The sequence below is a fragment of the Eucyclogobius newberryi genome, unplaced genomic scaffold (genome assembly GCF_026437365.1).
Source record: "Eucyclogobius newberryi isolate DKJ021-1_F unplaced genomic scaffold, fEucNew1.0.hap1 SCAF_22, whole genome shotgun sequence".
NCBI classification, from domain to species: domain Eukaryota; kingdom Metazoa; phylum Chordata; class Actinopteri; order Gobiiformes; family Gobiidae; genus Eucyclogobius; species Eucyclogobius newberryi.
The window spans coordinates 26,259,728-26,331,120 of NW_027315857.1; the positions used below are offsets into that span (position 1 = coordinate 26,259,728).

Sequence of the window (71,393 nt, forward strand, 5' to 3'; positions counted from 1 at the left end):
ACCAGGTCTAAACCAGGACTAAACCAGGTCTAAACCAGGTCTAAACCAGGACTAAACCAGGTCTAAACCAGGTCTAAACCAGGACTAAACCAGGACTAAACCAGGTCTAAACCAGGACTAAACCAGGTCTAAACCAGGACTAAACCAGGTCTAAACCAGGACTAAACCAGGTCTAAACCAGGTCTAAACCAGGACTAAACCAGGTCTAAACCAGGTCTAAACCAGGACTAAACCAGGACTAAACCAGGTCTAAACCAGGACTAAACCAGGACTAAACCAGGACTAAACCAGGACTAAGCCAGGTCTAAACCAGGACTAAACCAGGACTAAACCAGGACTAAGCCAGGTCTAAACCAGGACTAAACCAGGTCTAAACCAGGACTAAACCAGGTCTAAACCAGGTCTAAACCAGGACTAAACCAGGTCTAAACCAGGTCTAAACCAGGACTAAACCAGGACTAAACCAGGTCTAAACCAGGACTAAACCAGGTCTAAACCAGGACTAAACCAGGTCTAAACCAGGACTAAACCAGGTCTAAACCAGGTCTAAACCAGGACTAAACCAGGTCTAAACCAGGTCTAAACCAGGACTAAACCAGGACTAAACCAGGTCTAAACCAGGACTAAACCAGGTCTAAACCAGGACTAAACCAGGACTAAACCAGGACTAAACCAGGTCTAAACCAGGACTAAACCAGGTCTAAACCAGGTCTAAACCAGGACTAAACCAGGACTAAGCCAGGTCTAAACCAGGACTAAACCAGGTCTAAACCAGGACTAAACCAGGTCTAAACCAGGTCTAAACCAGGACTAACCCAGGACTAAACCAGGACTAAACCAGTTCTAAACCAGGACTAAACCAGGTCTAAACCAGGACTAAACCAGGACTAAACCAGGTCTAAACCAGGACTAAACCGGTGGTTTCCCTGTGACACTGAAGCGTCACACGCCTTGTTTTCCGTGTTTACGTCTTAAAACTGCATTTACAGAATCTGTGACAAAAGTATGTTTAAAACCATCAGAATGAGCTCCGAGCTGGTGAAGTGAATGCGTCACAAAACCCTCCCCAAGTCCAAACCAGGACTAAACCAGGACTAAACCAGGACTAAACCAAGTCCAAACCAGGGCTAAACCAGGACTAAACCAGGACTAAACCAGGTCTAAACCAGGACTAAACCAGGACTAAACCAAGTCCAAACCAGGGCTAAACCAGGACTAAACCAGGACTAAACCAGGACTAAACCAGGACTAAACCAGGAATAAACCAGGGCTAAACCAGGACTAAACCAGGACTAAACCAAGTCCAAACCAGGGCTAAACCAGGACTAAACCAGGACTAAACCAGGACTAAACCAGGACTAAACCAGGGCTAAACCAGGACTAAACCAGGGCTAAACCAGGACTAAACCAGGACTAAACCAGGACTAAACCAGGACTAAACCAGGGCTAAACCAGGGCTAAACCAGGACTAAACCAGGACTAAACCAGGACTAAACCAGGGCTAAACCAGGTCTAAACCAGGACTAAACCAGGACTAAACCAGGACTAAACCAGGTCTAAACCAGGACTAAACCAGGACTAAACCAGGACTAAACCAGGTCTAAACCAGGGCTAAACCAGGACTAAACCAGGACTAAACCAGGACTAAACCAGGACTAAACCAGGACTAAACCAGGACTAAACCAGGACTAAACCAAGTCCAAACCAGGGCTAAACCAGGACTAAACCAGGACTAAACCAGGTCTAAACCAGGACTAAACCAGGACTAAACCAAGTCCAAACCAGGGCTAAACCAGGACTAAACCAGGACTAAACCAGGACTAAACCAGGACTAAACCAGGAATAAACCAGGGCTAAACCAGGACTAAACCAGGACTAAACCAAGTCCAAACCAGGGCTAAACCAGGACTAAACCAGGACTAAACCAGGACTAAACCAGGGCTAAACCAGGACTAAACCAGGGCTAAACCAGGACTAAACCAGGACTAAACCAGGACTAAACCAGGACTAAACCAGGGCTAAACCAGGTCTAAACCAGGTCTAAACCAGGACTAAACCAGGACTAAACCAGGACTAAACCAGGTCTAAACCAGGGCTACACCAGGACTAAACCAGGACTAAACCAGGACTAAACCAGGACTAAACCAGGACTAAACCAGGTCTAAACCAGGGCTAAACCAGGACTAAACCAGGACTAAACCAGGACTAAACCAGGACTAAACCAGGACTAAACCCTCCGTTTACGCGCGTCTTTTTCATTAGTTTGTGTTTTAAAGCTTTAAATCCTTCAGTGTTTGTGTCTCGCTTTTCTCGCTTTTCCTCGAATAAAACAAGTGAATAAAAGTGAATGTGTGAATACTGACCCGGCTCGACGCCTTGGATGACGTGTACAACTGCCCCGAGGAAAAGAACACACATCCACATGGTTAAATGTCGACTGAATGAAAGTTACACCGTCGTGTTCTACTTCTGAAATCACTTTCCCTTTCATTATTATAATAGACAAAGGATCAGAACTAAAACATGAAGTATCACCTTTGTTTGAGGGTGCGACGGCGGAAGTCTAATTATAGGCACGCCAGGTTTAATAGAGAAATGAAATAAATAAGAAAACGACATTAATACAAATATAAATATCATTGTGAAAACAGACTTTATTGTGTACCTGTCTGACCCTGCCATCTATTGGCGTCAGGTGGTACTGCATTTAACCCAGAGCGTCATTAAAATGCAGGTTTCATTCTTCTTCAACTCCACACGACAGCTTAAACTGCACATTTCACTAAAACACTATTATATTTCAGATTTGACTCAACATTTTGCCTGTTTGTGTAAAGTTTAAACTTGTACTTCCTGGTTGGACGAGAGCACAAATATGACACAGGCAGAGGTGATTCCACAGCTGTTACCATAGCAACCAGACTGTAAACAAGAGCCACATAAATGACACAACAGTTCTGATCCGACACACAATAAGACCATAAAACACCTTTATTTAGTCCAACCATGGTTTAAACGTGGGACCTTCTTGTTGTGAGGTGAGAGTGCACATGTAGAGCCGTTCATCTGGAGCAGAGTGTTCCTCAGGCAGAAGAAGAACAGCTTTTAGGACCTGCTGTGAGCAGGAGTTACAGGAGAATCCAGACGTTACAAATGCAGGAGACGTTTCAGCTTCACTTTTAGGCCAGATTCTTCTGATTTGATCTTTATTACACAGATAAAAGAGTCTGTTTTACAGACTTGATTTATCTGAGCTTTAAATGAGACTCTGAGGTTTCTTACAGTAGAACTGGAGGCTTCAGATGTTTAGGACCAGCACAATGACCTCCAGCACAATGACCTCCAGCACAATGACCTCCAGCACAATGACCTCCAGCACAATGACCTCCAGCACAAGGACCTCCAGCACAATGACCTCCAGCACAATGACCTCCAGCACAATGACCTCAAGCACAATGACCTCCAGCACAATGACCTCCAGCACAATGGCCTCCAGCACAATGACCTCCAGCACAATGACCTCCAGCACAATGACTTCCAGCACAATGACCTCCAGCACAATGACCTCCAGCACAATGACCTCCAGCACAATGACTTCCAGCACAATGACCTCCAGCACAATGACCTCCAGCACAATGACCTCCAGCACAATGACCTCCAGCACAATGACCTCCAGCACAATGACCTCCAGCACAATGACCTCGCTTTGTTCAGCTTTAAGATATGATGAGATGTTCCTTTATTGTCCACACATGGGGAAATTTCATTGTTGCAATGCAGTAGATACAGAGGAAAAGGACAGATAACTTATAGGAAGTTTAAAAAACACTCTTAATAGAAGAACTCTTATAAACAAAAACTCCTACAGACAAAACCTCTCATTTCTTAATGAGGAATGGAGGGAAAATAAAGAGCAAATAAAATGAAAACAGCGTAAGACAAAATAATACTAATAATAATAATGGTCAAATAAACACTCTATTTTCATCAGTTATTGCACATGAATGTGACATTATTGCATGTGAGTAACTGCACATGGGTATGACAGTATTGCACATGGGTATGACAGTATTGCACATGGGTATGACAGTATTGCACATGGGTATACAGTATTGCACATGAGTATGACAGTATTGCACATGGGTGTGACAGTATTGCACATGTGTATGACAGTATTGCACATGGGTATGACAGTATTGCACATGTGTATGTCAGTATTGCACATGAGTATGTCAGTATTGCACATGGGTATGACAGTATTGCACATGGGTGTGACAGTATTGCACATGGGTATGACAGTATTGCACATGGGTATGTCAGTATTGCACATGGGTATGACAGTATTGCACATGGGTATGACAGTATTGCACATGGGTATGACAGTATTGCACATGTGTATGTCAGTATTGCACATGTGTATGACAGTGTTTGTTGTAGAGTCTGACAGCAGCAGAAGGACAGACTGCGAAACCTTTCCTTCACACAGCGAGGGTGGATCAGTCACTGAAGCTGCTCTCCAGAGTGGACAGATTGTCCTGCAGGGGACAGAGTGTCCTGCAGGGGGCGCCACTCATGGTCCAGCATAGATGTGAGTTTAGCCAGGACCCTCCTGTCCCCCACCTCCTGCACCGAGTCCAGAGGACAGCCCAGGACGGAGCTTTGTCCAGCTTCCTCCTCTCCCTCTCTGTGATGCTGCTGCTCCAGCAGACCACACCTACAGGAGCTGATGCACCACAGAGTCAGAGTAGGTCTTCAGGAGTGGCCCTGTCAGGAGTGGCCCTGTCAGGAGCGGCCCTGTCACTCCAAAAGACCTGAGTCTCCTCAGGAGGTAGAGTCCACTCTGGCTCTTCCTGTGCAGTCTGTGTTATGAGTCCAGTTTGTGGTTCAGATGAAACACCAGGTCCTTGTATGAGTCACTCTCTCAATGTCCCGTCCCTGGATGTTCACTGGTGAGGGGGGCGTGGCCTCTGTGGAAGTCCACCACCATCTCCTTGGTCTTCCCCGCGTTGATGAGGAGGTAGTTCCACAAAGTCTTGCTCCAGTCCTCTGTCCTCCACATCATCGTCTGTGATGAGTCCGATGAGATGCAGAGTCATCAGAGAACTTCTGCAGGAAACAGCTGTCCGTGTCGTGTCTGAAGTCTGCAGTGTAAAGGGTGAAGAGAAAGGGCGCAAGGACAGTGCCCTGGGGCGCCCCCACTGCAGGTCCCTCACACTGCAGGTCCCCGCACCGCAGGTCCGAGTCTCAGACTAAGAAGCAGATAATTAAGTGTCCTCCAGGTTTTTATCTCCTTCACACAAGCACTAAGTCTGTCTCCTTGATCGCTCTGATCGGGTTTCAGGGTTTCATTGATAAGTGTTGTCTCTGAAGGGAAATTTGTCCTCATTTGCATTTGACCCATCCTTCAGTGTCAGGTCAGCGCTTGAGAAACATCTCCAGGTCTTGGTTTTGGTCAGGACCTTTAGCTGGAGGACTTTACCCGTGATGCATGTTTTGGATTGGCAGGGAAAACCAGTGCTCAGAAGTCAAACCCTGGAACCTTCTCGCTGTGAGGTGAGAGTGCTCTGTGCAGGTTCTGTGGTTGTCAGTGTTTGTTTGGTGGTTTAAAGCTCTGGCGTTCATTGGCCTTCAGCACATCAGCGTTGGTTTGCAGACATTTAGTTTCCTGTTCAGTAGAAATCAGGATGTGGCTAAACTTCAGCTTCAGATCGAGGATGGCGGCGGCTCTGCTCTGCGCTCTCACAGGTAAAGAGTGTTTAGTACTTTATTTTACTTATCGACATGTTATTCACACATCTGTCAGTTCAGTACAAATTGCAATACAGGATTGCTCAAACATGCGGGAATCAAACTACAACTTTGAGTGAGAAAACGATGAGGAAACGTTGACATGGTTAAAACTCTGACTGCGTCTCCTCCTCAGCTGTCACTCTGAGAGTCGAACCGCACAGCTCGCAGATGCACGGCGATGAGTTCTTCACCGTCACCTGCCCCTCCCCGTCCTGGACGGTTTTCAGGACCACCCGCTCCACACCTGAGCCGTGTAGAAGACCCTGGGGTGTGCCTAAGGGGCCGGGGGTCTGCAGAGTGGGACCAACAATGCCCTCTGACTCTGGACTCTACCAGTGCCGGAATCACAACCAGACCGAGTGTAGTCCTGCTGCCGACATCACCGTGAGCAGAGGTGAGAAGATCAGCCTTCAATGCCATATTTTGCTGACTATAACTAAATAAGAAGTCATCACAGTAACTGAAACTATGAGTAAAAGTTTATTTTGAAATACATTTACGGTATGGCACGGTAGCGCAGTGTTAGCATGCTAGCTTCACAGCAAGAAGGTCGTGGGAGCCCTTCCCGATGGGGAATGGAACTTAGCATTTGTTTCTTATAGAACAACACTTCTATCACATCATGAGAAACATCTTAAAAGAAACATCTTAAAAGAAACATCTTTAAAGCATCCGACAGGCTCTTTTGAGAACACACTGCAGAGGCTCGGTTGTGGGAGTCACAACATCGATAGTTTCTTACTGTCTGTGTTTTAGTGCCAAACCATGACATGTTTTGGCTGTTGCCTTCTTCAGATGTGTCACCAGTCCTACAAAACATACCATCCTACAAACTATTAAAACATGAAGACCTCATGAACTATAGTTACGTTAAATAACTCTTTTATTCCGTCTGAGAAAGTGATCCTGGAGAGCCCATTGTTCCCGATAACAGAGGGACAGCAGGTCACGCTGAGATGTTCCTTGAAAATGATGGACGAAGCTAAACAAACCTCCAACTTCAACGCCTTGTTCTTCAGAAACGGTTCTTTTTTTGATCGGTCTCCCGGAGGTGAGATAGTGCTCGCTGTAACTCAGAAGGACGAGGGCCTGTATCGCTGTGAGCACCCAACCAGGGGCCAGTCGCTGGAGAGTCGGCTCGTTGTAAAGCCTAACGGTAAGAGCCAGTCTTGTTGATTATTTGGCTGAGGGGGTTTAGACCTCTGCAGAACAGCAGTGAGGGGGTTCAGACCTCTGCAGAACAGCAGTGAGGGGTTCAGACCTCTGCAGAACAGCAGTGAGGGGGTTCAGACCTCTGCAGAACAGCAGTGAGGGGGTTCTGACCTCTGTAGAACAGCAGTGAGGGGGTTCTGACCTCTGCAGAACAGCAGTGAGAGGGTTCTGACCTCTGCAGAACAGCAGTGAGGGGGTTCAGACCTCTGCAGAACAGCAGTGAGGGGGTTCTGACCTCTGCAGAACAGCAGTGAGGGGGTTCTGACCTCTGCAGAACAGCAGTGAGGGGGTTCAGACCTCTGCAGAACAGCAGTTAGGGGGTTCAGACCTCTGCAGAACAGCAGTGAGGGGGTTCTGACCTCTGCAGAACAGCAGTAAGGGGGTTCAGACCTCTGCAGAACAGCAGTGAGGGGGTTCTGACCTCTGCAGAACAGCAGTGATGGGGTTCAGACCTCTGTAGAACAGCAGTGAGGGGGTTCAGACCTCTGCAGAACAGCAGTGAGGGGGTTCAGACCTCTGCAGAACAGCAGTGACAGGGTTCAGACCTCTGTAGAACAGCAGTGAGGGGGTTCAGACCTCTGTAGAACAGCAGTGAGGGGGTTCAGACCTCTGCAGAACAGCAGTGAGGGGGTTCAGACCTCTGCAGAACAGCAGTGAGGGGGTTCAGACCTCTGCAGAACAGCAGTGAGGGGGTTCAGACCTCTGCAGAACAGCAGTGAGGGGGTTCAGACCTCTGCAGAACAGCAGTGAGGGGGTTCAGACCTCTGCAGAACAGCAGTGAGGGGGTTCAGACCTCTGCAGAACAGCAGTGAGGGGGTTCAGACCTCTGCAGAACAGCAGTGAGGGGTTCAGACCTCTGCAGAACAGCAGTGAGGGGGTTCAGACCTCTGCAGAACAGCAGTGAGGGGGTTCAGACCTCTGCAGAACAGCAGTGATGGGGTTCAGACCTCTGCAGAACAGCAGTGAGGGGGTTCAGACCTCTGCAGAACAGCAGTGAGGGGTTCAGACCTCTGCAGAACAGCAGTGAGGGGTTCAGACCTCTGCAGAACAGCAGTGAGGGGGTTCAGACCTCTGCAGAACAGCAGTGAGGGGGTTCAGACCTCTGCAGAACAGCAGTGAGGGGATTCAGACCTCTGCAGAACAGCAGTGAGGGGGTTCAGACCTCTGCAGAACAGCAGTGAGGGGGTTCAGACCTCTGCAGAACAGCAGTGAGGGGGTTCAGACCTCTGCAGAACAGCAGTGAGGGGATTCAGAACAAATTGACATTGACAGTGAAAACACAACATGTTTTGTGTCGTCCGTCGGATCGAGAAAAAACATGTATAAAATGACATGTTTTTATTGCTCAAACTTAAAAACATGTATTCTGAAGCGGCTTGACCTGTGTCTTGACCTGAACTCAGAGACAATCTGTGCATTATGTTTTGATTGACAGATGCCCCCTCTGCCCCGCCCTCTGCCCCGCCCTCCTCTGCTCCTCATCTAATGGGGATCCCTCTGCTCAAACTGGTGAGCTTCGTGGTGCTGGTCGTCCTCTACACCGTCATCCTCTGCATCGGCATCTGCACCTACTGCAAGTGGACTCGAGGTATGACATGGAGAGTTCAATAAAGTTCAAATGAGTTTGATGTCATAAAGCGGAAACAAACCAAAGAAAAGACAACAAGAAAGTGTCAAAACACAATTTTACTTCTAGAATCACATTTGTGTCAAATGAGAATGAAACAACACAAACATTGATCTAATTTGTGCGAGAGGGGATTCTTTTTGTCAGTGATAAAACATATAAAATGAGTTGAGATTTTAGGAACTTAACAGTGTTTAAAGTTTCATATGAAACACGTTGATGGAAAAGTGTGGAAGATAAACCAGTCTGTTAAGTTTATTCGTCTTTAAAAACAGATTCATGTCTGACTTTCTTAATGCATTCTGAACAACAACAACAACAACAATGATTCACCACTATGTGGTCATAAGCACTTTTCATAATGTTCAGAGCCCAGAGCGTCACGGTAACAGCACTTCCTGCTCTGTAAAGGTTTTAGAACCAGAATCAGAAAAAGCTTTATTGCCATTTGTCACAAAATTCACACACATTGGACCTTGTCCTGGTGCAACACAGACAACAAACATTGAACACTTTATACAAAAACGGCATGATATATACATTCTAACTATGTTATGTAGTGCAACAGGAAGTGACAGTGCAGTGAGTGAAGGTGCTTAGGCAGTGTTCATGAGTCCATCAGCAGAGGGAAAGAAACTGTTCTTATGACGGGAGGTTCTGGTCCTGATGAACTGTGGCCTCCTGCCTGAGGGAGTGGCCTTCTGCCTGAGGGGAGTGGCCTCCTGCCTGAGGGGAGTGGCCTTCTGCCTGAGGGAGTGGCCTCCTGCCTGAGGGAGTGGCCTCCTGCCTGAGGGGAGTGGCCTCCTGCCTGAGGGGAGTGGCCTCCTGCCTGAGGGAGTGGCCTCCTGCCTGAGGGAGTGGCCTCCTGCCTGAGGGGAGTGGCCTTCTGCCTGAGGGGAGTGGCCTCCTGCCTGAGGGAGTGGCCTCCTGCCTGAGGGGAGTGGCCTCCTGCCTGAGGGGAGTGGCCTCCTGCCTGAGGGAGTGGCCTCCTGCCTGAGGGAGTGGCCTCCTGCCTGAGGGGAGTGGCCTTCTGCCTGAGGGGAGTGGCCTCCTGCCTGAGGGGAGTGGCCTCCTGCCTGAGGGGAGTGGCCTTCTGCCTGAGGGAGTGGCCTCCTGCCTGAGGGGAGTGGCCTCCTGCCTGAGGGGAGTGGCCCTCCTCCCAGAGCCCTGCAGGTGTACAGGTCCTGCAGAGATGAAGTCTCTAGTCGTTGGTTATAGTTGGACACGGGCAGAACGTGGCCGGCTCATGTGTCGGAGCCGTGTTCGTACGGTGGAGCTCTGCGGTGCTGTTGTGTCAATCAGACCATAGGGGGCGTCACAAACACCCCAATGCTTCTGGGTCTAAAATGTGTTTTTTCTGTTCTTTCCAGCTCGAGCTGAACAAAAGCAGCAGAAGTCTGAGCGCGTTTCTCTGCGAAGAATCAGAGACGTCTGAAGCCAGCAGGGGGCGCACGGAGTCGAAGAGACGCAGTTACAATAGGGCTAAAATCAATAGCTGCTTCTAGTCTGAGCGATCCACGCAAAGCAATGAAATCTCTGTAAATCTTCTTTTAAACATTTGTATCGCTGTCATAGACTTGCTTGTTTTGTGTGTTTTGTTGCTTTTCGTTGCTTTTCGTTGCTTTTCGTTGCTTTTCGTTGCTTTTCGTTGCTTTTCGTTGCTTTTCGCTGCTGTTTCAGCTCTTTTATTACTGTGGGCGAGTGTTGATTCTCAGAAAACAAAGCGGGCGACGTGCCAACTTCAAACACGCACAGGAAGTTCCATGTGGTTTGGCCAATATTATTCTACGAGCACAAAAACAACACATGTTTGATTTGTGAAACTGCTCCTTGTGTTTGCTCTGAAACACAAACCAAAAGAGCTTTTAGAACAAAGACATCGTCAAATCTAAATAATCACCAATAATGAACAAATATTCTGTCAATGTTTTGCACTTGTTGTTTGGCTTAAGTCTACATACGTTTTCTCAAATGTCACTTTATTTATTTCCAAAGGGAAAGTTCTTTTCCAGCTGTGAAAACACGACACAGAATAAAACACACATAAAACAATCAATACAATTAACCAAAACGACCAGCGACGAGTTGGCCCCTGTCCAGGCTGTGCCCCGCCTAAGGCCCAAAGTCACTGGGACAGTCCCACGACCTCAAAAGGAACAAAATGAAACACATTTAAAGACACAATGTGAGAAACAAGTGCGTCGACCCTGAACTTTAAACTCATTCAAAAACATAAAATGATTTAATTAAAAAAGTCTCTGTGTTTGTCTTTTTCCTTTATTTGTCCCACAAGGGGGAAATTCCAGTGTTGCAGCACAGATTAGGCACAAGTATAATAATAATAAAAATGATAAAAAAAAACAGAAAACTAATAAAAATGGATGGAATAAAGATACAAGGAGACGAAATCCACTATATTCACCTGGATTTGACTTTTGTAGGTCAGATAACGAGGAGGCCCCCCACACCAGAGGAGGCCCCCCACACCAGAGGAGGCCCCCCACACCAGAGGAGGCCCCCCACACCCTGCAGGAGGCCCCCCACACCAGAGGAGGCCCCCCACACCCTGCAGGAGGCCCCCCACACCAGAGGAGGCCCCCCACACCAGAGGAGGCCCCCCACACCAGAGGAGGCCCCCCACACCAGAGGAGGCCCCCCACACCAGAGGAGGCCCCCCACACCCTGCAGGAGGCCCCCCACACCCTGCAGGAGGCCCCCCACACCAGAGGAGGCCCCCCACACCAGAGGAGGCCCCCCACACCAGAGGAGGCCCCCCACACCAGAGGAGGCCCCCCACACCCTGCAGGAGGCCCCCCACACCCTGCAGGAGGCCCCCCACACCAGAGGAGGCCCCCCACACCAGAGGAGGCCCCCCACACCAGAGGAGGCCCCCCACACTCAGAGGAGGCCCCCCACACTCAGAGGAGGTCCCCCACACCCAGAGGAGGCCCCCCACACTCAGAGGAGGCCCCCCACACCCAGAGGAGGCCCCCCACACTCAGAGGAGGCCCCCCACACCCTGCAGGAGGCTCTGGAATTATTGAAGAGGATTTTTGTGGTGATGAAGCTGACGACGTAATATTGACGGGCTTCCAATTTTCAGAAGTTCTAATACACAGTTTTGGCCTATTTTAGGAATGTTACCAGGCTAAAGTCTGTTATACTTTGTGGACACTCAAAGTCAAACCTCTTTCTGAATATTTGGCAGATTTGGTTCGTGAGCTAAAAACAATGAGCGGTGGCTTTTTGTGAAGGGCAAGACTTACTTTCTAACTGTTGGTTCAGTGATTTGTGATGCACCTGCGAGAGCTTCTATTAAAGGTGTCAAATCACACAATGTCTACAGTGCGTGCCACAAATGTGAACAAACAGGTTTGTACATCTGACTTTTCCTGAAATGAATGACTGACAACTCTTTTTTATGGCAGAAGACAATTTATCAAGGAGATTAAGACACGCCCCCCTACACATTTTTAAGCACTGTGTTCATAGGAAGAATTGGCCCATTTTTGACCCCCCTCCTCCCCTAGATGCGTACATACTAAATGGATGGCCCCGCCCTGTAGGCTTCTTCTTTGAGTTTGAGTCGAACCACAGACGGACAGATACGTTTGAAGAGATGTTGTCAATGCAACTGACACATGTCCCAGGGTCCTGTGTCCTTGGACACATGTCCCAGCGTCCCAGCGTCCCGTGACCTTAGACAAATGTCCCAGCATCCTGTGTCCTTAGACACATGTCCCAGCGTCCTGTGACCTTAGACACATGTCCCAGCGTCCCAGCGTCCCGTGACCTTAGACAAATGTCCCAGCATCCTGTGTCCTTAGACACATGTCCCAGCGTCCCATGTCCTTAGACACATGTCCTAGCGTCCCGTGTCCTTAGACAAATGTCCCAGCGTGTATTGTAATATAGTATATTACATTACATATGTAATATTATGATATTAATATATATCATATTATGTAATATTACCATGTTTTCTTTTGTCAGATTTGATATACATCAAGACCATTCTAAAGCTAATCAGAAAAGTTTTGATACAAGTTGTTGATATTCATGGGTTTCAGACTCAGCAAGAGTTTAAGACTATTTCCCATTCAAAAGGTGGAACTGACAACAATAATCACATATCTCACACCTCCTGTCTGGTACCACAGGTCTGAAGACCTCCTGTCTGGTACCACAGGTCTGAAGACCTCCTGTCTGGTACCACAGGTCTGAAGACCTCCTGTCTGGTACCACAGGTCTGAAGACCTCCTGTCTGGTACCACAGGTCTGAAGACCTCCTGTCTGGTGCCTGTGCCTAAGACACCGCGCCCCAAAGACCTCAACAGCTTCAGGCCGGTGTCTCTCACGTCCTGATGAAGACACTGGAGCTGGTCCTGAACCACCTCCGCTCCACCGTGAGTTCAGGACCCGCTGCAGTTTGCATATCGTCCTGACATCGGAGTGGAGGACGCCGTCATCTCCTGCTGCACCGCTCTCTCTCTCACCTGGAGAAGCCTGGCAGCTCTGTGAGGATCCTGTTCTTTCATCTCTCCAGCGCCTTCAACACCATCAGCTCCTGAGGGACAAGCTGGAGACGGCTCCTGAGGGACAAGCTGGAGACGGCTCCTGAGGGACAAGCTGGAGACGGCTCCTGAGGGACAAGCTGGAGACGCTGGTGTGGAGTATGACCTGGCAGAGTGGATCCTGGACGACCTCACAGACCGACCCCAGTTTGTGAGAGCCCGGAACTGTGTGTCTGACACTCGGACCTGCAGTGTGGGGGCGCCCCAGGGCACTGTCCTCGCGCCCTTTCTCTTCACCCTTTACACTGCAGACTTCAGACATGACACGGACAGCTGTGTCCTGCAGAAGTTCTCTGATGACTCTGCCATCATTGGACTCATCACAGACGACGATGACGAGGAGTACAGAGGAGCAGGACTTTGTGGACTGGTGTCAGCGGAACCACCTCCTCATCAACGCGGGGAAGACCAAGGAGATGGTGGTGGACTTCCGCAGACGCCACCCCACTGCCCCCTCACCAGTGAACATCCAGGGACGGGACATTGAGAGAGTGACTCATACAAGGACCTGGGTGTTCATCTGAACCACAAACTGGACTGGACTCATAACACAGACTGTACAGGAAGAGCCAGAGTCGGCTCTACCTCCTGAGGAGACTCAGGTCTTTTGGAGTGACAGGGCCACTCCTGACAGGGCCACTCCTGAAAACCTTCTACGACTCTGTGGTGGCATCAGCTCCTGTAGGTGTGGTCTGCTGGAGCAACAGCATCACAGAGAGGGAGAGGAAGAGGCTGGACAGAGTCATCAAAAGAAGTCCAGCTCCGTCCTGGGCTGTGCTCTGGACTCGGTGCAGGAGGTGGGGGACAGGAGGGTCCTGGCTAAACTCACATCTATGCTGGACCATGAGTCTCACCCCCTGCAGGACACTCTGTCCCCTGCAGGACACTCTGTCCGCTCTGGAGAGCAGCTTCAATGACTGATCCACCCTCGCTGTGTGAAGGAAAGGTTCCGTAGGTCTTTCCTTCCTGCTGCTGTCAGACTTTATAACAAAAACTGTTAGTCCTGAACACTCACAATACTGACCTAACCTAATACTGATGTGCAATTCTGTCATATGTGCAATTCATGTGAAGTTCATGTGCAATCTATGTGCTGTCGTGACAGATATCCATGTGCAATTACTGTCGTGATCACATGCAATGGTATTTATGTATTTATGTATTTATTTGTCTATGGGAGTTTTTTATTTATTTATAGGAGATCTTCTACTGAAAGTGTTTTTCAGACTTCCTATAAGTGATCTGTTCTTCTGGATCTACCTCTGTATCTACCTGCGTTGCAACAATGAAATTTCCCCATGTGGGACAATAAAGGAGGATCTTATCTTATCTTATATAGTGGGTGTAATGCCTCATTCGTCAGGAGGGGTCCATTGTAGAAGAAGCTGGACTCTGTGTTTGGGCCATATAATCCTTCATCATATTTATATATGTATATATATATATATATATATATATATATATATATATATATATATATATGGTTAGAAAGAGTCGGTCTGAAGGACAGAGGCCCAGATCTACCACACCAGACAAGACCCAAGGTGTAGGCTGTGCAAAGGGGGCCCTGAGACAAGACCCAAGGTTTAGGCTGTGCAAAGGGGCCCTGAGACCATCCCACACATAACTGCAGGTGCAGATGCTGCAGGTGCAGATGCTGCAGGTGCAGATGCTGCAGGGACATCACACATGGAGCTCCATCACCAGGAGCTGACATAGAGTAAGAAACATCTGTGCAGAGCACGAGCTGGAGACCCCAAGGACAAGGTGGGAAACACCTCCAAAGGTGGAGAACGACCGAGTCAAGGTCCTCTGGGACTTCCAGATACAGACTGAATGGTAATGGAACAAACCGGACATAGTGGTGGTCTCAAGGGTCAGAGGAGCCGTGGTGGTGGACATTGCAGTGCATCATGGGATGGAAACATCGGGAAAACATGAGAAACTAGAGAAATCCCAAGGCCTCAGAGAGGAGCTGGAGAAGGTCTGGAGCCTGAAGGTGTCAGTGGTGCTGTAGTGACCTGAGCACTGGAGGAGTGACCCCCAAACTGGAGGAGTGACCCCCAAACTGGAGGAGTGACCCCCAAACTGGAGGAGTGACTTGAGCAGATCCAGGAAAAACATCAAACATCTCGGTCCAGAAAAGTGCAGGAACAGCAAAGATACTGAAGAAGCCTCAAGCTCCCAGGGGCCTCTGGAGGAGGAGCCCAGGAGCCTCTGGAGGAGGAGCCCAGGGGCCTCTGGGAGAGGCCCCCAGCTTGAAGGGGAAAGAAGAGAGAGTCCACCCACAGAGGGTGAGTTTATTTTTTAATATATAAATGCTGTTGTATATTATGGCTAAACTCAACCTCAAATCTCTGTTTGTGATAAAGAAGATTCTCTTTTGTGAACAAAAATGTGTTAAAAAAGAGAATCCTCTTTAAACACAAATGGAGGTTTAAGTTCAACCTACCGGCTGTTTATAACAGTGTTTTGAGGACATGGGGCGGGGCTTACTCAGAGTAGGATAAATATCAGAGTTCTCAAAGTCTCTCTGAGTCGCTCTCTCTCAGGCAGAACATCATGTGACTATGAAAGAATGAGGAACTGGAGTCTTGAAAAACAGGTTGGACAAGCAGAACGGAGGAAGTACAACAAAAGGAGGAGGAGCTACTGCTGTTGTACTTTACATGTGATGTCACTGAAATAAGTATTTGTTTCCCTTGTGAAAGAGGTTCAGGTTTTATATGTTTTATACGTCTTTCTGCTCCTTTCATTCACACACACACAAACATATATATTTTGTATTAATCTGAAGTTAAATGTATATTATTCCTGTTAAATGTTCATGCTACAAACTCCTTGCAAACGTTCTAAAGGACAAATTTGTTAATAAAGATTTTTTTAAGTCAAAACACAACTCCATTTCCCCATCATTTTTGATCTGAAACCACTGGACGTACCTCCAGGTCCTCGTCCCTCTGTTTGGGAAACCACTGCCCCCTGCTGTCTGTGTGGTGCTGATCTCATCGTGTTTCCTTTTTCTAGGTGCAAGTGTTGATGGTGGTGTTGGTGGTTAAAGGGTCAACACTAATTAAAGGGTCAACACTATTTAAAGGGTCAACACTAATTAAAGGGTCAACACTATTTAAAGGGTCAACACTAATTAGAGGGTCAACACTAATTAAAGGGTCAACACTTTTTAAAGGGTCAACACTATTTAAAGGGTCAACACTAATTAAAGGGTCAACACTAATTAGAGGGTCAACACTAATTAAAGGGTCAACACTTTTTAAAGGGTCAACACTATTTAAAGGGTCAACACTAATTAAAGGGTCAACACTATTTAAAGGGTCAACACTAATTAGAGGGTCAACACTAATTAAAGGGTCAACACTTTTTAAAGGGTCAACACTATTTAAAGGGTCAACACTAATTAAAGGGTCAACACTAATTAAAGGGTCAACACTATTTAAAGGGTCAACACTAATTAAAGGGTCAACACTATTTAAAGGGTCAACACTAATTAAAGGGTCAACACTATTTAAAGGGTCAACACTAATTAGAGGGTCAACACTAATTAAAGGGTCAACACTTTTTAAAGGGTCAACACTATTTAAAGGGTCAACACTAATTAAAGGGTCAACACTAATTAAAGGGTCAACACTATTTAAAGGGTCAACACTAATTAAAGGGTCAACACTAATTAGAGGGTCAACACTAATTAAAGGGTCAACACTAATTAAAGGGTCAACACTATTTAAAGGGTCAACACTAATTAAAGGGTCAACACTAATTAGAGGGTCAACACTAATTAAAGGGTCAACACTTTTTAAAGGGTCAACACTATTTAAAGGGTCAACACTAATTAAAGGGTCAACACTAATTAAAGGGTCAACACTATTTAAAGGGTCAACACTAATTAAAGGGTCAACACTTTTTAAAGGGTCAACACTATTTAAAGGGTCAACACTAATTAAAGGGTCAACACTAATTAAAGGGTCAACACTTTTTAAAGGGTCAACACTATTTAAAGGGTCAACACTAATTAAAGGGTCAACACTAATTAGAGGGTCAACACTAATTAAAGGGTCAACACTAATTAGAGGGTCAACACTAATTAAAGGGTCAACACTTTTTAAAGGGTCAACACTATTTAAAGGGTCAACACTAATTAAAGGGTCAACACTAATTAGAGGGTCAACACTAATTAAAGGGTCAACACTTTTTAAAGGGTCAACACTTTTTAAAGGGTCAACACTAATTAGAGGGTCAACACTAATTAAAGGGTCTACACTTTTTAAAGGGTCAACACTAATTAAAGGGTCAACACTAATTAAAGGGTCAACACTTTTTAAAGGGTCAACACTAATTAAAGGGTCAACACTTTTTAAAGGGTCAACACTATTTAAAGGGTCAACACTAATTAAAGGGTCAACACTTTTTAAAGGGTCAACACTATTTAAAGGGTCAACACTAATTAGAGGGTCAACACTAATTAAAGGGTCAACACTTTTTAAAGGGTCAACACTATTTAAAGGGTCAACACTATTTAAAGGGTCAACACTTTTTAAAGGGTCAACACTATTTAAAGGGTCAACACACTAATTAAAGGGTCAACACTATTTAAAGGGTCAACACTATTTAAAGGGTCAACACTTTTTAAAGGGTCAACACTATTTAAAGGGTCAACACTTTTTAAAGGGTCAACACTATTTAAAGGGTCAACACTTTTTAAAGGGTCAACACTATTTAAAGGGTCAACACTTTTTAAAGGGTCAACACTATTTAAAGGGTCAACACTTTTTAAAGGGTCAACACTATTTAAAGGGTCAACACTTTTTAAAGGGTCAACACTATTTAAAGGGTCAACACTTTTTAAAGGGTCAACACTATTTAAAGGGTCAACACTATTTAAAGGGTCAACACTATTTAAAGGGTCAACACTTTTTAAAGGGTCAACACTTTTTAAAGGGTCAACACTATTTAAAGGGTCAACACTATTTAAAGGGTCAACACTTTTTAAAGGGTCAACACTATTTAAAGGGTCAACACTATTTAAAGGGTCAACACTATTTAAAGGGTCAACACTTTTTAAAGGGTCAACACTTTTTAAAGGGTCAACACTATTTAAAGGGTCAACACTATTTAAAGGGTCAACACTTTTTAAAGGGTCAACACTATTTAAAGGGTCAACACTATTTAAAGGGTCAACACTTTTTAAAGGGTCAACACTATTTAAAGGGTCAACACTATTTAAAGGGTCAACACTTTTTAAAGGGTCAACACTATTTAAAGGGTCAACACTATTTAAAGGGTCAACACTTTTTAAAGGGTCAACACTATTTAAAGGGTCAACACTATTTAAAGGGTCAACACTTTTTAAAGGGTCAACACTTTTTAAAGGGTCAACACTATTTAAAGGGTCAACACTATTTAAAGGGTCAACACTATTTAAAGGGTCAACACTATTTAAAGGGTCAACACTAAACACGCTCACACCCCGCGCTGCTAACCCTGTTCGGACGGTGAGACTTTGACCTTGAGGCGTCTGTGAAACGTTTATTCTCTTTTCAACAGTTTTAAGTTCGTTTTTTGTGTAACGTGACGTCACCTGTGCAACATTTATTGGATTTGGCGAAGGTTCTGGGCAAAATAGAAAAACTCTAGTTGAACTTTGGATGTAAATTTGACGCCGAGACATGGAATCGATACAAGCTTCACAGACTTAGGACCCGAGGTAAACGCTCAGACCTCAGAATGAAACATGCGGTGGAATCACGTGGAAGAGGAGACTTTAATGTTTGAAAATGGTGATGTCTTTTCGACCAAACCTCAGGGGACACCTGTAAGAGACGTTTCAGCCGCAGCAGCCTCAGCTCGGACACTGTTGGTGCTGTAAAGTCCTGTTTGTTCATACGATACAAACACCACATTTGTCAATATCTACACTGGATCTAAAACTGGCTTTCAATATTAATTTCCTGAACATAAACAAGAGACTTTTAACGCTCCGAAGTCTGAACTCTACGTGTTTTTACTGGCGGCTGATTGGCTGTGGAAAAACATGATGAATTTACTCCTAAAAAGAAATAGTCTAATAGTTAAAACAAGGATTTAAAATAAGAGACGGAGTAAACATCAGTAAATATAATAAATCTCTTTCTTCACTTGAATTAAGCTTTTTTTCCAACCCATTAACTTGAGCTCATTATTCATATTTAGAAATGATGTAAATATCGTGTGCGGTGCAGAAACTTTCCGTTAAACACAACCAGACGTGGTTCAGTCATGAAAATATGCTCCTTATTATTAATAACCCGACATAAACGCACTCCTTTATGGTTTGAACGAGGAGCAGGACGGGACTCCGCCCTCGTCAAAGAGCGATAACAATCATAAAAAACATGGACGTTTTTCAGACGAATAACGGAAACTTTTCCGAGCCTTTTGAAAGAAGCCGACGTGCAGTTCTTAGTTGTGCTTTTGCGAAACTTTGTTTCTCGTTGACTCGTTGCGTCGGGGGAACTGTGGCGTAAACCGACCACTTTACCGCCACAATCGTCCAACTTTACAATCGTCCAACTTTACAATCGTCCAACTTTATCATTGTCCAACTTTATCATTGTCCAACTTTATCATTGTCCAACTTTATCATTGTCCAACTTTACAATTGTCCAACTTTATCATTGTCCAACTTTATCATTGTCCAACTTTATCATTGTCCAACTTTATCATTGTCCAACTTTATCATTGTCCAACTTTACCGCCACAATTGTCCAACTCGCGTGAAACCTGCAATGGACAAAGTGCAATTCACGGATCTGTCGTCCTTTGCATTGGCTGTAAATGGATGACTCTTGACGAGGTTTTATTCGGGTTTTTTTTTACCACTAATTAAGATACTTAGTTACAGGTATTGCACATGGTTAATTCAGTATTGCACATGAATATGACAGTATTGCACATGTGTATGACAGTGTTTGTTGTAGAGTCTGACAGCAGCAGCAGGACAGACTGTGAAACATCTCCTTCACACAGCGAGGGTGGATCAGTCACTGAAGCTGCTCTCCAGAGTGGACAGAGTGTCCTGCAGGGACAGAGTGTCCTGCAGGGGACAGAGTGTCCTGCAGGGACAGAGTGTCCTGCAGGGACAGAGTGTCTTGCAGGGGACAGAGTGTCCTGCAGGGGGTGTTTTTAGGGCCTCTGCTTAATGACACTTTAACGAGGGAGCATAAACGATGTGTGCGACGGCAGCTGCTACATTCATCTGAGTGTTTTTAATGTGATGATGGTTTTTTGAGAATATGAGTTAGAGCTGTGATTATCCCAATGCAGTACTAGTACTAGTAATCAGAATGTAGTACTAGTAATCAGAATGTAGTACTAGTAATCAGAATGTAGTACTAGTACTAGTAATCAGAATGCAGTACTAGTACTAGTAATCAGAATGTAGTACTAGTACTAGTAATCAGAATGTAGTACTAGTAATCAGAATGTAGTACTAGTACTAGTAATCAGAATGCAGTACTAGTACTAGTAATCAGAATGTAGTACTAGTAATCAGAATGTAGTACTAGTACTAGTAATCAGAATGTAGTACTAGTAATCCAAATGTAGTACTAGTAATCAGAATGCAGTACTAGTACTAGTAATCAGCATGCAGTACTAGTACTAGTAATCAGAATGTAGTACTAGTAATCCGAATGTAGTACTAGTAATCAGAATGCAGTACTAGTACTAGTAATCCGAATGTAGTACTAGTAATCAGAATGTAGTACTAGTAATCAGAATGCAGTACTAGTACTAGTAATCAGAATGTAGTACAAGTAATCAGAATGCAGTACTAGTACTAGTAATCAGAATGCAGTACTAGTACTAGTAATCAGAATGTAGTACAAGTAATCAGAATGCAGTACTAGTACTAGTAATCAGAATGTAGTACTAGTAATCAGAATGTAGTACAAGTAATCAGAATGCAGTACTAGTAATCAGAATGCAGTACTAGTACTAGTAATCAGAATGCAGTACTAGTAATCAGAATGTAGTACAAGTAATCAGAATGCAGTACTAGTACTAGTAATCAGAATGTAGTACTAGTAATCAGAATGTAGTACAAGTAATCAGAATGTAGTACTAATACTAGTAATCAGAATGTAGTACTAGTAATCCGAATGTAGTACTAGTACTAGTAATCCGAATGTAGTACTAGTAATCAGAATGTAGTACTAGTAATCAGAATGCAGTACTAGTAATCCGAATGTAGTACTAGTAATCAGAATGCAGTACTAGTACTAGTAATCAGAATGTAGTACTAGTACTAGTAATCAGAATGTAGTACAGGTAATCAGAATGCAGTACTAGTACTAGTAATCAGAATGTAGTACTAGTAATCAGAATGTAGTACTAGTAATCAGAATGTAGTACTAGTAATCAGAATGTAGTACAGGTAATCAGAATGTAGTACTAGTAATCAGAATGTAGTACTAGAACTAGTAATCAGAATGTAGTACTAGTAATCAGAATGTTGTACTAGTACTAGTAATCAGAATGTAGTACAAGTAATCAGAATGCAGTACTAGTACTAGTAATCAGAATGTAGTACTAGTAATCAGAATGTAGTACTAGTAATCAGAATGTAGTACTAGTAATCAGAATGTTGTACTAGTACTAGTAATCAGAATGTAGTACAAGTAATCAGAATGCAGTACTAGTACTAGTAATCAGAATGCAGTACTAGTACTAGTAATCAGAATGTAGTACAAGTAATCAGAATGCAGTACTAGTACTAGTAATCAGAATGTAGTACAAGTAATCAGAATGCAGTACTAGTACTAGTAATCAGAATGTAGTACTAGTACTAGTAATCAGAATGTAGTACTAGTAATCAGAATGTAGTACTAGTACTAGTAATCAGAATGTAGTACAGGTAATCAGAATGTAGTACTAGTAATCAGAATGTAGTACTAGTAATCAGAATGTAGTACTAGTAATCAGAATGTAGTACAAGTAATCAGAATGTAGTACTAGTAATCAGAATGCAGTACTAGTAATCAGAATGTAGTACTAGTACTAGTAATCAGAATGTAGTACTAGTAATCAGAATGTAGTACTAATACTAGTAATCAGAATGTAGTACAGGTAATCAGAATGTAGTACTAGTAATCAGAATGTAGTACTAGTAATCAGAATGTAGTACTAGTAATCAGAATGTAGTACTAATACTAGTAATCAGAATGTAGTACTAGTAATCAGAATGCAGTACTAGTAATCAGAATGTAGTACTAGTACTAGTAATCAGAATGTAGTACTAGTAATCAGAATGTAGTACTAATACTAGTAATCAGAATGTAGTACTAGTAATCAGAATGCAGTACTAGTAATCAGAATGTAGTACTAGTACTAGTAATCAGAATGTAGTACTAGTAATCAGAATGTAGTACTAATACTAGTAATCAGAATGTAGTACTAGTAATCAGAATGTAGTACTAGTAATCAGAATGTAGTACTAGTAATCAGAATGTAGTACTAATACTAGTAATCAGAATGTAGTACAAGTAATCAGAATGCAGTACTAGTACTAGTAATCAGAATGTAGTACTAGTAATCAGAATGTAGTACTAGTAATCAGAATGTAGTACAGGTAATCAGAATGTAGTACTAGTAATCAGAATGTAGTACTAGTAATCAGAATGTAGTACAGGTAATCAGAATGTAGTACAAGTAATCAGAATATCAGAATGTAGTACTAGTAATCAGAATGTAGTACTAGTAATCAGAATGTAGTAGTACCGAATACACCGAATACAAGTACAAGTTACTAGTAAATCTTCTCTTTCATTTGGTGGTTTTCGGAAACAGTGACTTTTCTAAAATCTGAGGAAATCATCACGGTATTTGAAATAGTATGAAAATTGTATTTATTTTTTACACGCAGCTGTTGTATAGTATAGTGTGTATGTGTGTGCTATATTTATTATTTATTAAAGTTTGATAAAGTCCACGTGAAGGATCGTGTTTTCCTAATTCTGACGTTGTTGAGTTTGTGGTAAATATTGATTGGACAATTTTGTAGAAGTTGAAGAAAGATTGAAATTTTATTTGTCACAAATGAATACAAATTAACATTCCATCAACATCGTAGAGTAAAAAAAGTGAGTTTTGATAATCAGTCAGTAATTTAAGTCAGTTGATTGTGTATTTTCTACATGCCCCGGGCACCACAAGCCACTAGGGGGCGCCAAGGCTTCATCTGTGGATCCAAGACAGTTGAATGTGTCCAACACACAATAATCAACAAGCCATGTAGTGATTGTATTTATAATAATAATACACTGTCATCAAATATCTCTTGACCATAATATGTCTATGAAGTGTTTCTGCTCGAGTCATTTGAAATATTTTTTTAAAAAATAAAATCAATCAATGAATATTTGACATATTCTATGACTTTGCCTTTCATCGCTTCCATAGATATCACAGAATCTCAAATGTGTAAAACACTCTTTTACAACTCGCTTTAATTTGGAAAATCACAATTAAAAGACACTGGGAAAATAGAGCCTCAACAGCTTCATCATTTACTGCATCATTTGACTCTTTTAATTAATTATTATGAAATTACAAAATATTGAAAAACAAAATCCCTTGGATGACGTTTCTGTCTCTGAGCGTTTCACCAAAAGTGAAAAAAGTTTTCTGTAAACATGTGAAATAGAATAAAAACCATATATGACACAATAAGTATGAATCCATAAATCCATAAATCCATGCAGCGTTTACAGCACGGAGCAGCGTCCTTCCTCCAGAAACATCCTCCTCTTGATCTGATCCATCTCCATTTGGTGTTTGGTCTTGAGTCGGTCCAGTTCCACCTCGTTCACTTTTCCTCCAGCTTTTCTCTCAAATCTCTCCATTTCCTGTTGCTGTTTCTTCTCTAACTCTCTCGTTTTTCTGGCCCAATGATTTGTATTTTTCTCTAGAAGCTTCTTGGTGACGTTGTTCATCTCTTTCTCATGTTTTTTCTTTATTTCGTCCACCTTTTCCTTCAGCTGCTGCTTCCTCTCGTTCCACAGCTTGGATTCTACATCTTTTAATTGTTTTTGGTGTTTCTCAGACAGTTCTTTCTTTCTCAGTGAGAGGTCTTCTTCTTCCACTTCCTCCAGGTCTTCCACTTCCTCCAGGTCTTCCACTTCTAGCTTCTGCCTTTTCTTTAGCTTCTCTACTTTCCGTTTACGCTCTTGTTCAAACTGATCCGAAACCTCTTTTTCGCACGTTTTTACCTCTTGTTTGTGCTTTCTCTGGATGTTCCTTATCTCCTCGTTGTTCTTCTTCTCTTCCATCAGGGCGATTATTGCCAAATCGATCAGTTCTTGCTTGTGTGCGCTCTGCAGTTTTTCCATGTCCGTTTTCAAAGTGGTTTCGTTGTGAGTCTTAAGGACTTCCAAGCTTTTGTATTCGCCCTCTTTTCGCGTGACGTCCTCTTTCAGGCGCTGAGCTTCTTCCAGGTGTCGGTTTATGAGCGCCGCAAAGTCGATCTCCTTTCCCTTCTTGAACTCGTTGAATTCTTCCGCCTGTTTCCGCGCCTCGTCCTTGTACTTCCTTTCCAGGTCGTCGATCTGTCGATGATGTTCCTTCTCCAGCTCCTTCCTCGTCGTCTCCTCTTGTTCGCGCAGTCGTCGATCGTTCTCTCTTTCCTTCGTCCACGTTTCCAGCTTTTCGTTGTACTCCTGCTCCTGCTTTCTGAGCCTCTCCTGCTCCTCCTGCCACTTCCTTTGCTCCTCTTCATATCGTCTTTCGCTCTCCCCCCGTTCTTCCTCCCAGGCTTTCCTTTCCCGCTCAATTTGATCTTTGCTCTCCAGAGATTTCAAATCAAAACTACGTAGAAGGTTCTCCTCCAGTTTCTGAATGTTCTGTTCATACTCCTGTCGTTGATCTTCCTCCATTTGTTTTTCCTTTCTATATTCCTCCTCTTTCTTCTTCTGATTCTTGCTCCACTGCTTCCGATCCTTTCTGATTTGAGTTTTCATTGCTCTCAGTTCTCTGTCCTTCTCTTCTCTCTCTCTCTCCGTCTCCTCGCGCTCTTTGTCCATTTTGGTTTGGATTTCCCAAATCTCTCGTTCGTGTTGATCTCTCATCTCTTGCATTTCTCTCCTCAGCTCGTCCTCCTTTTCCTTCAGCAGCCGTTGCACCTCTTCCTGAATGGCGGCCTCGGCTTCTTTGAGCATGTCGTTTGTGTAGCAGCTTCCGCCGTTTTCCTCCACCAGAGCGTCAATCTTTTGGATCAGCTCATCGACCTGGACTTGTGTTTTACTCTCGTCGCAGTTGTTGAAGACCTGGTACCTGTTCCCACATTCGGAGATGAGCCTTTGACACAAAGGGTCACACTTGTTTTCAATAAAATCTTTAATGGTCGTCTTATTTTTATCCAACACATCTCCGTGAGTGAAGAGAACAATCGTGTATCTCTGCGCGTCTTTTCCAAACCCTTTCTTGATCAGGTTGAGGGTCTCGTTCTCCTCTGGCGTGAACCTGTCGATTCCCAGCACCAACAGAAAGACGTGCGGCCCCGGAGCCAAAAGACTGATGCATTTCATCATTTCATCGTTGATCTCGTGATTGGACATGCTCATGTCGAACAGGCCGGGCGTGTCCACGACATCCACGCAGCAGCGCTTCAGTTTGCTCTGCTCTTTCTGACAGAACTTGGTGGTGGCTTTTTGGCCGTAATCGCAGTTGAACACTTCTCTTCCCAGGATGGTGTTTCCAGAGGAGCTCTTGCCCCGGCCGGTCTTTCCAATCAGAACGATCCGCAGAGTCTTCTCGCTCGTTCTGCCCTCTGCAAACAAAGAAATCTGGGGTTACGACAGTTTGACAAGAACTGCATCAAAACACAACAGGCAATTCGGGATTCTAGTGTTTCTAGAGATTCACTGATACAGATATGACAAAGTGCAGGCAAACTCGACTTTAAGGAGCTTATCAACAGAGCAAGACTGTTTTCCCTTCTCGTTTATCCACTGGGACTTGTATTTGGAGTGATTTGGGTCATCTTTAGTCTACATTCAAGACGCAGTTGCCCTTCGATCACACGCTCGCTGATCCAGACTAAGCTCGTCAAACACATTGGATTTCTTGCCACCTTCACATAATAAATACGTGAAAACTGGAAGCGTGATCTGGTCATGATGTCTTTGAGTCTATTACAACATCTCACCACAGTTTTGAGTCTCAAAAGTGGATTATGTCGTCAGAAGATCTATCATTGTGGGAGAAGTTCTTTTGTCCTGTCATGTGAACACATGAAGTGATGTTTTATAAGTGCGTGTTTTACTCTCCTTCTGCGTTTGTCCTTGTCAGATTGTGTCCGAAACATCTAGAGCAGGACGTCAATCAACATGAACTGTGTCAAACGACTGATTAAAGACAAAGAATAGTGCAGTTTTTAATTAAAGTACTCACGTTTGACGAATCTTGTTTGAGAAGAAGATGCTCGAGTAAATCTTTCTATTTGAATCTTTGCAAATTCTTCTGTTGTGTACCGGTTCCTGGACTTTTCTATTTCTTCCACCACTTGAGGAACTTGTGCTTTGTCGTTGATGTTGAAGAAGACGCTTCCTCTACAGCTTTCACACAGACTCCGGAGGTCCTCGTGTCGGTTTACAAACTCAGTAAAAGCCGGGCTGTTGGGATCGGACTCCACGGTGAAGAGGACCACAGAGCAGTTGTTGATCCTGGAGCTGAAGGCGTCCTGGAGGGTTTTAAACTCTGCCTTGTCTTCATCGGTGAGAGCTTTCAGAGGTAAAACCATGACAAAAACGTGGACTCCATCTGGACCACACATGGAGATGCAGCTCAAACACTCCTCCATCACCTCCTTCTGGGTTTTCCCCGACAGCGCCGGCAGCTTCACGATAGAAACCGGTCTTGAGGACACTTCTCCGTCACGCTTCGTGCACTTTGATGGACTCCGGGCCGAATAACAGACTGCTTCACCTAAAATGGCTTGAGCCACAGACGCCTTCCCTGATCCTTGTCTTCCAAAGAAAACTAAGTTCAGACGCATTTTTGTTTCTCTGGTTAATGTGACGCAAGATCCATGGTTTTTATCAACCATCGTTTCTATAATATTCATTAACTGGCTGCGGTTTTCTTTGAACATCTTGTAGAATCGTCCTTCGCAGTCACGAAGCAGCTGAGAAGCACCATCACTCTCTTCATCATGAGTAAAAACCACGACGGCAGATTTAAAAGCATTTGGCTCAAACAAAGTCAGGATGAAGTTGAGTGTTTGTCTGTGTCTCTCTTTGAATTCAGAAGGCTTCACTAAAAGCAGGAGCACGTTTGGACCTGGATCACACGCTCTCACACATCTCCTCATGTCGTCCATCACTTCTGGAACAGTCACACTGAAGACGTCTGTCGATCTCACTACTTTCAGGAGCTTCCCTCTCCATTCATCAATGTCTACTTTAGAGCTACTTTGATGACTCGATCTTTGGCATATCAGTTTAAGAAGGGCTTTCTTTTTCTCATCACTTCTTCCGATTAACAGAATTCGACCATGGCAGTCTGAGGGGAGAAACAGAATGACAGGTTAGTACACAGCTATTTGAAAATGAGTTTCAGTTGATTCTAGTGTAAAAACAGGACTATTTTGGAATAAACCAGGTCTGAAATAAATGTAATGTAATTCTTATACTAAACAAGGGTTATACAAAGGAGGACAAAATGTGGATTAAATTGACTGAATATTTGAACTGTGGAAACCACCAGAAGCTCTCGTGCTTCCAGTGGTACACGCACCAGAGTTTTAAAAACACTGCTCTAGACTAGAGCTTCTCACTCTGCATTTGAGTCAAACCTTAAACAGAAGAATTATGTCTCTGCATATTTTATCTCAAATAGTATTTATTATTATTACAGTGTATTTATATAGCTCTTTTCCACCTTCAAGGCCCTCGACGTGCTTCACGTGGCAACGACATTCCCTGACCAGGTGTGGCAGCAGGTGTGGCAGGTGTGACAGCAGGTGTGGCAGGTTTGACAGCAGGTGTGGAAGCAGGTGTGGCAGGTGTGGTAGCAGGTGTGGCAGGTGTGACAGGTGTGGCAGGTGTGACAGCAGGTGTGGCAGCAGGTGTGGAAGCAGGTGTGGCAGGTGTGACAGCAGGTGTGGAAGGTGTGGTAGCAGGTGTGACAGGTGTGACAGGTGTGACAGCAGGTGTGGAAGCAGGTGTGGTAGCAGGTGTGGCAGGTGTGACAGCAGGTGTGGAAGGTGTGACAGCAGGTGTGGAAGCAGGTGTGGTAGCAGGTGTGACAGGTGTGACAGCAGGTGTGGAAGCAGGTGTGGTAGCAGGTGTGGCAGGTGTGACAGCAGGTGTGGAAGGTGTGGTAGCAGGTGTGGCAGGTGTGACAGGTGTGGCAGGTGTGACAGCAGGTGTGGCAGCAGGTGTGGCAGCAGGTGTGGAAGCAGGTGTGGCAGGTCTGGTAGCAGGTGTGGAAGCAGGTGTGGCAGGTGTGGTAGCAGGTGTGGCAGGTGTGACAGGTGTGGCAGGTGTGACAGCAGGTGTGGCAGCAGGTGTGGCAGCAGGTGTGGCAGGTGTGACAGGTGTGGCAGCAGGTGTGGCAGCAGGTGTGGCAGCAGGTGTGGCAGGTGTGGCAGCAGGTGTGGAAGCAGGTGTGACAGCAGGTGTGACAGGTGTGGCAGTAGGTGTGACAGGTGTGGAAGCAGGTGTGACAGGTGTGGCAGTAGGTGTGGAAGCAGGTGTAACAGCAGGTGTGACAGGTGTGGAAGCAGGTGTGGCAGGTGTGGCAGGTGTGACAGACGTGATTTGAGTTGTTCATTCTGGTTTGGTGTTTGGCGTTTGGGACTAGAAGAACGGGGCGGATCTGAATCTGTGACTTGTGGCTTAACATCCACAACCCTTGAAACATGAAAAGTTAAGAAAATATATCTCAACATTTCCTAGCAGACTAAATGGATTTAAAGGACCTGAAATACTTGTTTCATGGCACTTTTTGTCCAATACATCTGGTTTCAGTACAAACATGACAGAAGAACTGCAGTGACGTTTCCACAGAAGTTCTGTTCTATAGTAAAACCGATCTCGATTCTCATGGAATAATTACCTTGTGGGTCACTTTTACTGGGACTGGATTGGATCCCAGTCAATCCTGTAATGAAATCACAATGACACTTTACAAAACAGTAAGCAGAAAATGCACAGAATATATCTTAGTTGTTAGACTTACCAGAGTTTTTAACAGTTTCGACGAGCCCAGTTAAACCTTCTTTCATTCTGAGGGCGAGATTAGGCTTTTCTGAAGCTGCAGGTGTGACGGTATCTTCAAACCTCTCATACTTTAAATGTTCTCCGGAATTCTCTTGAACTATCTGCGCCAGTCGTGTAAACAACACTTTGCGTGTAAAACCCTTCAGTTCTTCGTCCTCAGAGTGTTCCATGCACATAAACCTGAATCTGCATTCTGTGATCAGGCTTTGTAAATGAGGCTCCTTCAGCACATTCAGTCGGCTGGTGGACAACAGCACCAGCGCGTGCTGGAACCACTGCTCGCAGAACCTGGTCAATGACGTCTGAAGCCGCAGACGTTGTGGTTCTGTGAAGTTCTCTGGCTTTAGAACCAGCAGGAGCACATGTGGCCCGGGTTCAGCGGCCTGTGCAGCCTCAGAGACTAAGACGCTCAGCCGGGCATCGGTCAGGTCTGGGCGGAGCAGGTCTGCAGCGTTAGTGACGGTTATGGTCTTGTCCTTTGATAGAACCGCTCGTTCTGTCGCACAGTCCTGCGGGTCTGCGTCCTCATCGAAAACACGAGCGTTCACTAAGAGGTTCCCCACCACAGCTCGGTCAGTCCAGCTGTTCCCCAGAAGAATCACGCGCAGTTCAGGAACTGGAATGAAAACATGCATTAGTTTTAATGCAGCATCTGAAAATCAGCCTCATTTAAAGAAAACAACAAAATATTCATGTTTGAGGCGGTCTCACTAAAGGGTCTCCTGAGCGGCTTTGACCGTTCGCAAAGTTTATTTGTAGAACACATTTCACACACACGGCAATTCAAACACAACAAGAGGCCGGTCCATGTTTAGTCCTGACTCTGGCACCAGCAGGAGGCTGGTCCATGTTTAGTCCTGACTCTGGTACCAGCAGGAGGCCGGTCCATGTTTAGTCCTGACTCTGGCACCAGCAGGAGGCCGGTCCATGTTTAGTCCTGACTCTGGCACCAGCAGGAGGCTGGTCCATGTTTAGTCCTGACTCTGGCACCAGCAGGAGGCCGGTCCATGTTTAGTCCTGACTCTGGCACCAGCAGGAGGCCGGTCCATGTTTAGTCCTGACTCTGGCACCAGCAGGAGGCCGGTCCATGTTTAGTCCTGACTCTGGCACCAGCAGGAGGCCGCTCCATGTTTAGTCCTGACTCTGGCACCAGCAGGAGGCCGGTCCACACACTGATCTGTTGATGCAGTGACAGAGTGAATGGTCCATATTCACCTGTGACAGTGAAACATAGATCTGACTCGTCTGCATCATGTGATTCATTTTCACTGCGTGTCATGTGACCTAACAGCAGCATGTAGAGGTTGAACAGAAGGGGTCCCAGGACTGACCCTTGGAGCACCCACAGGTCAGGGGCATATGGTCTGAGACACAAAGTACTTCCTGTCTTCCATGATCGACAAAGGAGAATGTCTTAAGGAGAATGATAAAAGTGTTTGTGTGAAAAACAGATCCTTAAACTAGAAATGTTGTAATGGCAGAAACTGTTGTGACTGTGGAATGTTGATGATGATCGAGTGAAAAGTCTAGAAAATATGGAGAAAATGATCAATTAAAAAAAGGTGTGGGTGTAATTCCTCATTCGTCCAGGAGGGTTCCATTGAAGGAAAAGATTCAGTTTCATCTGGACTCAGTTTGTTGATGAGTCGAAAAGTTTTGTTTTTTCAGATCCAGATGAAAAAAAACATTTTTGTTTTGATTTGTTTTTTTTTAGTACGGCGAATAAAATACTGAAAAGATTTGGGGGGGAAACCAAAACATTGTTTGACAGTACTTTTGTTTTTTAAACGTGTAAATGTTGAAAACTTTGAAAATGTTTAAACTTTTAAAAATCTGAAACATTGTAAATGTTGAAACATTTGAAAGTCTTTACAGTTCTGCAAAGTCAGAACCATTTGAAACAGTCCAACATTAGAAGCATGCGTTGCCATGGAAACCAATGGAAACAAATAGGGAAACTTTTAACTTGTCATTCTGAAAAAACGACAGGATGAAAAAATACAAAAATGAACACCAATAATCACAAGGTCAACTTCTCGACCAAACATGTGACCTGCGAAGGAGCCAGTGAAACATGTGACCTGCGAAGGAGCCAGTGAAACATGTGACCTGCGAAGGAGCCAGTGAAACATGTGACCTGCGAAGGAGCCAGTGAAACATGTGACCTGCGAAGGAGCCAGTGAAACATGTGACCTGCGAAGGAGCCAGTGAAACATGTGACCTGCGAAGGAGCCAGTGAAACATGTGACCTGCGAAGGAGCCAGTGACCTGACCCACATCCACCAAGAGTAATAGCAATAACCAGAGTGAAGAGTGAACACATTTAGAACAATTATCACATGTAAAAACAGACAAAAAATGGGGAAAATGGAAAATGAAAAAAGAAAAATAATAAAAACAGCAGAAGAAATCGTGACAGCAGAACTGGTGGTAATAACCGTCATGTAATAAAGAGTTTATAAATACATCGTTTGCAGCTGAAACAAAGAGTTGTGGTTTTGTCTTTCGTTCTGAGATAATCATGACGTCCAGAAGTCTTTGTTTCCCTTCATCCTTCTGGTTCATGTGACTGGATTATTTGGGCAGTTTAATGTGACGGTCAGTGGAATGTGGAGCTGGACAGAGAAGAGCGGTCAGCATGTTCCAGCGCCTCCTGCTGGTGCTGCTGGTGCATTACCAGTCCATGTGGCGTTGCCCTTGTGGCTGTTTTGGCTCATATTTATTCCCCCGTTTGACAATTGAGTGAAAGTTTGTATCTACATTTTGGGTTAAATTGCGTAGGTTATTTAAATATTGTGTCCATGAGTTATTAAATGAAGCAGGTTACAGGTAGGCCTACATTCTACACACGGGCCTATAATACTTATTCTCAGCACCCCTAAACCAAAATATGATCCTCAGTCTTTTTATCATTTCCATTCCATGAAAAATGTACCGAACAACAGTAATAACACAGTAATAACACAGTAATAACACAGTAATAACACAGTAAGAACAGTAATAACACAGTAATAACACAGTAATAACACAGTAATAACAGTAATAACACAGTAAGAACAGTAATAACACAGTAATAACACAGTAAGAACAGTAATAACACAGTAATAACACAGTAATAACACAGTAATAACACAGTAATAACAGTAATAACACAGTAATAACACAGTAATAACAGTAATAACACAGTAAGAACAGTAATAACACAGTAATAACACAGTAATAACACAGTAATAACAGTAATAATACAGTAATAACACAGTAATAACACAGTAATAACAGCCTTCTGCAGCGTAACGTCAGGTCGAGTTCTGTGTTGTTCAAACTTACAGTCAAGTAGGAACTCCCGAAATATCTCAGACATACTGGAGCGTCTCGACGGCTTCCATGCTGCGAATGACATAATAATGTTAGTCCTATGCTTTTCTGTAAAAGAAATAATAACAGTTTAAATGACTTCTTTCACATTCTTGTTCCTGAGTTTCTGACTCTGTTGTAATGAACCATGGGGTTTATAAAAGTCAAGCCGCTTGTTGAGAGGATGAAATAAATGAAGATAAGTTTGTTATCTGAAGTTCAAGAGCAGGACCACGCCCCTTTCACGCCCCTTTCACGCCCCTTCCTGCGGCTACTTACATGACGTCGTGCCCCTCCCTCTTTAGTCATTGTAATCATTCTCATTTATGTCCTACACGGGGGATCGAGGAGCCTACAGCCCTCATCGCCTGAAGACCCCAAACTGCCTCCACCTCTTTGTGTTGTTCATGTTTCTCCTACGTCAATAAACATTTTGCATCGTAGCCGGGGGCGTGGCCCTTCTTAGTGAACTAATCAAATGAAACACAACTTATGCTTGAAATAATTTTCCATTGAATGATTCTGATCTGAAACATGTCGCGAGGTTTAATAATGCAAAGTGTGAATGTTTGTTGTTGTTACTTCAGCTTCATTCATTCGTCTGGTACATTGGGCCCGTTAGGGGCCCGACGGACTGGAGCCCGTTAGGGGCCCGAGGGACTGGAGCCCGTTGGGGCCCGAGGGGCTGGAGCCCATTAAGGGCCCGAGGGGCTGGAGCCCGTTAGGGGCCCGAGGGACTGCAGCCCGTTAGGGGCCGAGGGACTGGAGCCCGTTGGGGCCTGAGGGGCTGGAGCCCATTAGGGGCCCGAGGAGCTGGAGCCCGTTAGGGGCCCGCGGGACCGTTAGGGGCCCGCGGGACTGGAGCCGGTCCCAGTGACGTTGACACTTTGAACTCACCATCTTCAGCTGCAGTTGCCATTGTCTTACTTCAACTTGGTTCCACATCGAAGCTTTGAAGACACAAATCACAGTCATTAGTATTTATTACATTGATGTGTATTTATCAAGTGCTTTGAAAGGTTAAATGAACCGTATGTTTATGTTCACGTGCAACAGGTCGAGGCTCGTCGGGCCATTTTCTTATTCTAAAAAGAAAAAAGAAGTTAAGTTTGACTCGTGGAATGTAATTAGTGAGAGATAATGATGAAGTCAGGTTACGTCATTATACGTTTGTAAAGGTAAATACTGCATTCATGTTACTATTATCATGAATATGAACAATAGTATTTAAGCCTCGTGAAGCTAAAACAAAAGTGAAACTAAAATGATCGAGCCTCTAAAATGAACCACTTGAAAAAGGCTCCAAACTCTCCTTTATGTCTCTTTATTTTGCACAAATACTTAATCTGTGCAAATGTAGAGAAGATCTGTCAAAAACACCAGAAATGCAGCACAAAATAACACAAAAGCGTCACGAACCTTCAGCGCAGCGCTCTTTCGGCCGCTCCAGTGACGTCATCACGTCACGCCCCCGGTCACGCACAGTAGACACGTGGGCGCGCGCTCACGTCTGCACGCGGAACACACGCGGGACACACACGCGGGACAGACGCGGGACAGACGCGGGACAGACGCGGGACAGACGCGGGAGCGGCTCCCGGTGCTTCACAGTGATGAGTTCTGTTTAGTTTGAAGTGTTCAAGTTTGTTTGGTTCATTCGACATTTCCACGTGTTTATTTTACGTGACACTAAAATAAACGCTGCTTTTCGAAAATAGAAATCCACGATATTAGACCCTGTGATTTAAAGTCTTAAAGTTTGTCCTTGTGGTAAATATTGATTGTACTTTTACATCAGTCGTGTTGCACTTTGTGAAGAAAATTTGACCAAAGTTGAAAATGACGGGAAACAGAGCAGAATCCCTCTGTGATGTCATCAAAAAGCGCCGTTCCAACAACACTTTGAATGTGACTTACACCTTTCTGACAGTTTAAACAATCATTCAACGAAATAAGATGTAAGATTTAAATAGACTTTGGCTCTTGTTTACTCTCTGGTTGCTAGGTAACAGTTGCAGAATTGCCGCTATGTCATATTTGCTGGGAACGTCAAACGAGGAAGTGACATTATAAACGTCACCAAAACGACAAAATGCTTTGACACTCAAGGGTCGTCTTACTGCGAGCGCCTCTCCACAGACCGGACCTGTAACCCGCTCGTCTTACTGCGAGCGCCTCTCCACAGACCGGACCTGTAACCCGCTCGTCTTACTGCGAGCGCCTCTCCACAGACCGGACCTGTAACCCGCTCGTCTTACTGCGAGCGCCTCTCCACAGACCGGACCTGTAACCCGCTCGTCTTACTGCGAGCGCCTCTCCACAGACCGGACCTGTAACCCGCTCGTCTTACTGCGAGCGCCTCTCCACAGACCGGACCTGTAACCCGCTCGTCTTACTGCGAGTTCCAATTCAAGTATTAAAACAACACTTTAAACTACATCAAAACTGTTAACTGTTGTTGTTGTGTTACTTTTAATGCAGCCTTCTTCTTCTTCTTCTTCTTCTTCTTCTTCTTCTTCTTCTTCTTCTTCTTCTTCTTCTTCTTCTTCTTCTTCTTCTTCTTCTTCTTCTTCTTCTTGTTTTACGCTTTACTGTAAAAAAAAAGAAAAAAAGAAGAAAGAATTCAATGACCTGTTGTTGCTTGATGACATCATTAAAACTATGATGTCATATAGTCCTACAGCTTATGAGTCAAGTCCTCATTTAGCTACCAAACGCCATTAAAAGCACCACAACAACAACAACAACACAACAACCGCCATTAAAAGCGCCACAACAACAACAACAACAACAACACAACAACAACCGCCATTAAAAGCACCACAACAACAACAACAGCCATTAGAAGAAGAAGAAATCTGTGTGAAAAAGTCTAAGGAATAAAGTCTGGCAATAATTTAGCGCTTGGATACCAACCGCCATAAAACACAGAAGAAGAAGAAGAAGAAGAAGAAGAAGAAGAAGAAGAAGAAGAAGAAGAAGAAGAAGAAGAAGAAGAAGAAGGAGAAGGAGAAGGGGAAGGGGAAGGAGAAGGGGACTCTTAAGGCCATCTAAACTGTAAAGTATAAAGTCTAAAAAATAAAGTAGGTGGCGGTAAATGCCCCTTGGCCGCCATTAAAACAACAACAACAACAACAGATCGGACTTGTTTATTCTATACTCGACGTGTCAAGCACTGCTCATTCCCTCATGGCAAACCTGGACTGGGACGTGCACCTGGCACTGCCCAACTGCAACGCACAAAACAGAGCGCTGATAGAAGAGCTTCAAAATAAAAACAAGCAACTGATGGAAGTGGAGGAGAAACTCAGGAAGAACAAAGATGTGAAGCAGATGCAGACCGCAGACCTCAAGTTCCTCAAACAAACGCTGGAAAGCGCTGAGGCTTTTTACCGAGCCGTGGCGAGAGAGGAGGAATCGGAGAAGCACCTGACGGCACTGGCGGAGCGAGAGGCCGGGCGACTGGCGCAGGAGTCCTCCAAGTTGAAAAATGAGGTCCGAACGTTGGACGACCGGAGCAACATGACGGAGATCCAGATATCCAAGGTCAAACAGAAGCTGCAAGACTTCAAGAATCAGATGAACTGGAACCAGCAGACAATGGACGCCTTCTTAGAGGAGTCGGGCCACAAAGACGAGGACACCATGGCCATTATCAAGTACCGCCAACAGGACGAGCAGACCATCAAGTCCCTCACTTTAGACATTGAGAAGATGACTGTGGAGGTCAAGGAAAAACGCAAAGCTCTCGACAAAGAGGTAACGGAGACACTGTCTACACAGATTGCCCTGGACCAAACCAATGACAATATGCGTCAAGTTCATCAGGAAACACAGCAGTTCATTCAGCAGTGGGAATTCACCCTGAAGCACATGAAGCAAAGCGACAGTGAGATGAATGACTGTGCCAAGCAATTGGCAGCGATGAACCAGCAAGTCAGAGAAAAGAACATCACTATTAGAGAAAATGAGCAGTTGCTCAAAGCCCAACAGATAAACAACAGAGAGATCGAGAGGAAAGTGCTGAGGGCCAAGCAGCTCGACCTCGAAATGCATAAGGAGCTGAAGGCGCACGAGGACAACTTCAACTGTCTCAAGGACGAGTTAAGCACCTGCAGGAATACTCTGGAGAGGACAAAATGGGAAGTGGATGCCGCTAAGCCCCGCATATCTCGACTGAAGAAAGAGATCTGTGACAATGATACAAAACTGACAACAGTCAGAGCCCGAAACAAAGGCCTGGAGGAGAAGCTCAAAAGAGTGACTGAGACAGCTCTGAGTGAAGAGGAAAAGGCGGCTCAGATGGAGCGCTTTCTTCAGGAGGAGGAGGAGACAATCGCAGAGTTGGAAAAGCATCTGCAAAAATACACGCAAGAGTTGTTCAATAGCAATAACAAGCTGCAGAGTCTGAAGGGTGAAGAGAAAAAGGCTCACTCCCAAATCAGCAGGAGCAAGAGCACCATTCTCAAGCTGGAAAATGAGCAAAGGAACGTTGAAAGGGCTCTACTGTCACAGCAGATAACCATAAACCAACAGGAAGCTGAAATCAACGCCCTCACTGCCAAACTGGAGCGGCTGCAGGGGACAAGGGACGCAGAGGAGAAGGAAACGTACGACAGGAAGATCTTAGAGCTGACGGTGGCTCTGGAGGAGAAGAGGAAACAAGCGGCTTCGCAGAGCAGCATGCTGAAGAAAGTCGAGGAGGACATCTGCAGTTTTAGAAAGAAACTGGACAGATGTGAAACCCAGAGGAGCAATCTGGAGGAGAAAGTGGAAGAGCTCGAGCTGCTGTGCAAGACCAACCAGAAGGAGCTCAATCTGTGTCGGTCGCAGAAGCCGCAAAACAAGATGGAGCACAATATCCTCAAAATGGAGGTGAAGCGTAAGCGCGATCTGTTGTACGATAAGAGTAACAGTGTGAAGTCTCTGGAGACACAGCGACTGGAGTTTCAGAGAGTGATGAAGGTGCAAGAGGAAACGATCCGCTTTAACAAAGAGGTGCAGGCCCAAGAGCTCAAGTTCATCGAGCAGGAGAGGCTCGAGCTGAGCGTAAAGTTGAATGAGAAGTTGTTAAAGGTCGACTTGACGATGAAACGCTTTGATGTTTTGACCATTTCCATGACGGGTCCCGAGGGGGAGGAGCCTGAAGTTTACTACGTCATACGGGCTGCCCAAGAAAAGGAAGATCTGAAGCGCAACAGAAACAGCCTGGACGCTAAAATACATAAAATTGAACGTGACAATCATGCACTAGAGAACACTATTTATATTTTCAACTGTTCCAACTCGTTATTTCGTGAGTCCTTGAATAGAGACAAAGAATCCATCCCCGAGTTCTCGGAAAAGACAAAGCTAGAGGAGCAGCTGAAGGAGGCAGAGGCCACACTGACGCTGAAGAAGATGCAAGTGCAGGGGCTGGAGCAGGATTTAGAGGACATGAACAGCACCTTTGAGAATCTGCTGCAGGAAGAAAGTCTCGAGAAAGAAAAGGTTGAGGGCAAGACGGCGCTCGTCGCTAAAATCAAAAAAGAAGTGGCGTCTCAGCAAGAAAAGATTGACAGAGCTGCAAAAGAGTGCTCAAAGTTGATAAGAGACATCCGCTCAGCTAAACAAAGCAAGGGTGAGACGTTTGAAGAGAAGGACATAAGGCTCAAAGAACTAAAGGAATTCCACCGAAACATTGACAAGATGCTGGTTGAAGCCATGCAGAAACACCCCGAGCTCAGAGCAGCGCTGACAATGACCTTTGATCAGGCAAACCTGTCTTTGCCTTCTCTGGCCTCCACTCCCTCCAGCGGCAGCAGCAGGACCAAATCCGGCGTGGCCCATAGCTCTGTATCACTGCCGTCCCCCTCGGGCAGCCGCGCTAGGTCCTCGAATTCCCAGTTGCCCACTGTGAACACGGTAGAGCTGGGCCTCAATCTACCCGTCGTGTCCCGTACACCCTTTGCCTACGGCAGCCTGAGCTCGTGCAGTGGCAGCAGAAAGAAACGATAGAGTCAAGACTGTATTATTTAAAACAGTCATTTCTAAAGTACAAAATAGAAGTACAAGATGTTCACTCAAAACTCAAACAGGTCGCCTCCACCTCGCATATTCCACCTGGTTCCTACAACAACAAAAAAACGTACAAACTTATTGCCTTAGCTAAACCAAGTAGCATCGCTTCAAAGAAAGGAGCAAAGGAAAAAACACCCTTTACTTATTTCTTTGGAGTAATTCATCTTTCATCCATCCATCTTCCACTTATCCGGGGCCGGGTCACGGGGGCAGCAGTCTAAGCAGGGATTCCCAGACTTCCTCTCCCCAGACACTTCACCCAACTCCTCCGGGGGGATCCCGAGGCGTTTCCAGGCCAGCCGAGAGACATCCAGCCGAGAGCCATCCGGCCGAGAGACATCCAGCCGAGAGACAACCAGCGAGTCCTGAGTCTTCCCCGGGACCGCTTCCCGGTGGGATATGCCCGAAACACCTCCCCAGGGTGGCGCCCAGGAGGCAACCGGAACAGATGCCCGAGCCACCTCAGCTGGAGGAGCAGCAGCTCACACACACCCCTTGAACAGAGGGACCATCACCCCGGTCTGCCAGTCCAGAGGCACTGTCCCCAACCGCCACCTGATGTGAGATGGGACCGCCAGAGACGTGTCAGTCAAGACAGTCCTACAACGGAGCCCTGCCACTGAGGAGTTTGACAACAACCTCAGTGACTTCAGCTTGGGTGATGGACGAGTCAGCCTCTGAGTCCCCGGTCTCTTCTTCCTCTTCAGAAGACGTGACTGAGGGATTAAGGAGATCCTCAAAGTCCTTCCACTGTCCGACGACATCCACAGTCGAGGTCAGAGGTCAGCAGGCCTCCACCCGCACCATAAATGGTGTTGGTGAAGCACTGCTTCCTCCTCCTGAGGCGCCGGACGGTTTGCCAGAATTTCTTTCAGGCCGACCTGATACTGATACTTGTCAACGGCCACAGGAGTCCTACCAGCCAAAGAGGCCTGTCATGCCTCCTTTTTCCGCCTGACGACATTACCTTACTTCCAATAATTTTAATCTTACATTTGATAAAGTTGTGTATTGGTTGTGTACATTTCACCATTCTCCTGTTCTTCTTTTGAAAACATTCACTTACACTTAACTGATAAGTTCAAATGTACAGTACAATAATAAAGTTTTTAGACTTGGTCCAGGGCAAAAATGGGTTGTTGGTAGAACATTTTATTGATCAAAAAGATTTGGTTTGTTTGAATGATGGGCAAGGGACCCAATATAATGTGAAAAACGTGCAACGAGATAGCGGGCTTTAGCAGTTGGGAAGTTCTTAATAGTTTGTCATTTGGAAGCGATCACTGCATTGAAAGCTTCTAGCCTGGTCATACTGTGCTGACTAAAAAAAAAAAAAAAAACACAAATTCAAAAGCCATTTTTCAAACTGTCAGTGTTTTATGCCACAATTCACAGGAACTTGCTTCTGTGATTCGGTGCATCCTACGACGATGAACAATAATAAAAGCATTAGAATAATAATCTTATATAGAATAAGGCACGAATAAAAGAAAAACAGAAAGAAAAACAATGATGATCAACCATGAATAATTTGATATGGGCAACAATACAACAGTTTGACAGCTAAACATTTAAACACACTGCAATTCAAATATTTGAGTAAATATATATTTTAGACAGCGCTAAATCCCACCGCGTCGTTCAAACTGGACCAGACGTGTTTCAGGAAGTGCCAACTCCACTGGACAAAGTGAAGTATTACTGTGATGTCATCCGAGAGCCTGCAGCGCATTGAGTCATGTGACTGATCACATGGCTTGTTGTCGTGGGAACCTGACTTAAAGCTTGATGATGTCAGAGTCAAAGCGTACTTATGAGGCCTGCAGAGGGGTATTATGTCTTCCGTGAGTCTGGTGGAAGAAGAAGAACTGAAGAATGTGTCTAAAGGATAAAGTCTGGCGGTGATGTAACTCTTGGATACCAGCCGCCAGAAAACACCATAGAAGAAGGTTTCCGTTGATCTCCTGTCCACACTCAATCCAGTAGGTGGTGGTAAATGCACCTTTTCAGTTGGCCGCCAACTGCCATTACAAGTAACACAACAACAACATCACACACAGAGCCCACGACCGAACCACGCTCATTTTGAAGAGTCAAATATGGCTTTGTTTCACAGAGAAAGATGAGCACCACCTTTGCCTCCTCCAGCCGGCCCAGAGCCGTGAAGAACCAGAGCCGCTACAGAGAAGAGCCGCCGGACCAGACTCAAAGCCACTATGGAAACATTATGTACGATCGCCGTGTGGTCAGAGGAAACACCTACGCCCGGCACCTCATGTCCAAAAGCACTCAAGCCGAGTTGGATGAGATACAGAGGCAGGAGGAGCAGAAGAGGAAAGCTGCGGCACGAAGAAGAACTCGGGAACAGGTCCGAGTGAGAACTCCAGAGCCTGTGCAGGGCCGGCAGCACATCGAGGTCCAAACGGAGCTGTACCTGGAGGAGCTGAGCTACATCGTGATGACCAGTGATTGTCACTGCCAGACGGACACCTTCCTGGACAAACCGGACCCTCCTCTGTTCATCCCAGCCAAATCTGGTATGGACGCAGCCACTCAGATCCAGGACGGAGAGCTGTTTGACTTTGACCGGGAGGTGCAGGGCATCCTGGAGGTGATGGTGGGGAAAGTGATGGAGCAGTCGCTGTGTGAGGTGATGGAGGAGGAGGAGCTGGCTTGTCTGCTAGCTCAGCAGAGGGCATTTGAGGAGAGACGAAACGCAGAGCTGGTCGAGGTCCAGAGACTGCGGGAACAGGAGAGGAGGCACATGGAGGAGAAGGAGCGGAGGATTGTCCAGCAGAAGGAAGTCTTGAAGAAAGAGAAGGAAATAGCAGAGAAGGTTGCAGCTCGAGCATTCACGCGGCAATACCTGGCCAACCTCGTCCCATCCGTCTTCACGTCGCTGCGATGTCATGGATTCTTCGTCGACACAGTTCAAACTGACGTTGAAACTAATTTCATGCCATGGCTGATGAACGAGGTCCTCTCCACTTTGGACAAAAGATTTGCTGCACGCTCTGCACTGGATGATTTCATACAACTGACCTGTACTGAACGATTGAATGCATCTGACCTGAACTGGATGATTTAATAACCACCCCGACACCTGACCACACCCCTGACACATGACCACACCCCTGACACATGACCACACCCCTGACACATGACCACACCCCTAAAACCAGATTAAAGGTGGACTGCTGATGGAAATGAGCGCTTTATCTACAATCTGGTGTTGAACATCTTTGTTTTTTACCAGCTCAATGTCTCTGTACATTGTCCCTTCAAATAAAGACTGAACTAAAACAGAGACAGAGTGAATTGACAGGTCCATATTCACCTGCCGTGAATGACACATAGACATGAGTGTCGTTTGCATAATTGCGATGGGACACACCACTGTTTTGTATTAGCTGTCCCAATGGCAGCATGAACAGATTGAACAGAAGGGGTCCAAGGATTGACCCTTGGGGCACCCCACAGGTCAATGCCATGCTCTCAGAGTCACCAATCTCAACAAAGTATTTCCTGTTTTTAAGGTACGACTTCAACCAATTTAAGGTCATACCAGTGATGCCCTCCCAGTCCTCTGACCTCTGTAGAAGTATCCTGTGATCGACCGTGTCAAATTCAGCACTGAGGTCCAAAGACTAAAGCAGGCCTTACCATCATCAGTGCTCAGACGGATGTCATTTGTCACCTTAATGAGAGCCGTCTCAGAGCTGTGATGTCATCTAAAACCGGACTGGAAGTCATCAAAGGAGTCACTTATCAGGAGGAACTGAATAAGCTGTTGATAAATGACTTTCTCAAAGACTTTTCCCAGGAAAGGCAAGTTTGAAATAGGTTAATGGTTGTTTAGTGTTGTGGGATCGAGGCTGCTCTTTAGCCGCGGCTTAATAAACTCAGTTTTCAAGGCCGTTGGGAATGTTTTGGATTTAAGTGACATGTTGACTATTTCAGTAAGTGGAGTCAACAAACTACTCAGCACGGACTTTAAAAGTCTAGTGGGCAACATGTCAAGGCAGCAGGTAGAAGAACTCTCGCAAGTAGAGGGCTGATGATGGTCTCATGGACACTTTCTTCAGTCACAGGTACAAACTGAGGCAGCTCCACGTGTTTAACTGGCTGTTGAATTGCTATTTGTATTGTGGGATTGAAGGTGTTCTTAATGTTCTGCATCGACCACATTGACATTTGAAATAAACACCCCAAAAAACAACCTGTGGGTAATTATTTCATCTCTGAAGACAGCACAGACTCTGTCCCCCTTTTTGTTTTGTCGTGTTTCGGATTCAAACTCAAAGTTGGGTGAGGCAGATTCAATTAGAACTACATTTCCTGTGTTTTTGCCATGTTTCAGTTCAAAACATAAAATCGAGATTATAAGAAGAAATGAAATGATTAACTAGATAATGTACAATGGCTGAAGCTATTGTTAGTGTCTGCATTCTTTCGTAAAAGTACTACATGTGTGTAGTAAAGACTTTATTCTTGTTAGGCTCGAGCCATGGAATGGAATGTTCATTCCATGGAATCCTGGAGTCTATTGTTCTTCTCCTGGTTTCTTATTCCTATTATTCCTATTTTTCATGTTCAGACCGGGGCATTTCTCACCCTGAACATGGGGTCATAGTTCACACATGGGGTCATAGGTCACACATGGGGTCATAGGTCACACATGGGGTCATGGGTCACACATGGGGTCATAGGTCACACATGGGGTCATAGGTCACACATGGGGTCATGGGTCACACATGGGGTCATGGGTCACACATGGGGTCATAGGTCACACATGGGGTCATGGGTCACACATGCGGTCATAGGTCACACATGGGGTCATAGGTCACACATGGGGACATAGGTCACACATGGGGTCATAGGTCACACATGGGGTCATAGGTCACACATGGGGTAATAGACGCCTAAACTCCAATAAAATGGAGCTTGCGGATCCACACGGCCGTGTGGTTTGTTTAAGCTGAAGTTGTGTCGTGTAGTTTAGTTAGTTTATTTATTTATTTATTGTGGTTTGGTCAAAAACAAAACAAAAGGTGCTCAACATTCAAGCACAAAACTAAATTCGAGACATTAATGTTTTTTGACCAAGTGCAGCAGAAGCCAAGGCTTATTGTGCCGACCTGTCACTCAAACGCTCAACATTGATGGAAATTTTATAGTTCACAAGACACAGTTCATCAACAAAAACAACACTACATAATACTGGACACTACATCACACTGGACACTACATCACACTGGACAGTAAATAATACTGGACACTACATAACACTGGACAGTACATCACACTGGACACTACATAATACTGGACACTACATCACACTGGACAGTACATAATACTGGACACTACATCACACTGGACACTACATCACACTGGACACTACATAATACTGGACACTACATAATACTGGACACTACATAACACTGGACAGTACATCACACTGGACACTACATAATACTGGACACTACATCACACTGGACAGTACATAATACTGGACACTACATAACACTGGACAGTACATAACACTGGACACTACATCACACTGGACACTACATAATACTGGACACTACATCACACTGGACACTACATCACACTGGACAGTACATAATACTGGACACTACATAACACTGGACAGTACATCACACTGGACACTACATAATACTGGACACTACATCACACTGGACAGTACATAATACTGGACACTACATCACACTGGACACTACATCACACTGGACACTACATAATACTGGACACTACATAATACTGGACACTACATAATACTGGACACTACATCACACTGGACAGTACATAATACTGGACACTACATCACACTGGACACTACATCACACTGGACAGTACATAATACTGGACACTACATAACACTGGACAGTACATCACACTGGACACTACATAATACTGGACACTACATAATACTGGACACTACATCACACTGGACACTACATAATACTGGACACTACATAATACTGGACACTACATAACACTGGACACTACATAATACTGGACACTACATCACACTGGACACTACATAATACTGGACACTACATAATACTGGACACTACATAACACTGGACACTACATAATACTGGACACTACATCACACTGGACACTACATAATACTGGACACTACATAATACTGGACACTACATAATACTGGACACTACATAATACTGGACAGTACATCACACTGGACACTACATAATACTGGACACTACATCACACTGGACACTACATCACAAGTTTCCTCCACAAACATTCAAGGTTTTATAACAAAGCTGCATTTTTATTCTGTTAAATATTTTTCTATGATTGTTTCCTTAAAGATCTTTTTAAACAGAAATAAAGAAATGGCATTTTTTAATTCATCGCAACAATTGTTTCATAATTTAACTCCTTTACTTGACAAACAATGACCCTCGGCGTGGTTCTCACATAAGCTCTGTCAAACACGCACGCACAATGACCCTCGGCGTGGTTCTCACATAAGCTCTGTCACACACACACGCACAATGACCCTCGGCGTGGTTCTCACATAAGCTCTGTCACACACACGCACAATGACCCTCGGCGTGGTTCTCACATAAGCTCTGTCACACACACACACAATGACCCTCGGCGTGGTTCTCACATAAGCTCTGTCACACACACACGCACAATGACCCTCGGCGTGGTTCTCACATAAGCTCTGTCACACACACACGCACAATGACCCTCGGCGTGGTTCTCACATAAGCTCTGTCAAATATACACGTTCCCCTTAAATTATATTTACTTTCCCTCTGGGTAAACTTTATCCTCAATGATGTAGGGACTTGATTACATTTAACTAAATACATCAATTTAGCAGTAAACAGGTTTTACCAAATCATAACATTTTAAAAGCTTAGATTGAATGAACAGAGTGACTCGGCGAGTTATAAGATGCAGGATTGATCCGTCTAATGGCCTTTTTTTGTAGAATGAAAATTGGTTTGGTTCTAGTTTTGTTTGTGTTTCCCCAGATCTCAATACCATATGTTAAATATGTTAAATATGTTAAATATGGAGTAATGAGAGAACAGTAAAGTAAATATAAGGAATTTTTGTTCAAAATATACTGCAATTTGTACAAAATTGCAATAGTTTTTGACACTTTTTTCAGTACATTTTGTATGTGTGTTTTCCATAAAATTTTGCAATCTATGATCACTCCAAGAAACTTAATGTAATTGACTCTTTCAATTTCATAACTATTTATTTTGATTTTGATATAATTATCTACATGTTTGTTACTGAATACCATACATTTTGTTTTATTTAAGTTCAATGATAATTTATTTAATGCAAACCAGTTGTTTCGTTTATGCAGTTCTCTCTCCATCACCTTCTGTGGTATCGTCTGCAGTAAACTGTGGTATCGTCTGTAGTAAACTGTGGTATCGTCTGCAGTAAACTGTGGTATCGTCTGTAGTAAACTGTGGTATCGTCTGTAGTAAACTGTGGTATCGTCTGTAGTAAACTGTGGTATCGTCTGTAGTAAACTGTGGTATCGTCTGTAGTAAACTGTGGTATCGTCTGCAGTAAACTGTGGTGTCGTCTGTAGTAAACTGTGGTATCGTCTGTAGTAAACTGTGGTATCGTCTGTAGTAAACTGTGGTATCGTCTATCGTCTGTAGTAAACTGTGGTATCGTCTGTAGTAAACTGTGGTATCGTCTGTAGTAAACTGTGGCGTCGTCTGTACTAAACTGTGGTGTCGTCTGTAGTAAACTGTGGTATCGTCTGTAGTAAACTGTGGTATCGTCTGCAGTAAACTGTGGTATCGTCTGTAGTAAACTGTAGTATCGTCTGTAGTAAACTGTGGTATCGTCTGCAGTAAACTGTGGTATCGTCTGTAGTAAACTGTGGTATCGTCTGTAGTAAACTGTGGTATCGTCTGTAGTAAACTGTGGTATCGTCTGTAGTAAACTGTGGTATCGTCTGTAGTAAACTGTGGTATCGTCTGTAGTAAACTGTGGTATCGTCTGTAGTAAACTGTGGTATCGTCTGCAGTAAACTGTGGTGTCGTCTGTAGTAAACTGTGGTATCGTCTGTAGTAAACTGTGGTATCGTCTGTAGTAAACTGTGGTATCGTCTATCGTCTGTAGTAAACTGTGGTATCGTCTGTAGTAAACTGTGGTATCGTCTGTAGTAAACTGTGGCGTCGTCTGTACTAAACTGTGGTGTCGTCTGTAGTAAACTGTGGTATCGTCTGTAGTAAACTGTGGTATCGTCTGCAGTAAACTGTGGTATCGTCTGTAGTAAACTGTAGTATCGTCTGTAGTAAACTGTGGTATCGTCTGCAGTAAACTGTGGTATCGTCTGTAGTAAACTGTGGTATCGTCTGTAGTAAACTGTGGTTTCGTCTGTAGTAAACTGTGGTATCGTCTGTAGTAAACTGTGGTATCGTCTGTAGTAAACTGGTATCGTCTGTAGTAAACTGTGGTATCGTCTGTAGTAAACTGTGGTATCGTCTGTAGTAAACTGTGGTATCGTCTGTAGTAAACTGTGGTATCGTCTCTGTGGTATCGTCTGCAGTAAACTGTGGTATCGTCTGTAGTAAACTGTGGTATCGTCTCTGTGGTATCGTCTGCAGTAAACTGTGGTATCGTCTGTAGTAAACTGTGGTATCGTCTGTAGTAAACTGTGGTATCGTCTGTAGTAAACTGTGGTATCGTCTGTAGTAAACTGTGGTATCGTCTGTAGTAAACTGTGGTATCGTCTGTAGTAAACTGTGGTATCGTCTGCAGTAAACTGTGGTATCGTCTGTAGTAAACTGTGGTATCGTCTGTAGTAAACTGTGGTATCGTCTGTAGTAAACTGTGGTATCGTCTGTAGTAAACTGTGGTATCGTCTGTAGTAAACTGTGGTATCGTCTGTAGTAAACTGTAGTATCGTCTGTAGTAAAATGTGGTATCGTCTGCAGTAAACTGTGGTATCGTCTGTAGTAAACTGTGGTATCGTCTGTAGTAAACTGTGGTATCGTCTGTAGTAAACTGTGGTATCGTCTCTGTGGTATCGTCTGTAGTAAACTGTGGTATCGTCTGCAGTAAACTGTGGTATCGTCTGTAGTAAACTGTGGTATCGTCTGCAGTAAACTGTGGTATCGTCTGTAGTAAACTGTGGTATTGTCTGTAGTAAACTGTGGTATCGTCTGTAGTAAACTGTGGTATCGTCTGTAGTAAACTGTGGTGTCGTCTGTAGTAAACTGTGGTATCGTCTGTAGTAAACTGTGGTATCGTCTGTAGTAAACTGTGGTATCGTCTGTAGTAAACTGTGGTGTCGTCTGTAGTAAACTGTGGTATCGTCTGCAGTAAACTGTGGTATCGTCTGCAGTAAACTGTGGTATCGTCTGTAGTAAACTGTGGTATCGTCTGCAGTAAACTGTGGTATCGTCTGTAGTAAACTGTGGTATCGTCTGTAGTAAACTGTGGTATCGTCTGTAGTAAACTGTGGTATCGTCTGTAGTAAACTGTGGTATCGTCTGTAGTAAACTGTGGTGTCGTCTGTAGTAAACTGTGGTATCGTCTGCAGTAAACTGTGGTATCGTCTGTAGTAAACTGTGGTATCGTCTCTGTGGTATCGTCTGCAGTAAACTGTGGTGTCGTCTGTAGTAAACTGTGGTATCGTCTGTAGTAAACTGTGGTATCGTCTGCAGTAAACTGTAGTATCGTCAGTAGTAAACTGTGGTATCGTCAGTAGTAAACTGTGGTATCGTCTGTAGTAAACTGTGGTATCGTCTGCAGTAAACTGTGGTATCGTCTGTAGTAAACTGTGGTATCGTCTGCAGTAAACTGTGGTATCGTCTGTAGTAAACTGTGGTATTGTCTGTAGTAAACTGTGGTATCGTCTGTAGTAAACTGTGGTATCGTCTGTAGTAAACTGTGGTGTCGTCTGTAGTAAACTGTGGTATCGTCTGTAGTAAACTGTGGTATCGTCTGTAGTAAACTGTGGTATCGTCTGTAGTAAACTGTGGTGTCGTCTGTAGTAAACTGTGGTATCGTCTGCAGTAAACTGTGGTATCGTCTGCAGTAAACTGTGGTATCGTCTGTAGTAAACTGTGGTATCGTCTGCAGTAAACTGTGGTATCGTCTGTAGTAAACTGTGGTATCGTCTGTAGTAAACTGTGGTATCGTCTGTAGTAAACTGTGGTATCGTCTGTAGTAAACTGTGGTATCGTCTGTAGTAAACTGTGGTGTCGTCTGTAGTAAACTGTGGTATCGTCTGCAGTAAACTGTGGTATCGTCTGTAGTAAACTGTGGTATCGTCTCTGTGGTATCGTCTGCAGTAAACTGTGGTGTCGTCTGTAGTAAACTGTGGTATCGTCTGTAGTAAACTGTGGTATCGTCTGCAGTAAACTGTAGTATCGTCAGTAGTAAACTGTGGTATCGTCAGTAGTAAACTGTGGTATCGTCTGTAGTAAACTGTGGTATCGTCTGCAGTAAACTGTGGTATCGTCTGTAGTAAACTGTGGTATCGTCTCTGTGGTATCGTCTGCAGTAAACTGTGGTGTCGTCTGTAGTAAACTGTGGTATCGTCTGTAGTAAACTGTGGTATCGTCTGTAGGAAACTGTGGTATCGTCTGTAGTAAACTGTGGTATCGTCTGCAGTAAACTGTGGTATCGTCTGTAGTAAACTGTGGTATCGTCTGTAGTAAACTGTGGTATCGTCTGTAGTAAACTGTGGTATCGTCTGTAGTAAACTGTGGTATCGTCTGTAGTAAACTGTGGTGTCGTCTGTAGTAAACTGGTATCGTCTGTAGTAAACTGTGGTATCGTCTGTAGTAAACTGGTATCGTCTGTAGTAAACTGTGGTATCGTCAGTAGTAAACTGTGGAATCGTCTGTAGTAAACTGTGGTATCGTCTGTAGTAAACTGGTATCGTCTGTAGTAAACTGTGGTATCGTCTGTAGTAAACTGTGGTGTCGTCTGTAGTAAACTGGTATCGTCTGTAGTAAACTGTGGTATCGTCTGTAGTAAACTGGTATCGTCTGTAGTAAACTGTGGTATCGTCTGTAGTAAACTGTGGTATCGTCTGTAGTAAACTGTGGTATCGTCTGTAGTAAACTGTGGTATCGTCTCTGTGGTATCGTCTGCAGTAAACTGTGGTATCGTCTGTAGTAAACTGTGGTATCGTCTGTAGTAAACTGTAGTATCGTCAGTAGTAAACTGTGGTATCGTCTGCAGTAAACTGTGGTGTCGTCTGTAGTAAACTGTGGTATCGTCTGTAGTAAACTGTGGTATCGTCTGTAGGAAACTGTAGTATCGTCAGTAGGAAACTGTGGTATCGTCAGTAGTAAACTGTGGTATCGTCTGTAGTAAACTGTGGTATCGTCTGTAGTAAACTGTGGTATCGTCTGTAGTAAACTGTGGTATCGTCTGTAGTAAACTGTGGTATCGTCTGTAGTAAACTGTGGTGTCGTCTGTAGTAAACTGTGGTATCGTCTGTAGTAAACTGTGGTGTCGTCTGTAGTAAACTGTGGTATCGTCTGTAGTAAACTGTAGTATCGTCTGTAGTAAACTGTGGTATCGTCTGTAGGAAACTGTAGTATCGTCAGTAGTAAACTGTGGTATCGTCAGTAGTAAACTGTGGTATCGTCTGTAGTAAACTGTGGTATCGTCTGTAGTAAACTGTGGTGTCGTCTGTAGTAAACTGGTATCGTCTGTAGTAAACTGTGGTATCGTCTGTAGTAAACTGGTATCGTCTGTAGTAAACTGTGGTATCGTCTGTAGTAAACTGTGGTATCGTCTGTAGTAAACTGTGGTATCGTCTGTAGTAAACTGTGGTATCGTCTGTAGTAAACTGTAGTATCGTCTGTAGTAAACTGTGGTATCGTCTGTAGTAAACTGTGGTATCGTCTGTAGTAAACTGTGGTATCGTCTGCAGTAAACTGTGGTATCGTCTGTAGTAAACTGTGGTATCGTCTGTAGTAAACTGTGGTATCGTCTGTAGTAAACTGTGGTATCGTCTGTAGTAAACTGTGGTATCGTCTGTAGTAAACTGTGGTGTCGTCTGTAGTAAACTGGTATCGTCTGTAGTAAACTGTGGTATCGTCTGTAGTAAACTGGTATCGTCTGTAGTAAACTGTGGTATCGTCAGTAGTAAACTGTGGTGTCGTCTGTAGTAAACTGGTATCGTCTGTAGTAAACTGTGGAATCGTCTGTAGTAAACTGTGGTATCGTCTGTAGTAAACTGGTATCGTCTGTAGTAAACTGTGGTATCGTCTGTAGTAAACTGTGGTGTCGTCTGTAGTAAACTGGTATCGTCTGTAGTAAACTGTGGTATCGTCTGTAGTAAACTGGTATCGTCTGTAGTAAACTGTGGTATCGTCTGTAGTAAACTGTGGTATCGTCTGTAGTAAACTGTGGTATCGTCTGTAGTAAACTGTGGTATCGTCTCTGTGGTATCGTCTGCAGTAAACTGTGGTATCGTCTGTAGTAAACTGTGGTATCGTCTGTAGTAAACTGTAGTATCGTCAGTAGTAAACTGTGGTATCGTCTGCAGTAAACTGTGGTATCGTCTGTAGTAAACTGTGGTATCGTCTGTAGTAAACTGTGGTATCGTCTGCAGTAAACTGTGGTATCGTCTGTAGTAAACTGTGGTATCGTCTGCAGTAAACTGTGGTATCGTCTGTAGTAAACTGTAGTATCGTCAGTAGTAAACTGTGGTATCGTCTGTAGTAAACTGTGGTATCGTCTGTAGTAAACTGTGGTATCGTCTGCAGTAAACTGTGGTATCGTCTGTAGTAAACTGTGGTATCGTCTGCAGTAAACTGTGGTATCGTCTGTAGTAAACTGTAGTATCGTCAGTAGTAAACTGTGGTATCGTCTGCAGTAAACTGTGGTATCGTCTGTAGTAAACTGTGGTATCGTCTGTAGTAAACTGTGGTATCGTCTGTAGTAAACTGTGGTATCGTCTGTAGTAAACTGTGGTATCGTCTGTAGGAAACTGTAGTATCGTCAGTAGTAAACTGTGGTATCGTCAGTAGTAAACTGTGGTATCGTCTGTAGTAAACTGTGGTATCGTCTGTAGTAAACTGTGGTATCGTCTGTAGTAAACTGTGGTATCGTCTGTAGTAAACTGTGGTATCGTCTGTAGTAAACTGTGGTATCGTCTGTAGTAAACTGTGGTATCGTCTGTAGTAAACTGTGGTATCGTCTGTAGTAAACTGTGGTATCGTCTGTAGTAAACTGTGGTATCGTCTCTGTGGTATCGTCTGCAGTAAACTGTGGTATCGTCTGTAGTAAACTGTTGTATTGTCTGTAGTAAACTGTGGTATCGTCTGTAGTAAACTGTGGCGTCGTCTGCAGTAAACTGTGGTATCGTCTGCAGTAAACTGTGGTATCGTCTGTAGTAAACTGTGGTATCGTCTGCAGTAAACTGTGGTATCGTCTGTAGTAAACTGTGGTATCGTCTGTAGTAAACTGTGGTATCGTCTGCAGTAAACTGTGGTATCGTCTGTAGTAAACTGTGGTATCGTCTGCAGTAAACTGTGGTATCGTCTGTAGTAAACTGTAGTATCGTCAGTAGTAAACTGTGGTATCGTCTGCAGTAAACTGTGGTATCGTCTGTAGTAAACTGTGGTGTCGTCTGTAGTAAACTGTGGTATCGCCTGTAGTAAACTGTGGTATCGTCTGCAGTAAACTGTGGTGTCGTCTGTAGTAAACTGTGGTATCGTCTGCAGTAAACTGTGGTATCGTCTGTAGTAAACTGTGGTATCGTCTGTAGTAAACTGTGGTATCGTCTGTAGTAAACTGTGGTATCGTCTGTAGTAAACTGTGGTATCGTCTGTAGTAAACTGTGGTATCGTCTGCAGTAAACTGTGGTATCGTCTGTAGTAAACTGTGGTATCGTCTGTAGTAAACTGTGGTATCGTCTGCAGTAAACTGTGGTATCGTCAGTAGTAAACTGTGGTATCGTCTGTAGTAAACTGTGGTATCGTCTGTAGTAAACTGTGGGATCGCCTGTAGTAAACTGTGGTATCGTCTGTAGTAAACTGTGGTATCGTCTGCAGTAAACTGTGGTATCGTCTGTAGTAAACTGTAGTATCGTCTGTAGTAAACTGTGGTATCGTCTGCAGTAAACTGTGGTATCGTCTGTAGTAAACTGTAGTATCGTCAGTAGTAAACTGTGGTATCGTCTGCAGTAAACTGTGGTATCGTCTGTAGTAAACTGTGGTGTCGTCTGTAGTAAACTGTGGTATCGTCTGTAGTAAACTGTGGTATCGTCTGTAGTAAACTGTGGTATCGTCTGTAGTAAACTGTGGTATCGTCTGTAGTAAACTGTGGTATCGTCTGCAGTAAACTGTGGTATCATCTGTAGTAAACTGTGGTATCGTCTCTGTGGTATCGTCTGCAGTAAACTGTGGTGTCGTCTGTAGTAAACTGTGGTATCGTCTGTAGTAAACTGTGGTATCTTCTGTAGTAAACTGTGGTATCGTCTGTAGTAAACTGTGGTATCGTCTGTAGTAAACTGTGGTATCGTCTGTAGTAAACTGTGGTATCGTCTGTAGTAAACTGTGGTATCGTCTGTAGTAAACTGTGGTATCGTCTGTAGTAAACTGTGGTATCGTCTGTAGTAAACTGTGGTATCGTCTGTAGTAAACTGTGGTATCGTCTGTAGTAAACTGTGGTATCGTCTGTAGTAAACTGTGGTATCGTCTCTGTGGTATCGTCTGCAGTAAACTGTGGTATCGTCTGTAGTAAACTGTGGTATCGTCTGTAGTAAACTGTGGTATCGTCTGTAGTAAACTGTGGTATCGTCTGTAGTAAACTGTGGTATCGTCTGTAGTAAACTGTGGTATCGTCTGCAGTAAACTGTGGTATCGTCTGTAGTAAACTGTGGTATCGTCTGTAGTAAACTGTGGTATCGTCTGTAGTAAACTGTGGTATCGTCTGTAGTAAACTGTGGTATCGTCTGTAGTAAACTGTGGTATCGTCTGTAGTAAACTGTAGTATCGTCTGTAGTAAAATGTGGTATCGTCTGCAGTAAACTGTGGTATCGTCTGTAGTAAACTGTGGTATCGTCTGTAGTAAACTGTGGTATCGTCTGTAGTAAACTGTGGTGTCGTCTGCAGTAAACTGTGGTATCGTCTGTAGTAAACTGTGGTGTCGTCTGTAGTAAACTGTGGTATCGTCTGTAGTAAACTGTGGTATCGTCTGTAGTAAACTGTGGTTTCGTCTGCAGTAAACTGTGGTATCGTCTGCAGTAAACTGTGGTATCGTCTGTAGTAAACTGTGGTATCGTCTGTAGTAAACTGTGGTATCGTCTCTGTGGTATCGTCTGTAGTAAACTGTGGTATCGTCTGCAGTAAACTGTGGTATCGTCTGTAGTAAACTGTGGTATCGTCTGCAGTAAACTGTGGTATCGTCTGTAGTAAACTGTGGTATTGTCTGTAGTAAACTGTGGTATCGTCTGTAGTAAACTGTGGTATCGTCTGTAGTAAACTGTGGTATCGTCTGTAGTAAACTGTAGTATCGTCTGTAGTAAACTGTGGTATCGTCTGTAGTAAACTGTGGTATTGTCTGTAGTAAACTGTGGTGTCGTCTGTAGTAAACTGTGGTATCGTCTGTAGTAAACTGTGGTATCGTCTGTAGTAAACTGTGGTATCGTCTGTAGTAAACTGTGGTGTCGTCTGTAGTAAACTGTGGTATCGTCTGCAGTAAACTGTGGTATCGTCTGCAGTAAACTGTGGTATCGTCTGTAGTAAACTGTGGTATCGTCTGCAGTAAACTGTGGTATCGTCTGTAGTAAACTGTGGTATCGTCTGTAGTAAACTGTGGTATCGTCTGTAGTAAACTGTGGTATCGTCTGTAGTAAACTGTGGTATCGTCTGTAGTAAACTGTGGTGTCGTCTGTAGTAAACTGTGGTATCGTCTGCAGTAAACTGTGGTATCGTCTGTAGTAAACTGTGGTATCGTCTCTGTGGTATCGTCTGCAGTAAACTGTGGTGTCGTCTGTAGTAAACTGTGGTATCGTCTGTAGTAAACTGTGGTATCGTCTGCAGTAAACTGTAGTATCGTCAGTAGTAAACTGTGGTATCGTCAGTAGTAAACTGTGGTATCGTCTGTAGTAAACTGTGGTGTCGTCTGTAGTAAACTGTGGTATCGTCTGTAGTAAACTGTGGTATCGTCTGTAGTAAACTGTGGTATCGTCTGTAGGAAACTGTGGTATCGTCTGTAGTAAACTGTGGTATCGTCTGCAGTAAACTGTGGTATCGTCTGTAGTAAACTGTGGTATCGTCTGTAGTAAACTGTGGTATCGTCTGTAGTAAACTGTGGTATCGTCTGTAGTAAACTGTGGTATCGTCTGTAGTAAACTGTGGTGTCGTCTGTAGTAAACTGGTATCGTCTGTAGTAAACTGTGGTATCGTCTGTAGTAAACTGGTATCGTCTGTAGTAAACTGTGGTATCGTCAGTAGTAAACTGTGGAATCGTCTGTAGTAAACTGTGGTATCGTCTGTAGTAAACTGGTATCGTCTGTAGTAAACTGTGGTATCGTCTGTAGTAAACTGTGGTGTCGTCTGTAGTAAACTGGTATCGTCTGTAGTAAACTGTGGTATCGTCTGTAGTAAACTGGTATCGTCTGTAGTAAACTGTGGTATCGTCTGTAGTAAACTGTGGTATCGTCTGTAGTAAACTGTGGTATCGTCTGTAGTAAACTGTGGTATCGTCTCTGTGGTATCGTCTGCAGTAAACTGTGGTATCGTCTGTAGTAAACTGTGGTATCGTCTGTAGTAAACTGTAGTATCGTCAGTAGTAAACTGTGGTGTCGTCTGTAGTAAACTGTGGTATTGTCTGTAGTAAAGTGTGGTATCGTCTGTAGTAAACTGTGGTATCGTCTGTAGTAAACTGTGGTGTCGTCTGCAGTAAACTGTGGTATCGTCTGCAGTAAACTGTGGTGTCGTCTGTAGTAAACTGTGGTATCGTCTGTAGTAAACTGTGGTATCGTCTGTAGGAAACTGTAGTATCGTCAGTAGTAAACTGTGGTATCGTCAGTAGTAAACTGTGGTATCGTCTGTAGTAAACTGTGGTATCGTCTGTAGTAAACTGTGGTATCGTCTGTAGTAAACTGTGGTATCGTCTGTAGTAAACTGTGGTATCGTCTGTAGTAAACTGTGGTGTCGTCTGTAGTAAACTGTGGTATCGTCTGTAGTAAACTGTGGTGTCGTCTGTAGTAAACTGTGGTATCGTCTGTAGTAAACTGTAGTATCGTCTGTAGTAAACTGTGGTATCGTCTGTAGTAAACTGTAGTATCGTCAGTAGTAAACTGTGGTATCGTCAGTAGTAAACTGTGGTATCGTCTGTAGTAAACTGTGGTATCGTCTGTAGTAAACTGTGGTGTCGTCTGTAGTAAACTGGTATCGTCTGTAGTAAACTGTGGTATCGTCTGTAGTAAACTGGTATCGTCTGTAGTAAACTGTGGTATCGTCTGTAGTAAACTGTGGTATCGTCTGTAGTAAACTGTGGTATCGTCTGTAGTAAACTGTGGTATCGTCTGTAGTAAACTGTGGTATCGTCTGTAGTAAACTGTAGTATCGTCTGTAGTAAACTGTGGTATCGTCTGTAGTAAACTGTGGTATCGTCTGTAGTAAACTGTGGTATCGTCTGCAGTAAACTGTGGTATCGTCTGTAGTAAACTGTGGTATCGTCTGTAGTAAACTGTGGTATCGTCTGTAGTAAACTGTGGTATCGTCTGTAGTAAACTGTGGTATCGTCTGTAGTAAACTGTGGTGTCGTCTGTAGTAAACTGGTATCGTCTGTAGTAAACTGTGGTATCGTCTGTAGTAAACTGGTATCGTCTGTAGTAAACTGTGGTATCGTCAGTAGTAAACTGTGGTGTCGTCTGTAGTAAACTGGTATCGTCTGTAGTAAACTGTGGAATCGTCTGTAGTAAACTGTGGTATCGTCTGTAGTAAACTGGTATCGTCTGTAGTAAACTGTGGTATCGTCTGTAGTAAACTGTGGTGTCGTCTGTAGTAAACTGGTATCGTCTGTAGTAAACTGTGGTATCGTCTGTAGTAAACTGGTATCGTCTGTAGTAAACTGTGGTATCGTCTGTAGTAAACTGTGGTATCGTCTGTAGTAAACTGTGGTATCGTCTGTAGTAAACTGTGGTATCGTCTCTGTGGTATCGTCTGCAGTAAACTGTGGTATCGTCTGTAGTAAACTGTGGTATCGTCTGTAGTAAACTGTAGTATCGTCAGTAGTAAACTGTGGTATCGTCTGCAGTAAACTGTGGTATCGTCTGTAGTAAACTGTGGTATCGTCTGTAGTAAACTGTGGTATCGTCTGCAGTAAACTGTGGTATCGTCTGTAGTAAACTGTGGTATCGTCTGCAGTAAACTGTGGTATCGTCTGTAGTAAACTGTAGTATCGTCAGTAGTAAACTGTGGTATCGTCTGTAGTAAACTGTGGTATCGTCTGTAGTAAACTGTGGTATCGTCTGCAGTAAACTGTGGTATCGTCTGTAGTAAACTGTGGTATCGTCTGCAGTAAACTGTGGTATCGTCTGTAGTAAACTGTAGTATCGTCAGTAGTAAACTGTGGTATCGTCTGCAGTAAACTGTGGTATCGTCTGTAGTAAACTGTGGTATCGTCTGTAGTAAACTGTGGTATCGTCTGTAGTAAACTGTGGTATCGTCTGTAGTAAACTGTGGTATCGTCTGTAGGAAACTGTAGTATCGTCAGTAGTAAACTGTGGTATCGTCAGTAGTAAACTGTGGTATCGTCTGTAGTAAACTGTGGTATCGTCTGTAGTAAACTTAGGTGTCGTCTGTAGTAAACTGTGGTATCGTCTGTAGTAAACTGTGGTATCGTCTGTAGTAAACTGTGGTATCGTCTGTAGTAAACTGTGGTATCGTCTGTAGTAAACTGTGGTATCGTCTGTAGTAAACTGTGGTATCGTCTCTGTGGTATCGTCTGCAGTAAACTGTGGTATCGTCTGTAGTAAACTGTTGTATTGTCTGTAGTAAACTGTGGTATCGTCTGTAGTAAACTGTGGCGTCGTCTGCAGTAAACTGTGGTATCGTCTGCAGTAAACTGTGGTATCGTCTGTAGTAAACTGTGGTATCGTCTGCAGTAAACTGTGGTATCGTCTGTAGTAAACTGTAGTATCGTCAGTAGTAAACTGTGGTATCGTCTGCAGTAAACTGTGGTATCGTCTGTAGTAAACTGTGGTGTCGTCTGTAGTAAACTGTGGTATCGTCTGCAGTAAACTGTGGTATCGTCTGTAGTAAACTGTGGTATCGTCTGCAGTAAACTGTGGTATCGTCTGTAGTAAACTGTAGTATCGTCAGTAGTAAACTGTGGTATCGTCTGCAGTAAACTGTGGTATCGTCTGTAGTAAACTGTGGTGTCGTCTGTAGTAAACTGTGGTATCGCCTGTAGTAAACTGTGGTATCGTCTGCAGTAAACTGTGGTGTCGTCTGTAGTAAACTGTGGTATCGTCTGCAGTAAACTGTGGTATCGTCTGTAGTAAACTGTGGTATCGTCTGTAGTAAACTGTGGTATCGTCTGTAGTAAACTGTGGTATCGTCTGTAGTAAACTGTGGTATCGTCTGTAGTAAACTGTGGTATCGTCTGCAGTAAACTGTGGTATCGTCTGTAGTAAACTGTGGTATCGTCTGTAGTAAACTGTGGTATCGTCTGCAGTAAACTGTGGTATCGTCAGTAGTAAACTGTGGTATCGTCTGTAGTAAACTGTGGTATCGTCTGTAGTAAACTGTGGGATCGCCTGTAGTAAACTGTGGTATCGTCTGTAGTAAACTGTGGTATCGTCTGTAGTAAACTGTGGTATCGTCTGTAGTAAACTGTGGTATCGTCTGCAGTAAACTGTGGTATCGTCTGTAGTAAACTGTGGTATCGTCTGCAGTAAACTGTGGTATCGTCTGTAGTAAACTGTAGTATTGTCAGTAGTAAACTGTGGTATCGTCTGTAGTAAACTGTGGTATCGTCTGTAGTAAACTGTGGTATCGTCTGCAGTAAACTGTGGTATCGTCTGTAGTAAACTGTGGTATCGTCTGCAGTAAACTGTGGTATCGTCTGTAGTAAACTGTAGTATCGTCAGTAGTAAACTGTGGTATCGTCTGCAGTAAACTGTGGTATCGTCTGTAGTAAACTGTGGTGTCGTCTGTAGTAAACTGTGGTATCGTCTGTAGTAAACTGTGGTATCGTCTGTAGTAAACTGTGGTATCGTCTGTAGTAAACTGTGGTATCGTCTGTAGTAAACTGTGGTATCGTCTGCAGTAAACTGTGGTATCATCTGTAGTAAACTGTGGTATCGTCTCTGTGGTATCGTCTGCAGTAAACTGTGGTGTCGTCTGTAGTAAACTGTGGTATCGTCTGTAGTAAACTGTGGTATCGTCTGTAGGAAACTGTAGTATCGTCAGTAGTAAACTGTGGTATCGTCAGTAGTAAACTGTGGTATCGTCTGTAGTAAACTGTGGTATCGTCTGTAGTAAACTGTGGTGTCGTCTGTAGTAAACTGTGGTATCGTCTGTAGTAAACTGTGGTATCGTCTGTAGTAAACTGTGGTATCGTCTGTAGTAAACTGTGGTATCGTCTGTAGTAAACTGTGGTATCGTCTGTAGTAAACTGTGGTATCGTCTCTGTGGTATCGTCTGCAGTAAACTGTGGTATCGTCTGTAGTAAACTGTTGTATCGTCTGTAGTAAACTGTGGTATCGTCTGTAGTAAACTGTGGCGTCGTCTGCAGTAAACTGTGGTATCGTCTGCAGTAAACTGTGGTATCGTCTGTAGTAAACTGTGGTATTGTCTGTAGTAAACTGTGGTATCGTCTGTAGTAAACTGTGGTATCGTCTGTAGTAAACTGTGGTATCGTCTGCAGTAAACTGTGGTATCGTCTGTAGTAAACTGTGGTATCGTCTGTAGTAAACTGTGGTATCGTCTGCAGTAAACTGTGGTATCGTCTGTAGTAAACTGTGGTATCGTCTGCAGTAAACTGTGGTATCGTCTGTAGTAAACTGTAGTATCGTCAGTAGTAAACTGTGGTATCGTCTGCAGTAAACTGTGGTATCGTCTGTAGTAAACTGTGGTGTCGTCTGTAGTAAACTGTGGTATCGTCTGCAGTAAACTGTGGTATCGTCTGTAGTAAACTGTGGTATCGTCTGTAGTAAACTGTGGTATCGTCTGTAGTAAACTGTGGTATCGTCTGTAGTAAACTGTGGTATCGTCTGTAGTAAACTGTGGTATCGTCTGCAGTAAACTGTGGTATCGTCTGTAGTAAACTGTGGTATCGTCTGTAGTAAACTGTGGTATCGTCTGCAGTAAACTGTGGTATCGTCAGTAGTAAACTGTGGTATCGTCTGTAGTAAACTGTGGTATCGTCTGTAGTAAACTGTGGGATCGCCTGTAGTAAACTGTGGTATCGTCTGTAGTAAACTGTGGTATCGTCTGTAGTAAACTGTGGTATCGTCTGTAGTAAACTGTGGTATCGTCTGCAGTAAACTGTGGTATCGTCTGTAGTAAACTGTGGTGTCGTCTGTAGTAAACTGTGGTATCGTCAGTAGTAAACTGTGGTATCGTCTGTAGTAAACTGTGGTATCGTCTGCAGTAAACTGTGGTATCGTCTGCAGTAAACTGTGGTATCGTCTGTAGTAAACTGTGGTATCGTCAGTAGTAAACTGTGGTATTGTCTGTAGTAAACTGTGGTGTCGTCTGTATTAAACTGTGGTGTCGTCTGTAGTAAACTGTGGTATCGTCTGTAGTAAACTGTGGTATCGTCTGTAGTAAACTGTGGTATCGTCAGTATTAAACTGTGGTATCGTCTGTAGTAAACTGTGGTGTCGTCTGTAGTAAACTGTGGTATTGTCTGTAGTAAACTGTGGTATCGTCTGTAGTAAACTGGTATCGTCTGTAGTAAACTGTGGTATCGTCTGTAGTAAACTGTGGTGTCGTCTGTAGTAAACTGGTATCGTCTGTAGTAAACTGTGGTATCGTCTGTAGTAAACTGGTATCGTCTGTAGTAAACTGTGGTATCGTCTGTAGTAAACTGTGGTATCGTCTGTAGTAAACTGTGGTATCGTCTGTAGTAAACTGTGGTATCGTCTCTGTGGTATCGTCTGCAGTAAACTGTGGTATCGTCTGTAGTAAACTGTGGTATCGTCTCTGTGGTATCGTCTGTAGTAAACTGTGGTATCGTCTGTAGTAAACTGTTGTATCGTCTGTAGTAAACTGTGGTATCGTCTGTAGTAAACTGTGGTATCGTCTGTAGTAAACTGTGGCGTCGTCTGCAGTAAACTGTGGTATCGTCTGCAGTAAACTGTGGTATCGTCTGTAGTAAACTGTAGTATCGTCAGTAGTAAACTGTGGTATCGTCTGCAGTAAACTGTGGTATCGTCTGTAGTAAACTGTGGTATCGTCTGTAGTAAACTGGTATCGTCTGTAGTAAACTGTGGTATCGTCTGTAGTAAACTGTGGTATCGTCTGTAGTAAACTGTGGTGTCATCTGTAGTAAACTGTGGTATCGTCTGTAGTAAACTGTGGTATCGTCTGTAGTAAACTGTGGTATCGTCTGTAGTAAACTGTGGTATCGTCTGCAGTAAACTGTGGTATCGTCTGTAGTAAACTGTGGTATCGTCTCTGTGGTATCGTCTGCAGTAAACTGTGGTGTCGTCTGTAGTAAACTGTGGTATCGTCTGTAGTAAACTGTAGTATCGTCTGTAGTAAACTGTGGTATCGTCTGTAGTAAACTGTGGTGTCGTCTGTAGTAAACTGGTATCGTCTGTAGTAAACTGTGGTATCGTCTGTAGTAAACTGGTATCGTCTGTAGTAAACTGTGGTATCGTCTGTAGTAAACTGTGGTATCGTCTGTAGTAAACTGTGGTATCGTCTGTAGTAAACTGTGGTATCGTCTGTAGTAAACTGTGGGATCGCCTGTAGTAAACTGTGGTATCGTCTGTAGTAAACTGTGGTATCGTCTGTAGTAAACTGTGGTATCGTCTATAGTAAACTGTGGTATCGTCTGCAGTAAACTGTGGTATCGTCTGTAGTAAACTGTGGTATCGTCTGCAGTAAACTGTGGTATCGTCTGTAGTAAACTGTAGTATCGTCAGTAGTAAACTGTGGTATCGTCTGTAGTAAACTGTGGTATCGTCTGTAGTAAACTGTGGTATCGTCTGCAGTAAACTGTGGTATCGTCTGTAGTAAACTGTGGTATCGTCTGCAGTAAACTGTGGTATCGTCTGTAGTAAACTGTAGTATCGTCAGTAGTAAACTGTGGTATCGTCTGCAGTAAACTGTGGTATCGTCTGTAGTAAACTGTGGTGTCGTCTGTAGTAAACTGTGGTATCGTCTGTAGTAAACTGTGGTATCGTCTGTAGTAAACTGTGGTATCGTCTGTAGTAAACTGTGGTATCGTCTGTAGTAAACTGTGGTATTGTCTGCAGTAAACTGTGGTATCATCTGTAGTAAACTGTGGTATCGTCTCTGTGGTATCGTCTGCAGTAAACTGTGGTGTCGTCTGTAGTAAACTGTGGTATCGTCTGTAGTAAACTGTGGTATCGTCTGTAGGAAACTGTAGTATCGTCAGTAGTAAACTGTGGTATCGTCAGTAGTAAACTGTGGTATCGTCTGTAGTAAACTGTGGTATCGTCTGTAGTAAACTGTGGTGTCGTCTGTAGTAAACTGTGGTATCGTCTGTAGTAAACTGTGGTATCGTCTGTAGTAAACTGTGGTATCGTCTGTAGTAAACTGTGGTATCGTCTGTAGTAAACTGTGGTATCGTCTCTGTGGTATCGTCTGCAGTAAACTGTGGTATCGTCTGTAGTAAACTGTTGTATCGTCTGTAGTAAACTGTGGTATCGTCTGTAGTAAACTGTGGCGTCGTCTGCAGTAAACTGTGGTATCGTCTGCAGTAAACTGTGGTATCGTCTGTAGTAAACTGTGGTATTGTCTGTAGTAAACTGTGGTATCGTCTGCAGTAAACTGTGGTATCGTCTGTAGTAAACTGTGGTATCGTCTGTAGTAAACTGTGGTATCGTCTGCAGTAAACTGTGGTATCGTCTGTAGTAAACTGTGGTATCGTCTGCAGTAAACTGTGGTATCGTCTGTAGTAAACTGTAGTATCGTCAGTAGTAAACTGTGGTATCGTCTGCAGTAAACTGTGGTATCGTCTGTAGTAAACTGTGGTGTCGTCTGTAGTAAACTGTGGTATCGTCTGCAGTAAACTGTGGTATCGTCTGTAGTAAACTGTGGTATCGTCTGTAGTAAACTGTGGTATCGTCTGTAGTAAACTGTGGTATCGTCTGTAGTAAACTGTGGTATCGTCTGTAGTAAACTGTGGTATCGTCTGCAGTAAACTGTGGTATCGTCTGTAGTAAACTGTGGTATCGTCTGTAGTAAACTGTGGTATCGTCTGCAGTAAACTGTGGTATCGTCAGTAGTAAACTGTGGTATCGTCTGTAGTAAACTGTGGTATCGTCTGTAGTAAACTGTGGGATCGCCTGTAGTAAACTGTGGTATCGTCTGTAGTAAACTGTGGTATCGTCTGTAGTAAACTGTGGTATCGTCTGTAGTAAACTGTGGTATCGTCTGCAGTAAACTGTGGTATCGTCTGTAGTAAACTGTGGTGTCGTCTGTAGTAAACTGTGGTATCGCCTGTAGTAAACTGTGGTATCGTCTGTAGTAAACTGTGGTGTCATCTGTAGTAAACTGTGGTATCGTCTGTAGTAAACTGTGGTATCGTCAGTAGTAAACTGTGGTATCGTCTGTAGTAAACTGTGGTATCGTCTGTAGTAAACTGTGGTATCGTCTGTAGTAAACTGTGGTATCGTCAGTAGTAAACTGTGGTATCGTCTGTAGTAAACTGTGGTATCGTCTGCAGTAAACTGTGGTATCGTCTGCAGTAAACTGTGGTATCGTCTGTAGTAAACTGTGGTATCGTCAGTAGTAAACTGTGGTATTGTCTGTAGTAAACTGTGGTGTCGTCTGTATTAAACTGTGGTGTCGTCTGTAGTAAACTGTGGTATCGTCAGTAGTAAACTGTGGTATTGTCTGTAGTAAACTGTGGTGTCGTCTGTAGTAAACTGTGGTGTCGTCTGTAGTAAACTGTGGTATCGTCTGTAGTAAACTGTGGTATCGTCAGTAGTAAACTGTGGTATTGTCTGTAGTAAACTGTGGTGTCGTCTGTAGTAAACTGTGGTGTCGTCTGTAGTAAACTGTGGTATTGTCTGTAGTAAACTGTGGTATCGTCTGTAGTAAACTGTGGTGTCGTCTGTAGTAAACTGTGGTATCGTCTGTAGTAAACTGTGGTATCGTCAGTAGTAAACTGTGGTATTGTCTGTAGTAAACTGTGGTGTCGTCTGTAGTAAACTGTGGTGTCGTCTGTAGTAAACTGTGGTATTGTCTGTAGTAAACTGTGGTATCGTCTGTAGTAAACTGGTATCGTCTGTAGTAAACTGTGGTATCGTCTGTAGTAAACTGTGGTGTCGTCTGTAGTAAACTGGTATCGTCTGTAGTAAACTGTGGTATCGTCTGTAGTAAACTGGTATCGTCTGTAGTAAACTGTGGTATCGTCTGTAGTAAACTGTGGTATCGTCTGTAGTAAACTGTGGTATCGTCTGTAGTAAACTGTGGTATCGTCTCTGTGGTATCGTCTGCAGTAAACTGTGGTATCGTCTGTAGTAAACTGTGGTATCGTCTCTGTGGTATCGTCTGTAGTAAACTGTGGTATCGTCTGTAGTAAACTGTTGTATCGTCTGTAGTAAACTGTGGTATCGTCTGTAGTAAACTGTGGTATCGTCTGTAGTAAACTGTGGCGTCGTCTGCAGTAAACTGTGGTATCGTCTGCAGTAAACTGTGGTATCGTCTGTAGTAAACTGTGGTATCGTCAGTAGTAAACTGTGGTATTGTCTGCAGTAAACTGTGGTATCGTCTGTAGTAAACTGTAGTATCGTCAGTAGTAAACTGTGGTATCGTCTGCAGTAAACTGTGGTATCGTCTGTAGTAAACTGTGGTATCGTCTGTAGTAAACTGGTATCGTCTGTAGTAAACTGTGGTATCGTCTGTAGTAAACTGTGGTATCGTCTGTAGTAAACTGTGGTATCGTCTGTAGTAAACTGTGGTATCGTCTGTAGTAAACTGTGGTGTCGTCTGTAGTAAACTGTGGTATCGTCTGCAGTAAACTGTGGTATCGTCTGTAGTAAACTGTGGTATCGTCTGTAGTAAACTGTGGTATCGTCTGTAGTAAACTGTGGTATCGTCTGTAGTAAACTGTGGTGTCATCTGTAGTAAACTGTGGTATCGTCTGTAGTAAACTGTGGTATCGTCTGTAGTAAACTGTGGTATCGTCTGTAGTAAACTGTGGTATCGTCTGCAGTAAACTGTGGTATCGTCTGTAGTAAACTGTGGTATCGTCTCTGTGGTATCGTCTGCAGTAAACTGTGGTGTCGTCTGTAGTAAACTGTGGTATCGTCTGTAGTAAACTGTAGTATCGTCTGTAGTAAACTGTGGTATCGTCTGTAGTAAACTGTGGTGTCGTCTGTAGTAAACTGGTATCGTCTGTAGTAAACTGTGGTATCGTCTGTAGTAAACTGGTATCGTCTGTAGTAAACTGTGGTATCGTCTGTAGTAAACTGTGGTATCGTCTGTAGTAAACTGTGGTATCGTCTGTAGTAAACTGTGGTATCGTCTGTAGTAAACTGTGGTATCGTCTGCAGTAAACTGTGGTGTCGTCTGTAGTAAACTGTGGTATCGTCTGTAGTAAACTGTGGTATCGTCTGTAGTAAACTGTGGTATCGTCTGTAGTAAACTGTGGTATCGTCTGTAGTAAACTGTGGTATCGTCTGTAGTAAACTGTGGTGTCATCTGTAGTAAACTGGTATCGTCTGTAGTAAACTGTGGTATCGTCTGTAGTAAACTGGTATCGTCTGTAGTAAACTGTGGTATCGTCAGTAGTAAACTGTGGTGTCGTCTGTAGTAAACTGGTATCGTCTGTAGTAAACTGTGGTATCGTCTGTAGTAAACTGTGGTATCGTCTGTAGTAAACTGGTATCGTCTGTAGTAAACTGTGGTATCGTCTGTAGTAAACTGTGGTGTCGTCTGTAGTAAACTGGTATCGTCTGTAGTAAACTGTGGTATCGTCTGTAGTAAACTGGTATCGTCTGTAGTAAACTGTGGTATCGTCTGTAGTAAACTGTGGTATCGTCTGTAGTAAACTGTGGTATCGTCTGTAGTAAACTGTGGTATCGTCTCTGTGGTATCGTCTGCAGTAAACTGTGGTATCGTCTGTAGTAAACTGTGGTATCGTCTCTGTGGTATCGTCTGCAGTAAACTGTGGTATCGTCTGTAGTAAACTGTGGTATCGTCTGTAGTAAACTGTTGTATCGTCTGTAGTAAACTGTGGTATCGTCTGTAGTAAACTGTGGCGTCGTCTGCAGTAAACTGTGGTATCGTCTGCAGTAAACTGTGGTATCGTCTGTAGTAAACTGTAGTATCGTCAGTAGTAAACTGTGGTATCGTCTGCAGTAAACTGTGGTATCGTCTGTAGTAAACTGTGGTATCGTCTGTAGTAAACTGTGGTATCGTCTGCAGTAAACTGTGGTATCGTCTGTAGTAAACTGTGGTATCGTCTGCAGTAAACTGTGGTATCGTCTGTAGTAAACTGTAGTATCGTCAGTAGTAAACTGTGGTATCGTCTGTAGTAAACTGTGGTATCGTCTGTAGTAAACTGTGGTATCGTCTGCAGTAAACTGTGGTATCGTCTGTAGTAAACTGTGGTATCGTCTGCAGTAAACTGTGGTATCGTCTGTAGTAAACTGTAGTATCGTCAGTAGTAAACTGTGGTATCGTCTGCAGTAAACTGTGGTATCGTCTGTAGTAAACTGTGGTGTCGTCTGTAGTAAACTGTGGTATCGTCTGTAGTAAACTGTGGTATCGTCTGTAGTAAACTGTGGTATCGTCTGTAGTAAACTGTGGTATCGTCTGTAGTAAACTGTGGTATCGTCTCTGTGGTATCGTCTGCAGTAAACTGTGGTGTCGTCTGTAGTAAACTGTGGTATCGTCTGTAGTAAACTGTGGTATCGTCTGTAGGAAACTGTAGTATCGTCAGTAGTAAACTGTGGTATCGTCAGTAGTAAACTGTGGTATCGTCTGCAGTAAACTGTGGTGTCGTCTGTAGTAAACTGTGGTATCGTCTGTAGTAAACTGTGGTATCGTCTGTAGTAAACTGTGGTATCGTCTGTAGTAAACTGTGGTATCGTCTGTAGTAAACTGTGGTATCGTCTGTAGTAAACTGTGGTATCGTCTCTGTGGTATCGTCTGCAGTAAACTGTGGTATCGTCTGTAGTAAACTGTTGTATCGTCTGTAGTAAACTGTGGTATCGTCTGTAGTAAACTGTGGCGTCGTCTGCAGTAAACTGTGGCATCGTCTGCAGTAAACTGTGGTATCGTCTGTAGTAAACTGTGGTATCGTCTGCAGTAAACTGTGGTATCGTCTGTAGTAAACTGTGGTATCGTCTGTAGTAACCTGTGGTATCGTCTGCAGTAAACTGTGGTATCGTCTGTAGTAAACTGTGGTATCGTCTGCAGTAAACTGTGGTATCGTCTGTAGTAAACTGTAGTATCGTCAGTAGTAAACTGTGGTATCGTCTGCAGTAAACTGTGGTATCGTCTGTAGTAAACTGTGGTGTCGTCTGTAGTAAACTGTGGTATCGCCTGTAGTAAACTGTGGTATCGTCTGCAGTAAACTGTGGTATCGTCTGTAGTAAACTGTGGTATCGTCTGTAGTAAACTGTGGTATCGTCTGTAGTAAACTGTGGTATCGTCTGTAGTAAACTGTGGTATCGTTTGCAGTAAACTGTGGTATCGTCTGTAGTAAACTGTGGTATCGTCTGTAGTAAACTGTGGTATCGTCTGTAGTAAACTGTGGTATCGTCTGTAGTAAACTGTGGTATCGTTTGCAGTAAACTGTGGTATCGTCTGTAGTAAACTGTGGTATCGTCAGTAGTAAACTGTGGTATCGTCTGTAGTAAACTGTGGTATCGTCTGTAGTAAACTGTGGTATCGTCTGTAGTAAACTGTGGTATCGTCTGTAGTAAACTGGTATCGTCTGTAGTAAACTGTGGTATCGTCTGTAGTAAACTGTGGTATCGTCTGTAGTAAACTGTGGTATCGTCTGTAGTAAACTGTGGTATCGTCTCTGTGGTATCGTCTGCAGTAAACTGTGGTATCGTCTGTAGTAAACTGTGGTATCGTCTCTGTGGTATCGTCTGTAGTAAACTGTGGTATCGTCAGTAGTAAACTGTGGTATCGTCTGTAGTAAACTGTGGTATCGTCTGTAGTAAACTGTGGTATCGTCTGTAGTAAACTGTGGTATCGTCTGTAGTAAACTGTGGTATCGTCTGTAGTAAACTGTGGCGTCGTCTGCAGTAAACTGTGGTATCGTCTGTAGTAAACTGTAGTATCGTCAGTAGTAAACTGTGGTATCGTCTGCAGTAAACTGTGGTATCGTCTGTAGTAAACTGTGGTATCGTCTGTAGTAAACTGTGGTATCGTCTGCAGTAAACTGTGGTATCGTCTGTAGTAAACTGTGGTATCGTCTGCAGTAAACTGTGGTATCGTCTGTAGTAAACTGTGGTATCGTCTGTAGTAAACTGTAGTATCGTCAGTAGTAAACTGTGGTATCGTCTGCAGTAAACTGTGGTATCGTTTGTAGTAAACTGTGGTATCGTCTGTAGTAAACTGTGGTATCGTCTGTAGTAAACTGTGGTATCGTCTGTAGTAAACTGGTATCGTCTGTAGTAAACTGTGGTATCGTCTGTAGTAAACTGTGGTATCGTCTGCAAACAAGTTAAAATTAAGAACATCAGATACTTTTTGGATATCATTAATATATAATAAAAATAATTTTGGGCCCAAAACAGAGCCTTGTGGCACCACAACTAATTCTCTGACCACTAGACTCTGCTCCTTCAGATGAACATATTGGAATCGATCCGATAAGTCATTATTTAACCAAGATTTTGCTTTTCCCCTAAAGCCATATTTTTCCAATTGTTGTAGTTAAATTGTGTGTCAATTGTATCAAATGCTTTCTGTAAATCAAAAAATAAACCTATTGTATGAGGTTTTGATCTAATGATTGTGAAATATTTTCAACCAGATGAACAACTGCCATCGTTGTGGACCTTTGTGCTCTAAAACCAAACTGATGCTCATGTCACATTGTTAACTTCAACATCGTTATCTCATCTTTTAACAAAGTATTTCTCTAATATTTTTGAAAATTGTGAAAGTAAAGAAATGGGTCGATAATTACAAGTCAAATGTTTGTCACCGCCTTTGTACAAGGGACTGACCTTTGTACAAGGGACTGACCTTTTTACAAGGGACTGACCTTTGTACAAGGGACTGACCTTTGTACAAGGGACTGACCTTTTTACAAGGGACTGACCTTTGTACAAGGGACTGACCTTTGTACAAGGGAATGACCTTTGTACAAGGAAATGACCTTTCTACAAGGGACTGACCTTTGTACAAGGGAATGACCTTTGTACAAGGGAATGACCTTTCTACAAGGGAATGACCTTTGTACAAGGGAATGACCTTTGTACAAGGGACTGACCTTTGTACAAGGGAATGACCTTTGTGCAAGGGACTGACCTTTGTACAAGGGAATGACCTTTGTACAAGGGAATGACCTTTGTACAAGGGAATGACCTTTCTACAAGGGACTGACCTTTGTACAAGGGAATGACCTTTCTACAAGGGACTGGCCTTTGTACAAGGGAATGACCTTTGTACAAGGGACTGACCTTTGTACAAGGGAATGACCTTTGTACAAGGGACTGACCTTTGTACAAGGGAATGACCTTTGTACAAGGGAATGACCTTTGTACAAGGGAATGACCTTTCTACAAGGGACTGACCTTTGTACAAGGGAATGACCTTTGTACAAGGGAATGACCTTTGTACAAGGGACTGACCTTTGTACAAGGGAATGACCTTTGTACAAGGAAATGACCTTTCTACAAGGGACTGACCTTTGTACAAGGGAATGACCTTTGTACAAGGGAATGACCTTTCTACAAGGGAATGACCTTTGTACAAGGGACTGACCTTTGTACAAGGGAATGACCTTTGTACAAGGGACTGACCTTTGTACAAGGGAATGACCTTTGTACAAGGGACTGACCTTTGTACAAGGGAATGACCTTTGTACAAGGGAATGACCTTTGTACAAGGGAATGACCTTTCTACAAGGGACTGACCTTTGTACAAGGGAATGACCTTTCTACAAGGGACTGACCTTTGTACAAGGGAATGACCTTTGTACAAGGGACTGACCTTTGTACAAGGGAATGACCTTTGTACAAGGGACTGACCTTTGTACAAGGGAATGACCTTTGTACAAGGGAATGACCTTTGTACAAGGGAATGACCTTTCTACAAGGGACTGACCTTTGTACAAGGGAATGACCTTTGTACAAGGGAATGACCTTTGTACAAGGGACTGACCTTTGTACAAGGGAATGACCTTTGTACAAGGGAATGACCTTTGTACAAGGGACTGACCTTTGTACAAGGGAATGACCTTTGTACAAGGGAATGACCTTTGTACAAGGGAATGACCTTTCTACAAGGGAATGACCTTTCTACAAGGGACTGACCTTTGTACAAGGGAATGACCTTTGTACAAGGGACTGACCTTTGTACAAGGGAATGACCTTTGTACAAGGGACTGACCTTTGTACAAGGGAATGACCTTTGTACAAGGGAATGACCTTTGTACAAGGGACTGACCTTTGTACAAGGGAATGACCTTTGTACAAGGGAATGACCTTTGTACAAGGGACTGACCTTTCTACAAGGGAATGACCTTTCTACAAGGGACTGACCTTTGTACAAGGGACTGACCTTTGTACAAGGGACTGACCTTTGTACAAGGGATTGACCTTTGCTATTTTCATTTGATTAGGAACAATTCCTGTTTTAAAAGATCAGTTACAGATGTGAGTAAATGGATTGACAATATGTTCCATGATATTTTTGACTAAAAACATATCGAACCCATTATTATATTTTCTGTTGATTTTTTTTTTACAGCTCTTCACAATTTTCAATATTTCATTTTCATTTGTTGGGTTTAGAAAAAATGAATTTACACCTTCATACGTGACATCATATATAATTATATATATATATATATATATATATATATATATATATATATATATATATATAAATTATATATAATTATATATATATATATATATATATATATATATAATTATATATAATTATATATATATATATATATAATTATATATAATTATATATATATATATATATATATATATATATATATATATATATATATATATAATTATATATATATGGTGCTGAACGCAGACCTGAGCAGGGAGAAAGGAAGAGAGAGCCTCGGTGACCCGGCTGCACCCCCTCCTCCCTGTAGAGACACTAATGCTAATGCTAA

At 43.6% G+C, this 71,393-nt stretch overlaps 3 protein-coding genes, 1 long non-coding RNA gene and 1 pseudogene across 4 annotated transcripts in view; 2 read left to right on the plus strand and 3 right to left on the minus strand.

Moving 5' to 3' along the window:
• Positions 1–2,426, minus strand: part of LOC140371903 (myelin-oligodendrocyte glycoprotein-like) — a 12,646-nt gene extending 10,220 nt beyond the window's left edge. Inside the window, exon 1 of the mRNA XM_072459138.1 lies at positions 2,364–2,426. Within this exon, the coding sequence (XP_072315239.1) occupies positions 2,364–2,424 (61 nt within the window). The 5' untranslated portion in view covers positions 2,425–2,426. The remainder of the gene's footprint in view (positions 1–2,363) is intronic.
• A 20,961-nt stretch (positions 2,427–23,387) lies between these two features.
• Positions 23,388–29,644, minus strand: LOC140371571 (uncharacterized). Its single transcript, XM_072458739.1, has 4 exons — positions 29,434–29,644; positions 29,311–29,355; positions 26,644–27,753; positions 23,388–26,020 (listed from the first exon to the last, which is right to left on the minus strand). Exons 1-4 carry the CDS (start codon positions 29,642–29,644, stop codon positions 23,961–23,963), a joined length of 3,426 nt encoding a protein of 1,141 aa, XP_072314840.1. The 3' UTR covers positions 23,388–23,960.
• A 372-nt stretch (positions 29,645–30,016) lies between these two features.
• LOC140371769 (uncharacterized) lies at positions 30,017–33,862 on the minus strand. Its single transcript, XR_011928487.1, has 3 exons — positions 33,726–33,862; positions 32,802–32,861; positions 30,017–30,090 (listed from the first exon to the last, which is right to left on the minus strand). It is a non-coding gene; the product is annotated as an uncharacterized lncRNA (long non-coding RNA).
• Positions 33,863–34,856: 994 nt separating this feature from the next.
• Positions 34,857–38,825, plus strand: LOC140371572 (coiled-coil domain-containing protein 39-like). Its single transcript, XM_072458740.1, has 2 exons — positions 34,857–34,889; positions 35,967–38,825. The coding sequence occupies exons 1-2, from the start codon at positions 34,857–34,859 to the stop codon at positions 38,823–38,825; spliced, it is 2,892 nt and encodes a 963-aa protein (XP_072314841.1).
• Positions 38,826–40,998: 2,173 nt separating this feature from the next.
• Positions 40,999–41,992, plus strand: LOC140371774 (radial spoke head protein 3 homolog pseudogene; annotated as a pseudogene).
• Positions 41,993–71,393: the final 29,401 nt, after the last annotated feature.

Coding starts and splice junctions, on each gene's coding strand:
- LOC140371571 (XM_072458739.1), bottom strand. CDS start 29,644: ATGGAACACTCTGAGGACGAAGAACTGAAGGGTTTTACACGCAAAGTG. Junction 27,754..29,310: donor CAGTAAAAGTGACCCACAAG/GTAATTATTCCA, acceptor TTCTCCCCTCAG/ACTGCCATGGTCGAATTCTG. Junction 26,021..26,643: donor TCAAACAAGATTCGTCAAAC/GTGAGTACTTTA, acceptor CTTTGTTTGCAG/AGGGCAGAACGAGCGAGAAG.
- LOC140371572 (XM_072458740.1), top strand. CDS start 34,857: ATGTCATATTTGCTGGGAACGTCAAACGAGGAA. Junction 34,890..35,966: donor TGGGAACGTCAAACGAGGAA/GTGACATTATAA, acceptor CAACAACAACAG/ATCGGACTTGTTTATTCTAT.